The sequence below is a fragment of the Vigna angularis genome, chromosome 6 (genome assembly GCF_016808095.1).
Source record: "Vigna angularis cultivar LongXiaoDou No.4 chromosome 6, ASM1680809v1, whole genome shotgun sequence".
Lineage (NCBI taxonomy): Eukaryota > Viridiplantae > Streptophyta > Magnoliopsida > Fabales > Fabaceae > Vigna > Vigna angularis.
This window is the reverse complement of record NC_068975.1, coordinates 21,379,840-21,451,928: the sequence shown is the minus strand read 5'-3', so window position 1 is coordinate 21,451,928 and position 72,089 is coordinate 21,379,840. Positions and strand designations below refer to the sequence as shown.

Here is a 72,089-nt window from a genome sequence, read left to right as displayed (position 1 = left end):
AATCATTAGGTCGACGGTATGGTTAAGCACTAATGACTTATTAAAGCCCCTAATGGAGATTAAGATATGATTGGGCCAACATCAGGCCCACAACAGGTAAAAGCCCATAACAACCAATATAAATAAATGTCTCATGTATGATTTCTGGACAGATTGCTTACGATGCAATATATATACATGCATTACAGACCACTCGGTCATGTTATTGACTTAAGCGTCGGAGTGCCTTTGACAGGTACTCGACTGTCCGGCTTGGAGAAGGAGGAGAGAGAACGAATACTACAACCAGGACTTGAAGACGAGAGCCCGTTCGGCCATTCCCAGCACGTCCACCCGGTCTTCGGCAAACTCTTGAGTGTTTTAACAGGGTCAGACAAGATCCGACCAATGTTTCGGGCTTTTATTTATACTGGTTGTTATGAGCTTTTACCTGTTGTGGGCCTGATGTTGGCCCAATCATATCTTAATCTCCATTAGGGGCTTTAATAAGTCATTAGTGCTTAACCGTATCGTCGACCCAATGATGGTCAGTAGGGTGGTCGGCCAAGGTTGTTGCCTGGATGGGCGGCCTTGCGAAGACCGTTCGGTTTATGAATGGTCGATTCTGGGACGACCTTAAAGGAGTCTGTCGTGGGGGACTGGTCTTGGGGGAGCCACCTGGTCAACCTTGGAAGAGTCGGCCTTATGGAACCGCTCGGTCGACCTTGGATGAGTCGCTTTGGGGAGCCGTTCAGCGTGTGTTCAGTCGATCTCTGGGAGTGACACTCGATTTATGGGTCGGGAGGACCGGACGGTAATGTTTCAATTAAAATATCAATTTAATACATTATTTATATATATAAATAATTAAATAATAAATTAAAATAACTATATCAATTGAAATTAAAATTATCACAATTTACAACATAAAAAAATTCTGATTTTATATTCAAATTTAACAAATAGAAACATATAATTTGAATATGTATGAAACCATTGTCTCAGAAGGGGTGGTAGACAATAATCACATATTTAATAAATCTCTATTCAATATCAATTGTATCATATTTTTATTTTAAAATATATAATAATTTAAATAGAATCAACTATAAAATTAAAAAAAATATTTTTATATTAGGCGTGTTATAAAGATACGGACAATTTTGGACGATCCTGTAAAATTTTCCATCTTAAAACTGATGGGTGGGACCAATAATGAACCATTGTCTCAAAACTGTTGGAAGCCTCCAAACTGATGTGTGGGATCCTAGTAGGATTCACTGTCTCCAAACTGATGTCTTGTCTCCAATCGGATTTTTCCATGATCCTTCTAGAAGAGATGATATTGTTGAAATAATCAACTTTTATTTTGCATGATGATATCTTATTATAAAATAAAATTATAAGATAAGATGTAATAATACTAAGTAAGATAATAGTTAATATCTAATTAATAAAAAATTAAATAATAAAAATTTAATTAAGAAATATTAAAAAAATTATGTTCAATAAATTACAAAAATTGAATACCTGAATCTTGAATTTATGCAGGAAAGATAGTTACGTCAGAAGTTTCTTCAGGAATCTTCCATTTTCTTCTCTGGCGAATATTACTAATCTAATATAATATGAATTTATTATTTTTAAAATCTATGCTAATGGAAATAGAAAATAGTTATGAATATCATGTCTGGAGGTTTCTGTAACTGCTATAATTGCTGACTTTATTAAATGAAGTTTGTTTACAGAATTGGAATTTCCTAATATTCGAGAAGATAGTTTTAGGAATCACAACCGATCAGGTTGAATAGAAAGAGTGTCTACTCTTTATTAAATTTGTAACCAAAAATTTCATTCATTACTTTTTTTTTATTTATTAAATATTTGTTTAAAAAATCTTACGATATTTTAAAACTTACGAGATATTTATAAATATTTAAAAATATATTTTATATATTTTTAAAATAAAATCTAAATATATATATATATATAATATAAATTTAGATTTAACTTATTTAAATTTAAGTTAACAAAATTAAAATCAATTTTAATCATAATTAAACTTAATTTAATAAAATATAAATTAATTTTAATTTTAATTAAATTTAATCTAATAAAATATAAATTTAGTTTTGATATTATACTGGATCAATTTATAAACAAGTATTAAGTTATTTGTATTCGATATCTTCACAAATAATAAATATTTACAAATATCGAAATGTCCTGTTAGGAGCGTGACATAAAATTTAACGTTTTTTAAATTTAAAACAAAACAGAACTTAAGAAATTAAGATTACAGCCTTCTTTTATCCAAAAACACCAAGGATGACCAATTGTTCATTCCCCTTCTCTAGTCCATCTTCTATAATTTTCTAAAATGGAATGAGATCTATATAGAATAAATACACTCATTAAAAAGAATGCAAAAAAGAAAGTAATATTCCTGATTATTTCCTTCGTCCCTTGACTAAAGGAAAAAAAATACGAAAAGGAAAATGACACTAACACTAACAAGTTATTCTTCTTGATGTTGTCCATTATTGAAGTTCTTTTGATCACGCGTGTTCTTATGAAGTTGATTTTAGCTCATTCTCAACAGCTTCCACAGAAATTAGATTAAGGAAGAAATTATTTATGTAAAGTGAATGTGGGACTCTAACTGGATTGCAAAAATGTAATGCCCATATACATTATTTTCTTGTCCTGCTCTTAATTACTATTAGTTTAGTGTTAAGAGTAAAAAAGTATATTAATGAAGATAATTGATAAAACAATTACATCTAATTTACTTTTATGTTTTTTCTAAACATCATGAACAATAAATTTTATATTATTTTGTTAAATAAATATTACTTTTTGTCTATAAGATATTATTTAAAGAAGTTGAATGCATATATTTTATTTTAATTTATATGTGTTATCACTTATATATGTAAATAAGAATTCATAATAAAGTGTATTTGACATATTATTAACAAACTAATTTTTATTTTGTTTTTGAATTACTTAAAAATATAAAAATAAAAAGGTAATAGTTACTATTTTAAAATTACATATAATATTTTTAATATATATTAGTGAGTAATTCTAGAAATGTAAAAATAGTTTATTCATATTTTAAAAAATTAAATGTTAAATGTTAAATTATTTAATAAGAAATGAAAAATCTTGTAAAAATAATTGATAATATATTAAAAAATTAAATTAAATTGCATACAGATATCTTATATATAGAAAATAATAAAGGCATATGTAATGTAGTGAACTAGCTGTCCAACAATATATGAATGGATAAAAGCTGGCACCATTTTTAAAATAATAATTATTTAATTATGAATGGAGGAATGTTTTATATAAAACTTTATTTATTGTGTTTTTGAAGTAATTTTCAATAAATTAAATAATTAGAAAAACTAGTTATAAAATTTATTTTTCGTATATTAACAATTTAAATATTTTTATATCACTATATGATTATAAATATTATTAATATAAATTTTAAAATAATTATTATAAGGATGATATATATATAAAAAGAATCCATTCTGACTTAATATATATCTAATTCTAATAAAATTATTATTATTATATTTTAAAATATAAAATAAATCAATTTAAAAAGTGAAAATGAAAAAGAATGTAAGAAAAATGAAAATTCTAGGTCAAAATTTATTAAATTAAAAAAGATGAAGAAAAATTGAAAAGACTATAGGCAAGTCAATCTCTCAACCTCATCTCCTTGCCCAATCCCTACGGCAGGTTTCCTTTCTTGTCATTATATGATATATTAATAAAATATATTTTAAATTTTATTTGAGAAAATAAAAGGTAATTATGATTTAAAATATATTACCTCCAACTACGATAATTTCTTTTATATATAAAAATTAGTAATAACTTTAAAATGTAATAATATTGTTAATTTTTTATGCCATTAGTTCATTATAAAATATATCAAAGACACACTAATTTGCACAATAATTTCTTTAGCATTAAAGTAAACGGTTATCAATATCACTCATATAGTGAAAGTAGATCCATTAAAAAAATATAAGAGAAAGAAAAAGGGAATAGAAAAAAAGTGAGATTAAGAGAAATGAATGGGTATAAATTTTACAAGTGTGATAATTATTTATTTTGTTTATGTTAAAAATATTTGTGTTATTTTCATGGAAAAATTTAGAATTTATTTTTTTTTAATAATGTAATTACCTTTTTGTTAGATTATTTTTTAAATGAACGATAAAGATAAGAAGTTTAAAGAAGATTGAAGAAAACTTTTTAGATCTTTTCACTTAATTTTTTTCACTTAATTTATAGATAGTTTGTCTAAGCAGAAGAACATCATTTTATCTAGCCATTCAAATCCTCATCCACAAAAAATATTAGACACTTATCTGACGATGACGAATAGTTCACTCGTCCAACAACACAAAAAGTAATCTCTCACTTAACAAAGGATTATGTTAACATGAGAAACTAATTTTTGATAATGGTTGAAAAGTCAAGTTAAGAACGAGAAAAAAAAGTTTTTTTGTGAGGAAACCCAACCGAGATCATAGTAGAATAAAAAACACATTCAAAGTTCAAGAACTTCATCTTCGTTTATCTATTTTACTCTTATGATCCAACATTTGGATTCCAAATGTGTAAGAATAAATAAACCCTTTATTCATTCATTGAGATTGAATGTAATACATATAAACTCTAAGTAGATTTTTCATATAAAATATAATCTTTTCTATCGCTCTTTTACTATTTATGTTATTTTATACTGAAAATTACTTTAGAACTTAGACAAGAATATAACAACCAAAAGATATGATTCTAGACTTGGATTATAATCTCTTGGTAATTTTAGATACATTTTCGTAATGCATAAAATAAACACAGAATTAATATTTTCACAAAGAAATTTATAACTTGTTTCTAAAGAATTAGAACTTGTTAACTTATTATATAAATGCTTAAGTTTTGCTAGAATTATATCATGTATAGATTACTGCATTGAAGTTAATTTATGAATCCAACTTAGTGAAGTCCGATCAATTTTAATTTAATATTGCTATATGCTTCCGTTTAGTTTCATCCCTTGTAAAATTTCAATTGATCAATGTTCATGTTTATATTCATAGTTTAAATTAATAAATATACACAGTTAATTAAACACAGACAAAACTTTTTTAAAAAACAGTATTTAATCTTATCAATTACTATTTGTATGAGTTGGTATCTTGCTAAAAAGTTAACAGGGAAAAGTTGGTAGTGAACATGATTGATGTAAAACAAAAACAAATTGGAATAATTATATTATCTAATCATTTATCAAAATGATTTTGGTTATAAATCAAGAGGAAATATGTAATTTGAATTTAGAAAATAACTGATTATAAAGTAATTAATTTATAAAACTGAAAATAATACATAAATTTTTATTAATAAATTTATATAAAATTATATGCATTTAAAGAATAATTATTTTATTAATATAATTTAATGCTTATTTAGAATTTTAATTTATTTCGTTAATTTTAATTTATATACTTTTATACTAATTATATCAAAAAGAAGCATGGCATGAAACAAATGTGAAAAAATGATTTATTTATATTCATTTATAAAGGAGAATAATAATAATAAAAAATCACCACAAAAACTGGAATATGGTGATTGAAAATATTTTTTATCACATAAATCCTGGTAATAAATTCTAAGATAAATTGGTCATACCGTGATTGAAAATATTTTTTATCACACACCAGTCTTCTCCGATCATGATGAGAGAATAATAAATTCACATTCTCCTTTACCTATGTGTACGTGTACACAAATATGTAGCAGAGAAATTATACACAGACATTCCATATTCTGTTTAACTTATTTAATAATAATAATATTATATTTTAAAATATAAAATAATTCAGAAAGAATTAAGTAGCAAAAACAAATATATTAGGTTTCTTGGGTATCGGGTATAGAAAACTGAAGGTGTATATATACCATTTTGTAGTTCATTCTTAAATAATTTGATGAGTCATGTTGATGCGTATGTTTACAAAAACATGAGGTGATTGTTTATTATTTCTTTTTCTCTTATAGAAAGAAACAATTTCAATATCAATCAATGTCGAAAGAAACATTTGTGAGTTGAAAAATGAACAACCTTAAGCGAAACTTCCTTATTATTTAGCTGTATCGTCGGAAAGTTGAGAATAATATCTCTATATAAACCCACACAGACACACACGGCAAACCCCTCCACTTACACAAAACAAACATTTAACTTTGTTTCTGAGTTCCACTCATATTTTACTATGAAAAGCAAAAAAGCTTACCTTGTCCTTATGGCATTACTGTTAACTTGTATTGGAACAAAGTACGGAGTCTCCAAAACAGATAGCTTTCAACAACCACCACTGTTGGTTTTCCTTATTGCTATGTTTTCCCATATTCTTGCATCCACAGCTAACATGACTGAGCCAATCACCATCATAACATTTCATGTCTCAGGGATAATTGCATGTGAAACACTCCTATGGATTCTCAGTGCACAGTTTTTATGGTGTTCTATCATCAACTTCCTTCTTTTACTGCTAGCCATTTTCTTCTTCTTCCATCCCCTCACTCACCTCATCATTTCCTTCATCAACTACATCACTCACCACTTCCATTCTACATCCCCAAATGCTTTGCAGATGTCAAATATAGAACTGCAACCACATGTTGCAGAAGCCCAGGTTTAGCATTGAAACATAGCTTGCTTCATCAGTATCTGGGCTTTGTTTATGTTTCTAGCTCTACATATAGCTAATAGTCTTATTTTTGTCAACCAACAAGTTGATGTAGTGTTTTGGGTTTAGGTACACCTGCATATTTATTTTATTGAGTCTCTCAGTCTTAAGATTTTAAATTTTAGATTTGACTCAAATTTTATATTGAATCATCCATAAAAATTTCAATTGAATGATGTAATATACGCACAAAACTCAGTGCTAAATGTCAGGTGACATGTCTGTTATATAAATCTTACTGTTTAAGATTTAAATCAAGTTTAGTTATAAGAGATTCAAGCATACCATTTGTCACAAATATATATATATATATATATATATATATATATATATATATATATATATATATATATTATAATAACGTTAATTGTACTTGAGTGCTGCATTGAATTCAATGTCAAGTGTGTCAAGTGTTTCTAACTAATTTTTTTTTATTATTACTGCAATTTGACAACTTAACTTTGTAGAGTGATGTTTTCATACATAAAAACTTTGACTATTTCAACTGGCTGATTCTGTTAACAAAAAGGTTACAATTTCAACCTAATATGTATATTAAGATCCTTAAAAGGAAAAAGAGAATACCAGATGATATTACTTTTTTAACCAACATGTTTAAGCTCTCATATTAATAAAAAACCACATCAAAACAAATTACGGTTCTCCAACCAACGCCAACACAAAACTTACAAATAAAATAAAAAATATATTTTGGATGAAATTGAGCCTTCTTATATTCTACACGTAAAATCAATTTTGTTAAATGATTTTTCTTTAACGAAAGATCAATTTTATTCTCTCGTTATTTATTCTAAAATATATCAAAGATAAGTACAAGGACGGTTCAAAATAGTGAGAATGAGAGACCTATAATAAACTTAAAAATAAGAGATTTTTTATTTATTAATAAAATAATTTATGTTAAAATGTATCATAATTTTATTTAAAATTTATTTTTTAAGGTTTTTTTTTTAAATTAAAATCATTAGAACTAGTTGTTGAAACCTTTTTAGTTTTAAACAATTATACTAAAATAGATTTTTTTAAGATACTTTTTTCTTGAAGACTTAAAAAGCAAGCTATACCTACTTTAGTTTTGAGCGGATTCCTATTAAGGAGACAATTATTTTGTTTATATAAAAAATAATTGTTTCAACTATGAATTGTGTGAGCTATATTTGTGTAAGTAGATGATTTGTAGGACCATTAACATTATAAATATTACATAAATGTTTTTATTATTTCACATATACTTTGTATATTTGATATATTTATTATAATTTTATTTTCTATATCAGTTCATATCATTAATGAATTAATATTACTAAGATGGCATACATTTTGTATTTGTCAAAGCTTAATTTTTCTTAATTATTATAATTTTTCCATTGTTAAAATTAATTTTTACCTTTAATTTTTTTTCTGATAACTGATGAAAAGGAACATGTGTGTATTATAATATATTCTATATAATTTGATAAAAGAACATATAAAGTATAAAATATTGTTTTATTTCAATGTTGTTTATATGAACTTGAAGTATTTATAATATAATTGATGTACTAACTTTGTATGGAGACTTTTTTCCTTAGTGTTAGTTTGCCAAACACAACACACCTCTTCCATCACGAAAGTGCCAACGAACTTTAATGATTTTTTCTATTCTTATTCAAGTCTCTGGAAAAACTATGTCAAAGTGTTTCTTTTTTCAAACTTATATTAAATATTAAAAATGTAGGCTTTTAAATTCATTAGATATTTATAATAAAATATATACCATAAAATAATGTACGTTGTAATCTGTATTTTTTTTATTGGAAAATGGTTTCCGACAATTGTGCATAAATAACTCAGTACCCTTTATTATATCATACTTTTTTAAATCATTTTTATGCTATATATATATATATATATATATATATATATATATATATATATATATATATATATATATATATATATATATATATATATATATATATATATATATATATATATATATATATATATATATATATATATATATATATATATATATATATATATTCTCACTTCCAATCCACTATATGCTGCAATAACACTTTAACATACTATAAAAGGAGTGTGTGAAAGCTTCATGTTTTTCTTTTTTTCCTTTTTTTCTTCAAACTTAAAAAAAATTTACATGATAAAGAATATTTAAGTGGTACGAATTTGAGAACAAATTCTCTTCAAGAAGAAGAGTATGATAGAGAATTATCTCCTGAAACAAAAGAACTTGAAAAAGAACATTTGTAACTCAAAAGATTTATGACAAGTTTCAATATCAAAATACATTTTCTTGAATCTTATAATGTTCTGTAAAGGAGAAAATTTAAAGAACGTGGAGATCCTAAACACAATTGACACTAGTGCACTCAAGGAATATGACCTCGATTATTTTCGGTTATAGACATCGGTTCCGTAACCGAGGCATATACAGACGAGGTAAAAAGTCTACCTCTTTTTGCCTCGGTTGCGAGCCGAGTCGAAAAACGATAGGATTTTGCCTCGGTTTCTACTGAACCGAGTCAATATCTCGGATTCTACTGCCTCACTTGGGACCTGAACTGAGGCAGTATAGTGGTTTTCGAGCTACATAAAATGTTCCAGGAAGTTGCCTGTTGAAAGCAGAAAGCACGGAAGCAGAGACAAAAAATTAAAATGGGGTGAATGCAACACAAAGGTCTTGAAGTGTCACTACAAGAAAAATCACAATTATATACGGCCGAAATCCGTATATAACCTCCAAAATTCGTATAAAAATTGGTGTTATATACGGATTACAAACGGGCAAAAATCCGTATATAAAAGGGGTGTAGATAACATTATATACGGATAATCCGTATATAACTTATATACGAAAAATCCGTATATAATGTATATACGGATTATCTGTATATAACTTATATACGGATTATCCGTATATAACTTATATACCGGATTATCCGTATATAACTTATATACAGTTTTTGATCAATTCACGTGAATAACATACCTGCTCATCCAAACAGATAATTTACAAGACCTGTCCATACCAAACAGACAATTCACAAGACCTGGACATTATATCAATTCATAAATTTGACAAATAAATTAAGTCTTAAAACCTACAAACAAGCATTTCACATTAATCATAATAAGAAAGTTTACATAAGTTCAAATAACATGAAACAAGTTCAAATAACATGAAATAAGTTATTGAGGGAATAAGTTTGAGTCATAGATGCCTTACTTCTAAAAATATAACTAGTAATCTCCATAAACATTTTTATCTTGTGGTTGATCTATTGGTTGCTGTGGTTGTTGTGGTTGTTCTGCTTGATGTGGTTGTTGTGGTTGAACATTAGTTTGTGGCTGATTTTGGGATTGAAAAAATTGTTGTGCAATTGCGACTGCAGGAGGCGGAAGGTACTGCATTATATGACGCCAATAAAGCCTTGCAATTGAGAGTTCATCTGTCGAAGTTGGTCATCATGGGTTGATACTCGTGTGTGGAGGTTAAAATTGTCCTCTACAATCGGTTGCTGAGAAGAAGATGCATGTGTCTGTTGTATGTAACTATCGACACAGTCATCTTGAGCACTGACATTTCCAATGCCGTATACGCGTACCTTGTACCTTCCACCAGCAACGTCCAGCCAACATTGGTTCCTCAATCTTTCCTCATCTGCAGGGTCTAGGGGAGCACATGATGAAGCACCAACAGATGCTGTCTCAAATCTTATTTGAGAAAATTTTGCTTCAAACTCTTCCTGTTAAATGAATACATGATTATCGTTAAATAGATAGACCTAAGAATTAGAACCTAATAAAGAATATAATAGAGTTAGTAGAAACTATGTGTCCGCCTAGACCTTTCATCGACAAATTCTCCTGTTGATGCTCGAATATGTGTCTGCTGAAATATTTCATCAACATGCACTGACCGACCAAGCTCCTATGACTGCAAGCAAAGAAGATGTAAGTTGTTAACATCAAATATTTGTAAAGTTTATGAGTAGAAATGTAAAAATAAATTTATATGTACCAGACGAATTGCATGCTCTTGCACGCTAATGGATCCCCCATTGTGCAAACAACCACCCTTGTCAGATTTCCAATTCTTTTTGGCCGTTTCACATTTTTGTCTATATAGTGGCATGTTCCATGACTCCAAAAGACCATTCCAAACAATATCCCCCATCCAATTAGGTTTTTTTCCTTCTGTTCGAGCTTTTTTAAACATCTCAGATAATCTATGAGATGCTTTGGTGTGGAAATTTTTTTTCACCTTTTCTTCTTGGTTAGACATCCATGAAACCTCTGTTGACAAAAAAGATGAATATTGGATAAGATAATTGAGGACCTTAACATTTAAAATTAACTGTAGTACATAATGTAAATAAACACAAGTGTACCTTAAAACGCTCAAAGAATACATCTCTTTGTGTCTAAGGTATTTGTTCCCATGCCACCCATGGCTCATCAAACTGTTGCTTGATGGTGGCTGTGATTGCTTTGGATGCTGTTTTTGTTGGATAAAACCTATACCAAAATAAAAGTCAAATATTAGAATAATACAGTATATGCTTGGAACATTAAATTGATGTTTTCTTACCCTCCTCCAATAGGTGTAATGATTGGACGATTGTTGGAAACATCTTCAAAGTCATTGGCTGCTGAACTTGAATGTGGAGGATTATCCCCTATTGGAGGTGGTGATGGCATATTTGTGGGAGTTGTTGGGTTAGAACCAACATGGAGGGAGGAAGTTGTTGCGTTAGAACCAACATGGGGTGAGGGTGATCTCCATTGATCAGCAGCAAATTGTAGTGGACTAGGTGTGAAGGCATGAACTTCCAACGAAGGTGGAATTGATGGCGGAGTAGGTGTCAAACCAGGAACTTGTAATGGTGGTGAAACAAATCTAGCAGTAGATGGTTGAATACTTGAAGCATTTACATTATTGAAACGATTTCACAACTTCACCATATAAGATTTCTTCTTTCCCTTCTCCTTATCTGATTTTGCTAAAGGTGGAATAGGAGGGTCACAACCATCTGATGCCATATTCTTGAACAAAAAACAAAATTGTTGGGTCAATATATTTTTACAATTGAATGGAAAGGAAAAGTTAGAAAAGAACATTATGATGATGTTCTTGTTTGCCAATACTACACATCGAAGCAAAAGATAAGAATGCAAAACTTAAATCTACACAAAACCATTGGAGCAAAAATTATAATTACCAATATAAGTACTCAAACACAAAGGGTATCGAAATAACATGCAAATTGAAATTACATAAATGATTTCATGACTTCTTCTTTCTCCCCTCTAAAAGTATGGGTTTATGATCACCCATGGGTACACCAACACATCGTAACTCTATTCACTGCTAGAACTGTGAAATGAATCTTCATCCTCATCTTCACTTTGTCCCTCTTCACTGCATTCTTCTTCCGATTCACTTGTTTATTCATCCATATACCCTTCAACTGATGGTACATTGTTGGGGTCCACTTCTTCAAGACCGGCTTCTATATCTTGCAATCGGATAACTTCTTCAACTTGAATGATGTCATTAACATGTGACATTTCCTCCACTTGGTATGGCACTTCGGCATCTACCTCATTATAATCTATACGACCTCTAGGTTTGGTCTTTATTGCAACACACCAACCCCGTTTGTCGGTGCGCGATGCAGGATATGGTACATAATACACTTGTTCTACATTATGTGCAATTATAAAAGGATTAAACAAGACATATCTTTTATCCATTCGAATATCCACAATGCCATACTTTGAATCCACTCTTGTCCCTATTCTTGATGGATCAAACCAATCACAATAAATAATACAACCTTCTTTTCAATGGTTGAGGTATTGTACTCGAGCTCATATATGTGCTTAATGACACCATAGAAATCATCTTCACCCCCTTCTGTAAGGCCTTTAACATGAACCCCACTATTTATAGTCCTCTTGCCCTGACTCCATGCATGGGTATGAAATTTATACCCATTGACAAAGTACGTATGCCATTCCTTTACACATCTTAAAGGACCAAGTGATAAATCTCTAAGATGTTGGTTTCTGACACTTAAAGGATCGTTATGAACCTACAACCACAAAATATATGAACCTATTCAGTATAATTAAAAATGAATAAATATGTGAATAACAAATTTATGTGGAAGAATTTGATTAGTTGTACTTGATCCCTGAACGACAATGGGAAATTTGCATGTATATGTGTCGAACTGTTTGACTCTGAAAGTTGATAGGTATGTAAGAATGAGCTGTCCATAGGTATGACAATATTCGGTCAATATCAATTTAATACATAAAAACAAAATCCATAGAGAAAAGTAATTTATTTGGAGCCTTACTCAAGATAAGGTTGAACTTCATTGCAATTGATCAAGACATGAACATGAGCTGATCTCAATTCTTCGTCACTTAGCCAATGAGTTGATTCCCTCCCGGAATGACAACCACCTTCGTCAAACACTGATAATGTTGTCCTTTCAATTTCAATGTCTAATTCATTTCTATTGCTTTGTGGTGTTAACATAAAGTTCTTGAAGTAGTGTGAACAAAAATGAGTTGTTTCTTTGTGCAAATATGATGTGCAAATAGATCCTTCAACCCTATCTTTATTCTTAACTGAACGTTTAGCATATCCCATGAACCTACAATTTAAGAAAGTGGTATGTTAGTTTCAATATGTATGACATCTAAATTCAACAGTTCAATGAGATATTGTCACCTTTCAAATGGGTACATCCACCTATATTGGACCGGTCCACCAAGTCTTGCCTCATGTGGAAGATGTACAGGGAGATGTTCCATACAATCAAAGAATGAGAGGGGAATATTCTCTTTATCTTGCAAAGAATGATTGGAATGTTTTCTTCCATCTTCCGAAGGTCGACCTCATTCAATGTTGTACAACATAAATCTCTAAAGAAATGACTTACTTCTATAATGGGATTGAGAACATGAGTTGGTAAAGAACTAAACGCTATAGGAAGTAAGCATTCCATAAAGACATGGCAGTCATGGCTTTTCATCTCAATGACCTTTCCCCTATTCACATCAACACACCTTGACAAGTTAGAAGAATATCCGTCAGGCATCCTAAGATCTTTCAACCACTGACAGACCTATTTTGATTGGTCTACTGAAAGTGTATAATTAGCTTTTGGCTTGTACATCTTTCCATTAGTATGAGTTTTGAGCTCCAAGTCTTTTCGTTTACAATACAAGCCTAAATCCATTCGGGCCTTTTCATTGTCTTTTGACTTTCCACTGACATTCATCACGATATTAAAAATGTTGTCAAAGAAAATTTTCTCAATATGCATGAAATCAAGATTATGCCTTAACAAATTATCCTTCCAATATGGTAGATCCCAAAAGATGTTTTTTTTTTCGTCCAATTATGCCACTCACCGTATCCATCTATTCTTGGTGCACCATTTTCAGTTACTTTAGGATAACCATTAACTTTATTCCAAACTTCTGTTCCCGTCAAATATGGTGGCGCGTCTTCCATGTCCACTTCCCCCTTTTTGAAAGCATTCCTATTTCTCCTAAAGGTATGTTCATTTGGTAAAAATCTCCGATGGAAGTCAAACCACGAATTTTTTTCGCCCATTATATAATCTAAACGCCTTTGAATGCTCCATGCAATGTGGACAAGCCAATTTACCATGGGTGCTCCATCCAGACAGCATACCATAAGCAGGAAAATCATTAATTGTCCACATTAGCATTGCCCTCATGATAAAGTTTTGTCGCCTTGAAATATCGTATGTTATGACACCACTCCACAACTTTTTCAAGTCATCTATCAAGGGCTCTAGGTATACATCAATACGTACTTTTGGATTGAATGGCCCCAGAATGAGACAAGTCAAAAACATGTAGGGTTTAGACATGCACATTTCTGGAGGAAGGTTGTACGGCGTGACAATTACTGGCCAACACGAATATGGTATATTTGACGCCTGCACATATGGATTAAAACCATCGGAGCATAAACCAAGTCGAACATTGCGTGGCTCAATGGAAACATCACGATGTACTCTATCAAAGTGCTTCCACGCCTCTCCATCACATGGATGACGCAAAACACCATTTGACGACCTGTTGTGATGGTGCCATGTCTTTTCTGTTGCACTTTCTTTTGAGGCATACATTCTTTGAAGTCTTGGAATTATTGGCAAATAGAACATGGATTTAACGGGAACTTTTTTTTTAGAACTTGCTCCTGTCTTGTGTTGTTGATACCTTGGCTTCCCACAAAATTTGCATTCAACTAACGCTCCATCATTCTTACCATATTCATTATCATAGAATAGCATGCAACCATCCACACAATAATCAATCCTCTACGATTGTAATCCCAGCTTCGACACTATCTTTTTTGCATAGTAGTAAGTTTTCGGTAAACCACATTTGTCTGGTGTTACATCCAAAAGCATTCTTGCAAAAAAATCTATGCATTGGTTAGGAATATTCCAATTCGACTTGCAAGCTAAAATCCTCACACACATTGATAATTTGGAGTCTGATGCTCCTTCATACAAATGCGTATTTGCCTCCAGCAAAAGGTTATAAAACCTTTGAGTTTCTTCATTTGGAGCCTCTTCTATATTAGAATAATTTGATGCTTGGAAGGGTTGTCTTTGCATAAGAGCATGATGCACCATGTCTTCCATCGTCATAACTTGTTCATTTGGTTCACCTTCTATCTCCACACCCCTAAAAGTGACATCATTATCTAAATCAGCTTCTTGCATGGTTTCCTCATGATCCTCCCAAATGAAATAATTAGGCTTAAAACCATTTTTATACAGGTGAACCTTCACAACTCTTTCGTTCAAAATCTTTGTACAATCGCACTTTAAACATGGACATCGAAGCTCCCCATCTCTTTGATAACGGTCTTGTTCACAAGCTTTAATTATAAACTCTTAAACACCCAATACAAATGACTCTTTCAACACACCTCTTCCTCTATAACACCTATCGTACATCCATGAACGATTTGGTGGAACTTGATCCATGTTCTATATACATACCAATTAACGACAAATTAGCCACTAGTTAATACAAGGCTAAATTAATTATGTATTACAAGTTTTCCTTCAAGGAAAACTAATAAGAAAGTTCAATACTAAACAAGCAGTAATTGAATTTCCATCACTACTCCTTGGAAGGTAATGTTAGGTAAGTACTTAGTCATGTTAGTTTAAAAGGTTTGGCATATTACATGGGGTATAGATGTTCATGCTTTATGAAAAGTGATGTTGTTATAATGAGTACACATGGTTGGATACTTTGGGGTGTTGTTTGTGTATGAAAAAGTGTCATGGATACACTTTAAAATCATGTATATTGTGGGTATCTTGTTTCTTATTATGTTTCAATATGTATACATTGTTGGGGGCTCTTAGGTGTAATGATTGACCAAGAGTGCGGGTAAGAGGGTTTTGAGTATTCTCTTCCATTGTTTGAAGAGAAAAGAAAGATTTTTAACTATGAAAGGAGTGAAAGTGAGGTTTTAGTGAGTTGGGGTACATGGGTTGATAGAAATAGTGAAGAAAGGAGAAATTTCGTGTCAATGGTGGAAAAAGATCATGAAAGAATAATAGTGTTAGTGGAATGAGGAGATGGACACATTACAAATCACCTGGCAAGGAAAGGAGAAAAGATGGAAGTTTTGGAGTTGGAGTTGAGAAGGAGAACAAAATGTGAGAGAGCTTTGGGTTCAGTTGGAAAATATTAGAGATAAACAAAAGAAAATAAAAGAAGATGGTGAAGATGTTGCATTGGTTGACGTGAAAAGAGGAAGGAAGATCGGTGCTTGCTTTTGACGTGAAACGGGAGAGGAGAATGAGAGAGGTTTTGAGATTGAGAAATGGTGGTGTACAGCTGGACGTAAATAGCTATGTGTAGGGAAGAGAAATTGTCATAGGAAATGTAGTGGAGAAAGGGGTGAAGGTTGTAAGGTCACTGTTTGTTGGGGAAAGGAAGTTTGTAAGATAGGAAATTGGACTTTAAGGTGTCAAAATTGTGGTTCACTTAGAAGAGAGAACTATCTGAATGCATGAAGTTCTCTCAAATGCATGAAGGTTGATTATGAGAAATATGATTGATATAGATGAGATTTCCTATATCAAATGATTGAAAACTAGGCTTCTACTCTACATTTATAAGCTGGAAAAGGAATGTTTAAGGTATTGTTTACTAAAGAGTCAAAGTAATAAGTAAGGATTCCAAAGCAAGTAGTGGGTGCTGCTTGCACCACTCATTCTAATGTGCAAGAAAACAGAATAAAAATATGGCAGAAGGCATGATAGCAAACAGCAGACAAAAAGAATAATAAATATATCTATAAAATCTAAATATAGAAAATAGAATAAAAGAAAAATAAACAAATTAAAGAAAACAAAATGATTGACTAAAATCCAAGAAAACATCACAACTCCAACATTATTTTGGGCACTTGACCTTGTAGCTTTGATAAAAAAAACAATCACATCACACACACATAACATGATTCTGAACTTCTTAAAACAGAAACATAAATTTAAAGAAAAACAAGAGCACAAAAGCTAACTGTAATAATTTTGATTTATTTATTTTTTATAGTTTGATGGGATGAGAGAAAAAGAAGATAAACATGGGAACTAAACACACCAACATATCTTTTTCTTAACACTACTCTAACTGTAATAACTAAATCCATTATACTTAACTCATCATTTGCAATCCAAATCCATATCACTTCCTGTTTACCTCTTTTTTATGATATGGAATATGTTTACAGAATCGTATATCAATTTAAAACAGAACATCAAACTACAAATTAACTAAAATAAAAACAACACATATTAAAACTAACATACTTTACTACATCCATAACCAAATTTTAGAGACTAACGAGAATGACACAAGGCAATTGAACATCAAACAATCACAAGGCAAATTTACCTCCCCATACTAAATACAAATAAAAGGTTAGAACCACTTACTTGAGTTTTGATGTCACTGTTTTACTAGAAAATGGGGGAAACTTTTTACCTGATGATTAGCATACTTCAGAGTCAAGACAAAACAGGAGAGACTGACTAAAATAATAATCATCAACAAAACCAAAGGTAGGGAAGAAATATACCTCCACACGATCTGAATCTCCTTTTCTAAATCTTGTTTTAAGGTTACTAACTAGTACAGATCCCATAGTTGCAGAATGCCTTCCAGAATAATCTAAAATTGTAAAAAAGTCCAGTAAATATGAATATATAGGTGTTTAGAAGTTCATTATCACATGAGAGGTGAGAGACAAAACTATTTATTAGTTGAAATATGGTAGGACTATAACATTAAGCATACCTTTAAGGAATTGTGGACAATCTTCTTTGCTTGTTGCCTTTTCCCTAATCACACCTTCGTACACCACCACCTCCAAATCACATTTGAAAATGAATGTAAGACAAAAGCAAATAGAGGAGCCTTTGCAAGATGGATTCTGCCTAAGGAAAAGATTGAGAGAAACTAATATAAGGGCCATAGTGTCATACATATCACATATTGCATTGCATTGCTCCCATAAAAACATAGTGTTGTTCTTTCAGGACAAAAGTTAATCTTAATTTGGCCAAGTCACAACTAATGATACTTTAATGATTAGATTTTTGTTTCTATTAATGGTTAATACTCTTGTAATTTGACTCCACAATAAATGCACTTTGCTCCCTCTCCTTAGGCTTTGCTTATCTTCTTCCACACCCTCAAATATTGTGCTTGCTTGCTTTGCAACAACCAACAAACTACAGTTTCTCACTTCATTTATATGACTGTCACCCACCAATCAATATTTAACTCTCAAGTGAAGTTCAGCAGTTTTGAACTTTCCCTTTTTCCAGCTGAAATTGAGGAGCTCAGAAAGTACCTAGAACATGACATGCCACACTATAAAGTTCGAGGGTTTACAATTTCACAGTTTTAATGTGCATAATTTCCATTCTGGAACTATCTCAAGTGATTGTTTAGTTGAGTTTGGTTATTCATTTTGACATAAATTACCATCTTCAGTAGGTGTTTCTTCTTTCGTACTACAACTTCCATAAATGTAAGTCTCCTCATAGAGCTAGACAGACCCACGTTTCATTGAAAGAAACCACTAATGACCACCTGATAAGAATGTGCCACTAATGACAAGCATCTGTGCTGACAATAAAATATAGCAGGTCACTTGAATTCTGTCTTCTCTTAATGCTTATTTTCTCTCTTTAGTCACAATACCTTTTACCTTGTCATGTTTTATAGGAATAGTTCCATACTATACTTACTTTTGACCCCTACTTGTCAAGGAAAGAAAACATTGTTCACTAAACAAACATTTTAGTGACATTAGGATATCATTACCCTTAATCTAAAAACACATTGAAGTGCAAAAATCATGTTACCCGTGTGGTGTCAGAGTTTCCCCAATAAAGATAATTGAAACTTACGTGAGAGTGAAATTTAATGCAGAAAGTGAACCACTCAAGGGTTGAGAGGATAGTGTAGAAAAGATAAAGCATGAGGATGCAACGAAGTTGATGGAGTACAATTCAGATTCAAAAATGGCACACAGGTACAATTTGCTCTTAGTGACAAAAAATCACCTCGTCCAAATGGTAAAAAATCCATATAGTACTTAGGACAACACTATACCCCACTCAGTGGAGAAAATATTGTCACATTTGGGTAACATTAGCCTTCAATTTTTATTTTCTTAAATCTTAAGTGTATCAATTAAAAATGAAACACAAATAAGACTACTACTTTTATGGTAAAGCCTGGTGAAATAAAATAAATGTTTCCTCAACGTGTACAAGTGAACTACTAGCTTCAGTGAAGGAAATAAAGCATAAAGAAGCAATTTATTTCAATTCTATTTCTTAAACATAACTATCATACTAAAACCATTGATTCGGATAAAGAGGGAAACTCGTTGCATACATCGTATTGAAGATCAACATCTACATTCTTAAAAGTTCATATCAACAATACACATATCAAGTTAAATCATTCGGTCAGATCATCTAGCTCACATTTGCAAGTCAAGTTATGAATTTCAACCAAGTTCATGAAAGAAGAACATAATAGAAGTCAAGCATACATGAACCATTACAATAACACACTTAACTCTCCTATTAAAGTAGAAGAATAATCAGCAGTAAAGACTAAAACACATAGGAAACATACCTTTAAAGCCCTCTCGATCTTCACTAAACAATACAACACCAGCTGAATGAAGATATTCTAAAAATGCACCGAAGGGTTCCATACACCGACCAAACCACACACCATTTCGTGCCCGGAAAAAAAATATACATATTAGGGTTTTTTTATATCACAAATTAAGGTATTTAGGAAAAAAAAATATACATATTAGTGTTAGTCCATGTTCTCATTACATTGTGATATAATGCGTGGAAAATGAAGCTCCAGAGCTAAGTCCCAACTAGCCTAACTAGGTTGCAAGCATTGGGCTGGAGGTGGGGGTTCTGGGTTTGGTTAAGGCTATCCCTAAGATGAAGGATATCTAAAGCCTACTGATCTATTGAGCCTCACAGTTGTATACACCATGGCATGAGGATCTTTTATGACAACGAAAAGTGTTAGAGTCACGAATTTGAGTAAAGGGGACCAATATTGAATATGTAACATGATCATCTTGATACATTCTTGTACTTTAAAAGAGCGAATAGGAAAGACTGAATTGTTCTGTTGTCTAAAATGTTGAAAATTGATACAAATATATAGATTCGAATGAGGTGCCCCAATTAAAGAAATAAGGAAGCAAATGAAAAATTAAAACTGTACACAATCAACCCCCTACATACTGTAATTGAAGTCATAATCGTACTTAATACGCTATATAATCTTATCATATAGGGTGGGTCCATGCCTACACTTGTGAACCTACTTTTCATAGAAATTAAACTGTATCAACAACTTTGGGTTAATTCAACATTAAAGTATTTTCATAGCATTGCACCACCAGGTTCGTTAACCTCCAACTCTCGATCAACTTGTATGGAACGTGCCAAACATCTTTTATCCATAATCCAATATAAGTACAAAGTCAGTTCAAATAACATGCACACTCTAAGGGTAATCTAAAAATCCACTAAGTTGTCTAAAACAGTTTTTAATGTTCATCTAACACAACTAAGAAGTACTTGTTTTGGTGAAATTCAAATCAAATTTAGAATGAAAAACCAAACAATTTAAACTACTACTAAACTAAGTAGTGAAATCTATCAATTTAAGACACACTAGTGCAGCGAGGGGCTTTTACCGCGGTTCATTTTCACTATACGTCGCAGTTTTAGAACCGCGGTATATGCAGCCGCGGTAGTAAGTCAGAGACTTTATGCCGCGGTTATACCCGCGGTATATAGGTTGCGGGATATGCCGCGGTTGTCGAGGGAACCGCTGCCTAAATCCATTTTTTTAAAAAAATAAAATAAAATTTCGACTATATGCCGCGGTTCAACCGCGACATAAGACTCAAGCATATGCCGCGGTTAGTGTTAAAACCGTGGCCATATGTCTCGTTTTAAAAAAAAACGAAACACTATATGCCGCGGTTGTGGTTAGAACCGCGGCATATTCCCCTGCAGTTTTTTAAAATTGCAGGTCTGTTTTTGTGATATCCACTACCACAAAAACAGACCTGCATATAAAAACATGAACACAAATTCAATTTGAACATAACAAACACATGTTCAAATGTATTTCAACATCAAATAAAGTACAAAGTCTAAGAAAATTCTATCTAATCAAATGCATTGTTTAAATTTAAGAGCTATTGTATAATCTAACTATATACTTCGAAGCAGCATTCCTAATGAATAATAGTGACTTCTCAGGAACAGGTGTAGTAGTCTTGAATCTCTGCAAAAGACAATTCATTTTAGTTAGTGTATATGAATTAACATTTGTTAAAAAATTAAAATTTGTTAAAGTTAAATATTACCGTTTCCCAGCGACTTGTGATGTGAGAACGAACAATATGGGTCATCCAATACATTACATAGTATCCACACTCATATGACCCATTTTGTCTGTTACACTACAATATATCACCACAGTTGATAATAGTTAGTGAATAACATTTGTTATAAAACAATTATAACAAAGTATGAGATTAGTATATGTCAAACCTTGAGAGAAATCCAAGCAATTTTTCTACTATTAACAATTGATCTCCCTCCCATCATCATACTTGCTGGAATACAACTGTATATAAAAAAAGGTTTTAGCATTCAGTTATATAACAAAGAAAGTCCAAACATTGAGGTTCTTACCAATCAATTGCTTGTTTGAGTTGTGTGGGAGGAGGCCTGTGCAATGAGCAGAACCACAAAGCATAATTGTCTTGCATAGACATAACAAGAAGTTGCCAATGGCGCCTGAAATTCATAATAACGTAACTATTAAATATTAAAATCACATATGGAACATTATTATGTTAACAAAGTTGACTTACCCGGATACATAAGGCAAAAAGTATATTTTCTTGCCCCTTCCAAAACTTCTTATCAGACTCATGTTGATATGCTCAAAATCATTTGATTCATGAATTGATTGGGGATCAATGAATCCATAATCATCAGAACGCCCCAACTTATTAGTGACCCCAGACATATACCTGAAATCAAAAATTAACTTTGATAAAAGGATACTTGATATACAAATGAATTTTATATATAAATAATTGGTCATAGACTTACATCGTCCATAGTTGAATAATTGAAATATTCAACTCTTGTGTTCCCGATGCAAGCTCACGGACATCTTGAGTATTAAGGTATGTTGGGACCTCAGAGCCTTGCCCAAATACATTAGCATCATACTCAACCTCCAAAGGCTTATCATCAAGGATGTCAGCAAGTAGATGCAATGAAGAAAGAGGGTCATCCTCAGATAGAGGAATCTTCTCTTGTGCCTGCGTCTGTTGTTACATGAAAAGATAAGATAAGTTTTGACATCAAAAACCTTTAAAATTGAGAAGTGTAAAGAATAATTTCATACCGAGGGGTCAGAAACTGGTTTAACCAAAAATTTAGGCCAACTGATAAACGACTTATATGCTTGTTCCACAGTGAAAATCTCTTCTGTGGATAGAGGAACCGAGGCATCTGGTATGATCATTTCATCCACTGAGACCTTCACCTCATCCTCTAATAGTTGCATACCATGACATACAGTCGCTGACCTAAACTCTGTTCCACGAGCTACCAGCACCATCTCAGTATCCTCTAAAATGTATAGCAGACATGGACTACCATCGTCCATGTCATCCTCTGGGATGGCTGATGCGGAACAACTTCCTTTCGCGCTTCTCCCTGTCAGAGTAAATGTTAGATTATACAAAAGATAGAAATAATTGCACATAAATGTTTATTAAGTTTACCTGTGGGAGGGGAAGGGATAACATGTTCCTCTATAGGAGACGGCACCGGGCGTATGCTCTGAAACTGCTGCTGGTATAGCATCTGGAATTCAGCCCTCACCTCGGCCCTGATCTCCTCTCTAAGGTCTTGTCGGACCTTTTTTGTGATCTCTTCTGTCATCCTTTGTGTATCGTTGTATGAATATGAAGGCTGACGAGAAGAGCTCCCAAAATAATCTGTAATTCCTACTCCAGGACCTGCACCACGTACACGTCCAGGGTGCTCAGGTCGTCCAATCGCAGCAGCAAGAATATCTTGGCGACCCTCTGGAGTGAATTGGCCTTGGGAGCTCTGCTCAACCAAGGTGTCCTGTAACATTACAAAACACCACTATTCTTTAAATAGTTTAATGTAGTATGTATAATGACAATACTTATTATTTTAGGAACAGTGATAACTTACAATTCTTTCAGAAATCTCTCGTGCAGTGTCGGAAGAGTAGGTGCCCGATGGTCGCATACGGGCCAACTTCCATTTCTCATGTCTAGACGGTGGAGAAGGAGGCTGAGGAGGGCTACCACCCTGAGATGGTGGTATAACATCTGTCTTTTGCTTGAGGATTTTCTCCTCAAGCTTCCTATACCCACCACGAGATAATATGTGGGGGTTTTTGTTGTGAGCACTTGTTCCTTGTGCTTTGCTTCTAATTGCCTGTCACATACACATTAATTAATTAGTTCATATGATATATATTTGTTAATGAGGAATTGAACAATATGAACTACACAAACCTGCCATTCCTCTGACATCCGACTCTCTTTAAAAAGCCGCCAAGTCTCCTCATCAATGGACTTATATGCACTACATGGACTTTTATGTTTAAGGTGTCCAAAGATGTATCTTGATGTCAACTTGCTTTTAAAGTTTCTGAAATTTTCTGCAACAGTTGACAAACACTTATTTCTAAGTGATGTGACATTTGGAATGTCAAATGTCATCTGAAAAAAACATAATAAAGTTGTATTAGTACAAAATTATCAATATAAACAAATTTTAATTCAAATGCTATTAACTAACTTACCAATATATCTTTCCAAATAATGTTCCGATCAACCTCGGACACATGATCAAAAGATGGAACGAGAATGCTAATCTTATCACGTGCCACTACTCCAAGGTATGATCGGAAGTCATCTGCATAGGGGCCAATTGCCACACCCGTGGTGACATTCACATTCACCGGAGTTCTTTCACCACTATTTTTCCTGATCAATAGTTGTTTCATCCTAGTGGGTCCTCTAGTGATTTTGGTTGGGGGAACCTCATCCCCTGAAGAATGTGGATGATCAGCCATATATCTGTCAAAATAAATAACAACATTAAATTTTATTTGAAGACTTATGTAATATCATATAAATTAACAAAACATGTAATAGTAATCATAGGAAATGTATACAGAAATTGAAAATTCATACATAAAGATATGGATTCATCATATGTATATTCCCTCATCATGATCTGACCGAATTGCATGTAAATCATCGTCAACTAGAGATTGGTCATCCAAATTTGTTGTAGTTTGAAATGAATGGTTGTCAGGAATATAAATATTAATCAGATTGTCTTCGTTAACTTCAATTTGTTTTTTGCCTTGAAGAGCAACATACCAATGGTCAGACGCAGTATCTTTGACATAAAAAACTTGAGATGCTTGATGTACCATGATAAACGGTTCGTCTCGGTAACCCACCTTGCGAAAATCAACCAGTGTCATGCCCGAGTCATCTATTTTCACACCACTCTTATTGTCAAACCACTTACACTTGAACAATGGAAGAAAAAACGCGGTGTAATCAACCTCCCATATGTCTTCTATTATACCATAATATCTCATTGATCCAAGTACAGGAGATTGATCTTTTGATGTGGAAAATTGAAGTGACTCAGCTTCTAAACTGACTCCACTATTTTGTACTGTGCTTTTATCATCCAAAGTCTTCGTATAGAATGTGCAATTATTGACTTCATAACCTGCACAACACACGACATCAAACTTCAAACCATTTGCAAGCCACAATAAAGTTTCAGAAGAATGTGGCTCTTTATCAATTTCAGATTTGAACCAAGACATAAATGTTTTGTTATGCTCCATCAATTGCCATTTCTCTGATTGTCTTGGATTTTTATTCTTAACAATGGCTTTGTGTGCTTCCAAAAAAGGGATCACCTCATCTGTGTTGTTCAATATATAAAGATGCGCTTGCAACAATTCTTCGCGATCTTTTGTCACCACATTGACACCTCGGATGCTTTTACTTGTAGAAAATTTATTCAACCATGCTGTGCGAGGAACTCCTATTGGATTCGTTGATGTCATGTAATCTGAACAAAACTCGATACTTTCTTCAGCAATATACCTTTCAATCATCGAACCTTCAGGACGATATGGATTTTTAACGTACCCTTTCAAAATCTTCATATAACGCTCAATAGGATACATCCATCTTAAGTATACCGGTCCGCACAACTTGATTTCTCTAACCAAATGAACAAGTAAATGTACCATGATGTCAAAAAAAGATGGAGGGAAAAACATCTCTAGTTGACACAAGATGATAACTATCTCGCCTTGAAGTTCATCTAACTTTGTAGGATCGATGGCTTTACTACATATTGACGAGAACCATGAACACAACCTGTTTATGGTGTGCCTAACATTTTTGGGCAAAATTCCACGAATAGCCACCGGTAACAACTGTTGCATTAAGACGTGACAATCGTGAGACTTCATGCCAACAAGCTTTAAGTCCTGCATTGACACTAAACTCTTCATATTTGAAGAGTATCCTTGTGGTACTTTGATACTCTTTAAACATACACAAAAACTTATCTTCTCTTGTCTAGACATTGTATAACATGCAGGGGGCAAATAAGTACGTTTACTAATCTCCTTGGGTGCCAACTCTTCTCGGATATTCATGTCAACCAAATCCAAACGAGCATTCACTCCATCTTTTGTCTTTCCCTGAATGTTGAGTAATGTACCAATCAAGCTATCACACACATTCTTTTCTACATGCATCACATCTATGCAATGTCGAACATCTAACTTTGACCAATATGGAAGATCAAAGAATATTGATTTCTTCTTCCAAGGGGTCGGGACAGATGACTTCTTCGATGTTTTCCCAAATACATGATGTATTTTATTAACTTTTTCAAGAACTTCAAGGCCAGTAAGTGGATTTGGTGCTTCGTCCCTCTCTTGATCTCCATTGAATGCTTTTTTTAACCTTTGATATGGATGATTACGTTCTAGAAATCTCCGATGACGCAGATACACCGTCTTTCTTCCATGTTTCAATTGATGAGCTGCAGTGTTTTCTTCACATATAGGACACGCTTTATGACCCTTGACACTGTATCCTGACAAATTACCATAAGCAGGAAAGTCATTAATGGTGCAAAATAACATTGCACGCATCATAAAAGTCTCTGAAGCGAATGCATCAAATATTTCAACCCCATCAACCCACAAAACCTTCAAGTCTTCAACTAGTGGGCTTAGATAAACATCTATGTCATTTCCAGGCTGCTTTGGACCAGATATCATCATAGACAACATCATGTACTTCCTCTTCATGCACAATGCAGGAGATAAGTTATAAATTATCAATATAACTGGCCAACAACTGTGATTGGTACTCAGATTACCAAATGGGTTCATTCCATCAGTGGCTAAACCAAGCCTAAGATTTCTACACTCTTTACCAAATTCGGGGAATTGTCGATCGATATTTTTCCATTGCTTTGAATCAGCTGGATGACGAAGCAGCCCGTCAATTTTTCTCTCATCTGCATGCCATCTAAGATTTTTAGCATCTTTGGGATTCGCAAACAAACGCTTAAGTCTGGGCACTATTGGAAGGTACCAAACTACTTTCAAAGCAGATCCATTTTTTTCTATCTGACCATTATCTTCACTATTGTTTTTTGACTTGTATCGTGATAAGCCACATTTTGGACACTTTGTCAAAAATTCAAACTCTTTCCTATACAAAATGCAGTCATTGGGACAAGCATGTATCCTTTTATACTCCATACCCATTGGACAAAGAATTTTCTTCGCATCATAATTACGAGTGGGCAGTGTATTTCCATCTGGCAACATTTCATTCAACAACGTCAACAGTTCTGTAAAACTCTTATCAGTCCATCCATTGCTCGCCTTCAAATTCATGAGCCTTAACACTGCTGATAAACGTGTGAACTTAGTTGAACCGACATACAAAGGTGTTTCCGCATCAGTCGACATAGTCTCATACACATGAGCTTTGGCAACATTTTCTGCTCGAACATCGCGGATCATGTCCTCTAATTTGTCTTCATCCGGTCGATCTTCTTCCATGGTGGAATCAGTAACATTTACACTTTGAGAGTCAGTGGGAAAATCCATTTCTTCGCCGTGCCAGATCCATGTTGTATAGCATCTTAGAAAACCATCACATATAAGATGTTCTCTAATTTGAGTTGCGTTCAACTTTCTCCCATTCAAACAGTTCACACAAGGACATCTAAACTTCACTTCATCATCACTTCTCCCCTCATTACGTTGCGCAAATTGTATAAATTCCTCTACACCTCTCTCGTACTCAGCACTAATACGTGGTAAATTAATCCAATTTCGATCCATATTCCTAAATATTACATAAAAAGATAACCTACTAAAAATCAAACATGCAATTTCATACATATCATTGAAACTTAGTGAATAATATTTTAAGGTTTATAAATAATACAAGAACTACAACACACATCACCAAAACTATAGCAAAAACCATACCATACATTACCAAAACTATAACAATTTCATGCATTATCAAAATTAAAGCAAAAATTATATCATACATTGCCAAAATATAGAAACTTCATACATTACCAAAACTATAGCATTATTCAAAAACTAATGAAGAAATCACATTAAGAATGCAAAAGGGCATAAATACCTGGAAGAGGAACCGCGAAAACGCTTGCTGCAAAAAAAACGAAATCGCAGCGGAGAGGGAATGACGCGTTTCAAAGGATTTTGATCGGCTAAAACTGTTTTTTATCGTCACAAATGAGAAAGGACCGAACAATTTCAAGTTTAAACGGTGAAAAATGAGTAATCGGAGATGATGGGAGTCGGAGGGAGGGAGAAAAAACGCGAAACAGAGCTTGCGGGAAGAAGACGATCACTGTTCCAAGTTTTAATTTTTAACTCTGAACGGGGGAATCTACCGCGGTTCCCTACATAACCGCGGTATAATATACGTATATGCCGCGGTTCCCTACTTAACCGCGGCATATACTGATTAAATAAATAATCCGAAATGGCATTTTTGAAATTATTTTCAAACTATATGCCGCGGTTCAGCGGGCAACCGCGGCATATACCTCGAAATATTTCAAATATATATTAAATTAATTTTAGATAGGAGATTATGTCGCGGTTGCTCGTAGAACCGCGGCATATACCCATGTAACGTGCTGAACACAACTGCCTCCCCAACTGCCTTTTGGGGAATTTCAGTAGATGACATGGGTATATGCCGCGGTTCTTCTGCTGAACCGCGGCATATACCCCTGTAACTTCTTAAATTCTCTGACTGGCAGAGAAGTTGAGAAGTTACAGGGGTATATGCCGCGGTTCAGCAGAGCAACCGCGGCATATACCCCTGTAACGTTTTAAATTCTCTGACCCAGTCAGCACCTGCAATAAATTGGCAGGGGTATATGCCGCGGTTGTCTAGAGAACCGCGACATATACCCATGTTATTTAATTTTTTATTCACACGTGGCGTCAAAGGGGATGGTTGACCGGTGTATATGCCGCGGTTCCCCTCTGAACCGCGACATATGTGTTCGATTTATTTACAAAACTGACACCGCGCACCATTATGCTGCGGTTTCCTGTGAACCGTGGCATAATGTGCGCTGTAAAAACCCAATTTTTTACTAGTGACACTACACTAATAATGGTCTAAAAACAACTAATTAGAACAGGAAATGTTGATTCAAGATATACTTAAGTAGTATATATGACCTTTTATCACCTTTCAATAACACCCAATAAAAACAAACCGCAATCTAAGAAATTCAAACTTACCAAGTGCAGAAGGCAATTACAGCTCGAGCTTATCTCTTCCACTTCCAACAAACCAACCTAGGGCTTCCAAAATTACGATTTCAAACCTCCAAACAACAACGACCAAAAATAGGTCAATGTAACAACACCCAGAGAAAAGAAAACTAAAATAAACCTCAAATCTAAGCGATTCAAACTTACCACGAGCAGGAGGCAACTACAACTCGAGCTTCCAGTTCGAAGAAACCAACCTAGGGTTTCCAAAGTCGCGATATCAAACCTCCGAACAACAATGACCAAAAATAGGTCAATGTAACAACAAAAAGAGAAAATAAAAATAGAAGTTAACCTCAAAGCTTGGATTACTCACCGCGTTCGACAAATGAAATCTGAATCCACACAACTCGCGATGGCAAAACACACGACAAAACACTGATGCGGAAGAAAGGAGTCGAAGACAGATAGGGAGAAGAGAAGAGGTGTGAGACTGACAGTGAAGAAGTTCAGTGCAGAAGAGGTGCGAGAATGATGGTTCGCGAAGAGGGAGAGGTTCGGGAATGAAAGTTCAGTGCAGAAATTTTTAATTCTTTTTTCGAGAGTTAAATGTATTTTTTTCGAGAGTGAGAGGGGGGAAATTTTGTACCTTTCAATTAAATTTTTAATTCTTTGCTTCCAACAGCCGTATATAATATCAGCAGGTAAACTTATGTCAGCTTACATATGCATATTAGATACGGATCAATCCCTAGAAAGCTTCCCGCGCAAAAGCGCCAAAATTACATACGACACTTATATACGGATTTTTCGTATACAATGATTTCTTCAATTATATACGGATTTATCCGTATATAACGGGTTTCCCAATATCCGTATAAAATATCCATATATAATACGTTTATTACATACCGATTTAATCCGTATATAATTATCCGTATATAACTGACTATTTTCTTGTAGTGTGTGTGCAGCACAACAGAAGGTGGACTTCCTCACAGTCTACTGCCATCCAAAATTGCATAAGACCAACCTAAGCTCAATCTGCCGCCAACCCAAGAGTCTACTGCCATCCAATATGAACCTGTTCGTCGTCTGGCTACTGGCTACCTCGAAGGTGGACTTCCTCAGACCGAGACATTCTCCGCCATAGAGACACCAGCGAACAAAGTCGCTCCCATCCCCGTCCCTGCGCCGTTCGTCTTCCTTACAAAGTCGCAGAGTCGCCGTTCGTATTTTCCTCCGCCGCTTCTCCTCCTCCTCCACCGTCATCAAACCCTAATTCACACCACCACCATCAACATCAGGAAAACCCCAATCGCACTCACCTTTTTCACCAGAAACATCCATTGATGCACCATCACGACGCTCCGTTCATCACCACCTAGCACCGCCGCCACCATTGACGCACCACCACCCCTTGTTCTTCCCTCCAGAGGCGACACACTCGCAGGAGATTTTGGAGCAGTAGTCTTCAGAGCGAGAGCGAGAGAGCGACGGAGCGAGGGGAGGCGAGGCGAGAGCGAGAGCGAGGGGAGGGAGGCGAGAGCGAGGGGAGGGAGGCGAGGGCGAGAGCGAGGGGAGGGAGGCGAGAGCGAGAGCGAGGAGAGGGATGCGAGAGCGAGGGGAGGGAGGGAGAGCGAGGGGAGGGAGGGAGAGCGAGGGAGCCTAGGTTTTCCTTCAACATTTGGGGAAAAATTTTGGGGAAATAAGAGAGGCTTATATGCCTCGATCCTTCTTGCGCCTAAGGCAGTAGAGGCTTATATGCCTCGGTCCTTCCTACCAACCGATGCAATATACCCCTTCCACCTCGGGTTTCTCTTAACCGCGTCAGAAACCGCTAATTAGGCATCGGTTGCCTTAACAACCGAAGTGGTAGCTCTTTTAGGCACCGGTTTAGTCTGAACCGAGGCCTATAAAGTCTCGTTAATAACGAAACTGCCACCGTGTCTGGATAGGCAGCGGTTTGGTGTAAAGAGAGGTCTATTATGCGAGTTTAAAAACACATTTTGTACTAGTGTGAAGAATAATTTAGAAAATTCAATAATTATAATTTTATTTTAATTTTGCATAATGTTAAGTTTTCTTAAACTTATGTACTTATAAAGGTACCAAAAACATATGTAAAGACTTTTGAGTCATAATATATATATTTGCATTTGTTTTTTTATAGAGAATTCTTTTGATTTTTGGATTAAAACTCTTATTGTTATCAAATATTAATATTTATGAGGAATCTAAACTTGATTTATTAATATATTAGATTGTGGCGTTTTTATCTTTGTTTCTTCTCTAATTTATTTTTGTTGTCTTTTGAAAGATTTAAATTCAAAAAAGATAGTAATTTGAGTATCATCGTATCAGTCCATAATTAAGATCCTCCTAGTATCCTTTTCTTCTAAATATCCACACTCTCTACCAACTTCTCATATAGCCATGCAGAATTTATTGACTTAATATCTTTAACTTCTAAACCACCTAGTATAAATCTTCACCAAAATAACACTTGTTACGTTTTATTTTGTACTTAAATAAGGTACTGGGTGAAATTATTATCCAAATAAACACTGATTTATTATAACAGTTTATAATTTAATTTAGAATTCAGTTTTCACTTAACAATTTTTGTTGTAGTTTTTTACTTTTTACTTGAATTGAAAGGAAAACAATTTTACAATTTTAAATAAAAATCATTATCTTGAAAATTTAATATTTTTTAAAAAAATATTTTGCATAAAATTGTAGAAAATATATACTTTAAAAGAATAAAAGTTTATAAAGGTAATTATATTGAAGAATAATATTTTAGAAAAGTAAACATACTAAAAATAATCATAAATTAGAAATCTAATTATATTAAAAAAGAGTTATTTAAAAATTATAATTTAAAAAAGTCATTGTTTAGAAAAGCATACAAGTTAAGTAAATACGAATGTAAAAGTATGAAAGTATATTCTAAATTAAAATACTCTATGTTAATTTTCAATTTTTTTATTTATATAATTTAAAAAATTATTTTTAATCATACACATAATTATTAAAATAATTATGATAATAATAATATAAATAAAAAATATGAGATAATTATTTTTTAAATCACTACTTAAAATAAGATTAGTCACTTTTAAAAATTATCTATTATTCACAATTTAATAATTTAAATTATATAAAATATTTTCATTATTTTTAAAATTTTATTTTTTTCTTTTCACTACAAAAATATAACAGTATTATAGGGGTTTATTTCCCGGGGTTTTAAATCCTCTCCTAATTATTCGCGGTTTTAAAGAAAAATCGCAGTTAAGTTTAATTTATTTTTTTAAAATATATTTCTTGGGGTTTCTTTGTGAAATCATCGGAAATGTGGCGCCTTTGGTAATATTTCGTAGCCAAAGTTGCGTCTCTAGTGCTTTGGTTTCCATCTTCATCAGAGTTTTGGGTATTTTTGACTTTCTTTACTATGCTGTTTCCATATTCATCTTCGCCTCTCGACTTCTTCATCTTCAGCCTTCGTGTCTCAATTTCTCCATTTTCGTAACCCTTTGTCACTTTGCAATCTCGGGTTTCCTTGCCTTCTCCTCCTCCAAATCCCTAATTTCAAAAATCGAGAGCTCACCGACCTTGCGATTGACTTTTTTAGGAGCACTCCGATGTCGTTTTTGAGAAGCTTGTGATTCGCACAGCCTTCGTGTCTCGCTATTTCCATCTCCCAACCTTCATTTCTCACCGTTTCCATTTTCACTGCCTTCGTGTCTCGACTTCTCCATTCTCACAATCCTTCTTCACTTTGCAATCCCTAATTCCCTTGTCTTTCCCTGCTTCAAATTCCGAATTCTGAAAACCCAAGCAACATTAGGAGCTCGTTGATCTTGCAATTGACGTTTTTGAGGAGCTTGCGAGTTGCACAAGGTGGAGCCAGTCGTTGACCGAAGCCATCTCCTTCTTCTCGACCTCGTCGATGGTGTTAACAACTTCTTCAGAGGGGAGATTCCTCAATCTCTGGGACACCTAAGAAGCCTCCAATACTTGTAAGCATACATGAGCTTGGGTTTGATATCTTGAGACGAATCCATCTTCAATATCAATCTCTAATGTTTAATTCTAAAATTTTCCCAAAATTGTTTCAGGAGGCTCAATAATAGCAATCTTGTTGGTGAATGCCTAGAGTAGATCTGGCTAACATGACCCAACTCAATTTTTTGTAATACACATGGACTCTTCTGTTTTACACTTGTATCTCATGCATAATTTCAGTTTATATTTCCAGTTTGGTATTACTAAAGACGTTTCTTATTTTGTGATTATCATTCAGTGACTTGTCATACAACAATCTTAGTATTAATGTACACCACCATTTGTCTCATGCTTTTCCATCAATGATCTCTTATTCTTATTAGTAGTTTTACATATATGTTGTTTTCCCTACTTAATTATTTGGATGCACAATATGAATGAGGAAGAGTTCTCATTTGTTTACCTGGTCCATGTATGGCCGCTTACATGACATGTGATGGATGCACAAGGAAGTCGTTGCCATGCAACACTTCATTTTGGCCAGATCATAATTAGCTCCTAATCTAGGGTCTACCATTTCTTTGACCAGCTTTGCATCCAGAAGTGGTTTGGCCTGATCAAAGCACAACTTGGTCAGTCTTTGTCTTTCTAAAGTTATTAGCATATGCAACATATACTTTTTAATCCAGTCTTCCCTAATTAAGAATCTTAGTTGAAAGTAGTGCAGAAGATTAGAGAGAAGGTGAAGAAGCCAAGTATTTGAGTAGAGAAAGTGAAAGATTGAGGAAAGAGAGGCTGCTAAAAAGCATGCCAAAAAAAAAAGAGAGTAAGCTTTCCTAAGAGCATGGTGACAATAATTTCTGGTCCATGAAACATTTCCCATAACTAAAATATTGATAGAAGTTGTTCTGGACTTTGTGTTTAATTCAAGTAAAATTGTCTTGCTATTTGGGAAACGTAGAAACTAGGCATGTTGCTATATAATAGAACAATCGTTGAAATTTATGAGAACTTATCACATACAGGGGCTTTTTCTTATCTCTAAATTTTACTTCATTGCTGAAATTGTTGGAAACTGAATGATGTTGTCACTAGTGTAAAATAGACTTTTTATAACTATAATTTATACTTGTCAAAATTTATCAAATATAGAAAATGATGTGGCGGCAATATCCTAAATAATAGATAAACTTTTTTATACTAATTACACTAAAAACAAGTATAAAAAATAGTATAATAGCAAAATCGTAATAAATGATAAATAGTCTACATTGGTTTAGACTCCAAATAGGTATAAAATAAAAGTTCATTTTTTATACCGACTACACTTAAAACTGGTATGGAATATTCTGACGCGTTTTCATGCTTCACTTTTGCGCGCATCTTCACTTTCACGCTGCACTTCTAATTCTTCCTCGACAAGCTCCTCTATTTTCAGCACAGAGTTCAAAACCGTCAATGTTTGCAACGCTGTGACGCGACCCTTTTCAGTTCGCCAAATCATTGCTTCACTTCCCCGCGCGTCTTCACTTCCACGCTGCACTTCTTTTCTTTTGCTTCTAATTTGCCATTATCGTCGAATGTCACCACCGTGCCTTCCAAAACGCAGCATCAACAAGCACAAGAGCATGCCTCTTTATGTGAAGAAGCTTCTAGAAAGTTCCCTTCTCTCATCGTTGAATCCGCGATCGTCACTAAAATCATCCATGTCGACGACACTATTCCCCTTTTCAAGGGCTTCAGAAGTTGGCTCTCCGAACCTTCGATGCTCTCCTCCTCTCTCTCCCTGGTTTCGATTGTGTCGGTAATCACCATTATGTTCGAATTGATATAGTTCATTTCCCTCAACAGTAATAAATCCCTAGGGTTTTGCTCTTCTTTTAATTAGAAGTTTTTGAGAAAATGATGTGGTTTGAAGTCGTATTTTATGATTTATTATTTTTTTTTAGAATCGCGATGCTCAATCCTTGCTTCCTCTAACAGTGAAGCAAATATAAGATGCGCTTCAAACAAACAATGATAAAGCCAATTTGATTGTTGACGGTGTGGACGTTAATAATGTACGTTCTCCTTAAATTTCTGTTGATAAATTTGGTTAAAGTTTGGAGGTTCTGACAATTGGAGTCCAGGTTACTCTTATAGGAAGGGTATGCAACAAAGCCGAACGAGTTACTTATGTTACGTTTGTGCTTGATGATGGTATTGGGAAGATTGAGTGTAATAAATGGTAATTGTCGTTAAATTTGTTATGTCTAGATCATAATTATTGTTTTAATCTTTTTTCTTTTGCACCATTTCTTTTGGCAATGACGAGTTTTTGTTCATGTGCAAGTTTCATGAAGCTGCTGATACAAATGAAGCAGAGGCTATCTTGTATGCTACTGCAATATTGTATTTGCTGTGTAGATTTTCATTTTGTATTTAGGTTCTGTTCGAATAAAATTCTAAAAAAATACTTATAGAAAAATAAAATAAAAAAGATGAAATTAATTGAATTTCTTTTATGATTTTAAATTAATTTTTGTGTAAGCTAATTTAAGAAAGGTTCTTTAATTTTTAACTTTTTTTCTTTAATTTTTAACTTTTTTAAAAACTAATTTTAGTTTATTAAAGAAGTTTAATTCATTTTACTCTCTTATTTTATACTCTTATATGTGTTTACTGAGAATTTGTTTAAATAGGGTCTTAATAACCTGATCGATTTTTAAGTTTTATGTGTAAGTATAATAATGGTTTTAATCAGTCCGTTTTTCCAATAGAATCTTCTTCTCAACACTATAAATGTTTACTTGTTTAATTCAGAAAGGAAATGGCATGTTTTGAATCACATGTTACTGCTGAAATAAAAAAAAAAGGCACAGAAATATATCCATCTTATTTATTCTTCTGCTGAAATATGTGCATCTCCACAATTCCAGGATTAGGGTATTTGATACGATATTGTAATATTTTTTTTGGAGTTTGACATATGTGGATATATCGCTATGAATACCATACGTACATGTGTATTCTAAAGTTGCACGTGGTAACATCTTCAGAGTATAGAGTCCTTAATCAGTAACATGGTATGAATTCTATGCCAATTACTCCTACAATGGGTTATCAAGCTCAAGTTTTTCCACCAACAAATCATGTAAGAGAGTGAACCATACTTTTCTGTTTTAGTCTTTTGCTACTTTTCATATGTAGTTCTCCGATCAACATGTCAATGGCCAGAAGAGTGCTGAAAATATGATCAGATTTTCTGCATCTTCCCGCCAACAGGTACGTTATAAGTGATTTATTTATTTTTTACCTATTTGGTTGTAATTAAACATGTAATCAACTATTTCGTTTTTCTGAATGTTGGTTGTATCCTGATTTATCTGTATGCGTATCCAAAATACCTTTCTATTCGGAGCAAGGTTGTAAACAGATTTTTTTAGGCTAAATTAGTTTTTATTCTTTTGTTCATATAAATTTGTGCACAGAAGAGAGGCAATAGATAATTTTCTGAGTTACATGCAGATGTCTTAATTGCCTACTTCGCGAAAGTACTACTTCGTGACAATTGCAGTGTTTTTGTTATTTTTCATTTGACTAGTTGGCTATAATTTATTTACCAGATTGAAGTTGCTGTACGTGACAATGCAGAACGTTTGTATGCTTCCAAGCTGAAATCAGTTGGCAGAGGTAATTGTGTAATCAGTGATACCTCTTGATCTTTGTTTTCTATTACTGTATCAAAGTTGATCAACTAACTCTCTGAAGTCACAATTATATGCTTTAAAATTTTGCTTATTAATGCAAGTTCGTCTTGCACACTTTTAACAGTCACATGTATATAGTAATGGAGAAGTGACTGTAAATGGTACCCCTTTTTATTATAGTGTGTCTATTTCTTATTAAGTTTTGCCTTTAAACTTTGTATTTATCTGATATACTATATTTTATTCTGTAATTTTTTAGAATTACTGCTATCCAAATTAATGAATTCTTTTTATAGCAATTTTTAGAAGTTTTAAATTAGGTTTGCTTAAGAAGTGCTAACCAATAATTTCTTGCCAGATATTGATGCAGAACAACTTGTTGCACTGAGAGAAGCACAACGTTTATGTTGCCTCTCTGATGAGGTTCATTTTCATTATTTCTTCTTTCATAAGTCATAGATAGTTTTCAACTTGTATGTGGTAAACCCCTTTATCTTGCTATCAAATAGTTCCTTGGTATGGTGTAATCTTTTTATTAATTAAAGGAAAATTTCCATTGAAGCTCGCTGAGAACCTGTTTAGAGAGCACGCAAGGAAATTGGTTGAGGAAAATATTTCGTTGACAATTGGTGTCAGAACCATTAAAAACGCACCAAAAAACCCTCTGAACGGACGCTAGGTGTCAAGCGGAGGGGATCCGAAAAATCAGATAGTGGAATGCAGGTGTCAGCAGATGAGCGGACGTTCATTTTAAGCAAAACTGAGTTTTTGGAAAGTTTACGTCACACTCTCTACATGCATCTTCTTCTCCAAAACTCTGATATTTCTCATTTCTCCTCCTTCTCACTAAAAGCTCTCCCTTCTCTCTACGAATACTCACCCTTTCTCTTCTCCGATCTTCGTTCAGACACCGTAGAATCACTCCCGGCGTCAAGGACTTCCGTTTAAACCGTTTGGTTTATGATTCTGAACTGGTGAGTCTCTTTTCTCTAGTACGTTCGGTTACATCTTTCATGCAACTCCTTGGTTCTGGTCGTCTGAGCGGGTAGTAGTAGTCTGAGTGTTTCTGGTTTTCTCTGTAGTTCAGAGTTCTTAACAACGTGATCGTTGAACATTAGCTTTGTGGTAGAGAGAAGTTTTATTCTGATTCGTTTGGACGTTCGTCTACTTATCGAGGTAAGGGAAGCTTATTTAATTTAATTTGTATATTTACTGTGATGCATGAATGTTCGTTGAGTTGTTAAATTAAAGTGAAGCATGATTGTTGATATATTTGACTATATGAAATATGATGGTTGCTATGTTCTGATGTATGAAGTATATGAAATTTACTATGATATGAATGTATGAAATTATGAAGTTATATGTTGAGAAATGAGTTTGAATATAAATGATTCTCGTATGAAATTTTCCCTATGAAAGTGTACGTTCATAATTGAACGGTCCTTGACCGTTCGGTTTTTCTAGTGAACTTAATTAAAATGGGATTCTTTCATTTGGGGAGAATCCTGGTTGAGGACGAGCGTCTTCGTTTCTTAATGCTGTGCATGAGCGTTCGACCAAACATAGTTGTTTCTTTGTATTCGTTTATAAACTTAAGTATAAATATATGAAATTGTATATATTCGTTTGTTCTTAAACACTGCTCCAAATGGTATCTCATTATAATTATTAAACCTTTTAATATAAGTTTTGTAGTGTTCGGTCTTACACCAAGCGTTCGTACTGAGTAGTGCTCGGTCTTACACCAAGCGCTCGTACTCGTCTCTTTTATAATATATCTCAATGAAAGTAACGTTTGTCCAACTTCAATAGAGTTTTCTCTCTACAGTGCTTGGTTATTGATTGACATGCGGTTTTCGGGATGCTAAACTCAAATAAGCTAAGTGTTCATAAGCGTTCGGTTTCCTTATGTGAATTCTTCTAAGTATTGTTCTTTGAATGTATTGAAGTGTCTACATCCATTGGTTCCGGTCTAGAGCCGTAGTACTTGGCATGTTCTTTGAGGTGTTCGGTTTAAGCTCTCCAGAGTCAATTCATTTAATTGACTCATTTTGAAAGTAACATTCGTTCTAGTCGTTCTTGCGATATATAGTTGTACTTGGTTTCTTTCTCAACCTGACAGTAACCCTCTCGTTCTTAATCTATTCTAGAACTGGAGATTTCTCTGTCTCATTCCAAGTGTTAGTTCTCGTTCTAAATGAGGATTGAACGTTCAGTATCTGGTGTCCTTAATAATCTTTGAACAAAGATGGAATTGAAATGATTGATAATGAAAGATGAAATTGAGATGATGGATAAGGATAGATGAAATCAAGATGATTGATAAAGAAAGATGAAGAGAATGTGATGTTGATGAAATGTTTTGGATTATGAACGAGCGTTCCGAGGAGGAACGAATCATGAATGAATATTGGAATTGGTAAAGTATGAATGTAGTCATGCTAAGCTGGCGGTTCATCCTGATGTTCCGTGAGTACCCGTCCTCACGTAGAGGAGGGTAAGTCATGTGTGGGAACGGCAGGAGGTCCTAGTCCTTATGGTTAATTTGGACAAATAGGACTAACCTCGGGTGGCAGCTGATGAGGGCATTCCAGTTACTACATCATCCGGGTGCACGAATGTCGTAGCTACACAGATTTCATACAGTCCAGACAGTCAGTCTAGTATTAGGCTTTGTACGATCGTATGATGAAATATATCTTGTTGGTTTGATTGTGTGAAAAGTATGTTTATACATGAATTAAATTACATAAGCTTACTCTGTGTTTTCTATCTTGTCGTGTTTTGTACGTTCGTCTTGTCATTGCAATGATCATCCGTGTGGATGTGAGCAGAAGGAGACTAGCTGCTGGAAGATGCGCTGGAAGAGAACCTAGTCGAGGTAGAAGTGAAGACCGAAGAGTAGGACGTACAGTCAGTAGTCTAGTTATAGTAAGGTGGTCGTTCGATCACCTTCTCTTTTGTTAAGTACCGTTCGGTATTTTCTTCTGTAAACCGTTCGGTCAGGTTAGCTTATCCTGTACGGTTTAAATTTATAACTCTTTTTGTAAGGCCGTCCGGCCATGAGCGTATGCTCTACTTTAGTGTAAGACTGATATGGATTATTATTTAATGTGATTATTCTATTATATAGTTTTAGACTGTATTTTTGGGATGTTACATTAGTGGTATCAGAGCAGTTTTTTTCCTTAAAGAACACTCTAGGTTATGAGTATAGTATGCTTTTGTTGTGTGCTCAACGTTCGTTTGATAAATGTTTCAAACTCTTTGAATTTAATTAATGATTATTTTCTCTGCTTATCAGAGAACTAATGGCACCAAGACCTCCTCCTCAACCTACCGAGCGAGAAACATCTGACCACATCAAACTAATGGAACCAGTAATAGAAGCGCTTCAACAGCAGAACGCTGCCTTGGTGCAACAGAACACGACCGCTTTACTGAGTTTGCACTACAAGAAAAAATTGAATTACATACAACCAAAATCTGTATATAAGACCCAAAATCCGTATATAACACTTGATTACATACAACTTACATACGGAAAAAAATCCGTATATAAAACTATCGTAGCTACTTTATATACGGATATATCCGTGTATAAATTATATACGGATATATCCGTATGTAAATTATATACGGAAAAATCCGTATATAAAATCCGTATGTAAATTACGAGACAGAAACCAGAGCGGGATTGACCCGCTCTGATACCAACTTAAGATTGAAACTGTAAAATAATTCTAGAGGGCTTGATTGATCCCTCTCACAATCTTCTATTTATAAGAATAAATTGATACACAAGTACATGATAAATAGGGTAACCCTTGACACACTATAATGATGATAAAATAGGATAAATATCCTAACAACCTACACATATATGAAGTGTGACATTTTCTTGGGACCAAATTCATCACAGACATTATTCTCTTCATTTCATAAAATAAAAATGTTTTCTAACTTGTTTGGCTAGATTTGAGTTTGAAGTGCACACAGTTCTATCAACTATTAGTCACAGGGTGATGGTTAGGAACATTGTTGCTAGAATAATTAATATATCTGAGTCAGAATAGTTAATCTGGTGGTGAAAAATGAAAACTGGTTTTCAAAACTTTTGACAAAATTCACCATGTCTTGTGTCTACTTCTAATGCAACCTCAATCAGGCAAACAAAAGGAAACAATAAACCATTACAAAGCCCAAAAACCTATCATCGACTACATGTTCCAGCAAAGAGATCAAGGGGTTAAAACAATTTTTTTTTTAAAAAAATCAACCTTGGCATAATAGTCTTTCTAGACCCTGCTGGGTGGGGTCAGCTCTGCTAGCAGCCTCAGGCTATTCACCTAAACTAATTAGGCTTGTGTAGTTGAGAGCTAGAATAGTTAAGAGACATAAACGGTGTTGCCTATAAATAGGGAGAGGTGTTGAGAGGAGTGGGAAGTCAATTGAAGAGTCAGTACTCCAGCAAAGTAGAGTCCTGGATCTCTCAAATATCCAGAAAAATTGTGTTCTTTCTTTTCATCAATCAACAATATTCATATCCACTGAACCTCTGAACCAGTTTTTATCACTACTATTGTCCACTACCTTTACCTCCACAACATAACACAAGCGATAACTTCCCCAAAGCTCCCCATAATTCATAATTTTTTTCAGAGTTCGAAAGTCAAACTCAAAAGTCTAGCATCCAAACAGTTGAAAGTAAATGACAAAAATGCATTCATTTGAAAAAGGAAAAACCCTCCTCAACAAAATCAAATCTCTACAATCTAACAAAACTAAGCTGAACCCACTCAGATGTCAAATTAAGAAATTCAAAATCAAACCCATAACATCCAAAAAAAAGCAAAGTATTGCTTATCATATTACTCTGTAATAGAGAAAAAATATCTACGTTCCCATGGTATACATCTAACCTTATTATCCTACTAATCATTGTCCTAATCTCAAATATAGAATTCGAAAATGTTTAAACATACAATGATCATAGCAACAAAGGAAATCGACACAACATCGTTCTATATATTTACCCTAACAATAATATTGACGCGAGTGGAATTGAAACATCAAAGTTGAAGTTATGGCTTTGCACTTACATGATTGCTGCTATGGTTGCTCCGATTCTATCCAAGCCTCGCCGTGGCAGTGGCGATGGCGGTGGTTGTGGATTCAGAAGATAAAAACTAGTAAATCCCTAATTCTAAAATCTTTTCATGCTTATTAACGAATTATTGCGGGTAACCTGAATGAATTAAACACAGATTAGGGTCGACCCTTTTTCGATTTTACGCAATACTAGCATTAGAGATTACTACGAAAATTAAGGAAGAAAGGATTACTTACCAGATGAAGGTCTTAGCATCATCCTAACGAAGACCGCCACTGAACCACGGAGGTGAAACGAAGGTGCTGAACGAGATTCCTCAACGAGGCACAAGGAGATTTAGTGAAAAGGTTTTTCGCACGAACACAGCTCGAGTGTTTCAGTGCGTTCGAGAGATGAGAGTTTCAATGCATCGAGAGTGGATGGTTGAAGTTAGGGTTCGAGAGAGATTTGAGAGAATCAATGCGTGGAGAGTGCGTGGTGTAACACCCAAATATTTTAAAGGGTATTACTGAAAGTAGAGACTAAATTAATTTGATATCTCATATAAACAATCAAACTTTATTTCAATTACTCCAAAGTACAATACCAAACATACAAACTTTAAACAAATAGTCTTCACCATTGAAATTTCAACTTATAAGTTTTACACAACATAATCTTCCCAATACAAATTTATTCTTTTTACAAAAATTCCTGAAAGTTTTTCCCCGCATCTCTCTCATCTCTAAGCTTTTTCAACCGCATCTGCAACATTATCTAATCACATATAACATGAGTTATATGATCATAGTACAAACAAATAAGGGTAAGCCAACCATATCATAAAATCATTAAACTTGTAATAAAAATATTATAATCATGTATTTTTGCAATTGATATAATATCATTATTCCGATGTCATTAATTCATCATTATCAAAATCATCTTCCTCATTTCCATAAATCTTACAAGTGTACCATGCTTACTCATGAAGCCTTATGGTCAGACCGCTCTCTGCCTGCTTCCTTAAGCCTCACTTATATACTATGTCTTACTTTCTGAAGCCTTATGGTCAGACCCCTCTCTGCCTGCTTCTATAAACCTCAATGTTACTTTGTTCATACCAAACTCTCATGGTATAACTCGATCATACTACTCCCGGTAGTAACATCATTTCATAAGTAATGAATTTCTCATATCTACCCCAACATTTCATAAAACCAACAATTCATACCCTCTTATCCACTTAACTCAATCATGTTCATTCTTTAATCATGAATTCATAATAACCCGTTTTGGTATCAATAAATTAAACATATTGCCAAATATCATGCTTCATATTATAAACTCATTTTGCCCATAACGAGTATAACTCAACATATTTTCACCAAACAAAGATTATGGATCAACCAAAATATATCAACATATCTTAGGAACTACATATTAAAGTCTAGGCTCAATGTAATGACAAATAAAATATATATGAAGTTTTTACCATGATAACGTTATGCATCTACAATTGACTTATTTTATTTTATTTTCATCCTATTAGAGATCTTTCTTTACCCCAATTGGTCACCGGAGAGGACCCAGATGTCTGAACGCATCAAACTCACCTTCGACGCCAGCACATATGACTAGTCACAACTGACTGGTCCAGGCCAGGGCTGCTCTATGATCAGGGATGTGCCAACTCAGGTTTTTAAGGTTCCTCTATCCTACCAACAAAGGGAGGCCCTTAATAATTTACAATTTATTTATTTAATTTATCTACCTTTTTCTCTTATGCTCTAAATCTAAAATGCCTAATTTTAATATTTTACTTCCTCTCACAACAACCTCAAACAGTATCTGTATATTTAATACCCATATATAAGTTATTACAGAACCCTTTCTCCAAACCTTCCAACAAGATCAATTTCAGCCAACAAACTCATTCAATAAATTCATCACAATAAACATCCATAATAGAATTCATACAAGATAATTATAAATAATTAACAATAATAAAATATTACTATAAATGGTCATAGAAGAATACAATATTTGACAATCATAAAAATAATCTTAATATAAATTTTATGGGGAAACAAGAAGTTGAATCTGGCAGAGCCGGTTAGACAACTTCTAATCCATCCAACAATGCAATATATAATTAAATAACAAGAACAATACATGTCTGGGAAAATAAGAAGTTGAATCTGGCAGAGCCGGTTAGACAACTTCTAATCCATTCAACAATACAATATAATTAAATAACAAGAACAATACATGTCTGGGGAAATAAGAAGTTGAATTTGGCAGAGCCGGTTAGACAACTTCTAATCCATCCAACAATACAATATAATTAAATAACAAGAACAATACATGTCTGGGGAAATAAGAAGTTGAATCTGGCAGAGCCGGTTAGAGAACTTCTAATCCTTCCAAAAATTGTAATAAAATAAATAAGTAAAGCAATAAATAGTTTGGGGAAACAAGAAGTTGAATCTGGCAGAGCCGGTTAGACAACTTCTAATCCTTCCAAAAATGTAATAAAATAAGTAAGGAAAGAAATAAAAAAAATTTGGGGAATCAAGAAATTGAATCTGGCAGAGCCGGTTAGACAATTTCTAATCCTTCCAAATTACAATAAAAATAAATAAGAAAAATAATAAAAATTTTGGGGAAACAAGAAATTGAATCTGGCAGAGCCAGTTAGACAATTTCTAATCCTTTCAAAATACAAAAATAAACAACTAATAACATACAAATGACATAACATATTCAACATCACAATTTACAATTATCACACTTGGATATCAACACAAAAGCATACTCTCATTTAAATTGAAGATCATACAGAAACAAAATATTCCATATTCAAGATTTAAGATAATACAAAAAGAAATACTCAAAGTTAGCTCCCCTTACCTCTATTCCAGACTTAGTTTCCTCTTCTCAAACCGTTCTCCGGAAACTTCCAGAATTTCCCTTCTTCAACTAGAATTTCCTCCAACTCTCTTCTCTCACAATTTCTCTAGAATTTTGGTGTAAATCTTCAGCCTCCCCCCTTGGCTATTTATAGCCAAAAATTTTACTATTCATTTTTACTATTCATTTTTACTATTCAAAAATTATTTTTTATTCACCATTCTTATCTCTGAATGATTAATTCTACGTGGAGTGTTCTCTTCCACAATTTATTTTAATATATTTTTTTTTAACCATTCACTATTCACTATTCACTATTTACTATTTACTATTTACTATTCACTATTCACTTTTCTAAAAAAATCCTAAATAAGTTATCAAAAATTTGAAGCTCTCCCTCTAGAATTACTATAATTTTATATCCAAAAATTTACATTTTTCCATCCATTAAAATTATTATTACTAATAAAATGCTAAAAATTACTATTAGAAATATATATATATATATTTTTATGGGTCTTACACGTGGAGAGTGAAGAGTTGAAGTTAGGGTTGTAGAGATATTTGAGAGAATCAGTGCGTAGAGAGTGGAGACTTAAGGTTAGGGTTGCAGAGACATTTGGGAGAATTAGTGGAGATTGCAGAGCTAGGGATCGAGAGAGATTCGAGAGAACACACCTCAAGCAAGTGTTCCACCAAACAAGGTTCGAATGAAATATAATTTCAATCTTTTTAAACTAAAATTAATTTTCAGATCCGTATGTACCATCGGTGGGTAACACTTGCTTCTATACTTACATACAGATATTATCCTTTGGAAACTCTTCTGCCACCATGCGCAAAAAATACATACGGATTTTATATACGGATATATCTGTATATAAAATTCGTATATAATATCTGTATATAATTTCATTTTTAAGATCTGTATATAATATCCGTATATAATATCCATGTTACATACGGATCAAAATTCGTATATAATTATCAGTAGATAATAATCATTTTTCTTGTAGTGTTGGAAGCCGAACGTGCCAACTCTGAATCGACCCAAAGACAACTGATGGAGATCATCGCAACCACGAGGAACACATCCGGAGCGTCCACTTCCAACGCTACTCATTAGATCGAGTGGAGCTTAGAGAGTTTCCTCCAACATCATCCAGCTAAGTTCAATGGGAAATGTCTACCTGATGAGACCGACCAATGGCTACGGGACATGGAACGAATCTATAATGCTAAGGGGTGTCCAGATGACAAGAGGCTGGCCTTTACAGAGTATTTGTTGACTGGGGAGGCTAGTCATTGGTGGACGATTATGAAGATGATTTTGGCGGACACCCATAGTCTCATCTCATGGGAAGTATTCAGAAGCAAGTTTTACGAAGAATACTTCCGAGATAGCGTTCGTTTTGCAAAGGAGGTGGAGTTTCTTCAGTTGGTGCAAGATGGGATGTCAGTGTCGGACTACACCAACAAATTCAAAAATTTAGTGAGATTTAACACTATGGAGACCAGTGAAGAATGTCAGTGTAGGAAGTTTGAAAATAGGCTGAGGAGTGAGTTGAAGCTGCTGATATCCAGCCTGTGTATTAGGTCTTTTCCTGCCATGGTTGAGAGAGCAAAAGTATTAGAGAAGAACGTTCAAGAGATGGAACAACAGAAGGCAATAAATAAGTAGACGTTGGCTTGAGTGGTGAAGTCGAGGACAAGTTGGAGCAACTCATTGCAATGGGGTCATTGGGAACATGCTCGTTGTGTCTCCTATGAACTTTATGCATCAAAATCAACATTGTTAATGAATATCTTTCTCAATCATATTTTTAGTATTTTAATTTAATATTGAACATCTATCTTTTTAATTTTTATATGAACAATTAAATATGTGATTTATATTAATATATTGAATAATGTAGTTTATTTTATATATAATATTTAGTTTTAGTTCATATTATTTCATTGTATGGTTAATAAAAGTAATTTGATTATAATCCCATTTTATCAGAATAAAAAACTAAAAGAAAATAATATGCATACATTTCCGACGGTTTTCGAGGAATCCCCGCTAATACCAGCGATTTTTCCAAAACCCTTGCAAATACTGGCGGTTTCTAAGGAACCTCGCTAATACCGACAGTTTTCCCCAAACCCTTGCAAATACCAGCGGTTTTCCCCAAACCCCTACAAATATTGGCGGTTTCTGTAGAACTCCCGCTAATACCGGCGGTTTTCCCCAAACCCTGCAAATACCGATGATTTCTGCATAATCCCCGCTAATACTGGCGGTTTTTCAAAAAATTGCCGATAACTATTTAGCAACGCAGCTTTTCTCAAGGGTTTTCCAATCCGCGGGTATGCATTTTTCGGGGGTTAAAACTGCCAGAAACGAAAAAAAATAACCCACGGAAAAATTTTAAATTTTCGTAGTGTTTTCATTGACATTGTTTTAAACAAAAATTGTTGGATGGAGCTCTTACTAGTAGATCAAAAGTTGATATAATTTGATTATGACCCGTAGCTTATATCATGGAAAAGTTGATAACACTCTCAACAAAAATTACATAAACAAATTATTTCAAAATTTATAAATGTTAATTTTGTTAATAAATTTGTTGTATTTACATATTTATTTTGATTGTTTAATATATATTTTTATAAATAATTACTTTTTTAAATTTTGTTTAGAAGGGCGAAGATGATAAAGACCATGTGAGTCACATGCGGTGTCAATCATCTATCTCAAACTCTAGTCCTATAAATAAACACAATCTTTAGTAAAAAAAATATCACATTCAAAAGAATAAGTTAGACAACTAATGGATAATAAAAGAAGACCTGGGGACATAAGGAACATTATCAATGAATAAAAAAGAAAAATGTTAACAGTTCCAATACCATTAGATAAACTTCCAGATCCATTAGTCATTGTAACAGAGGGTAAATGATTCATAGAGGACAAATAGGAAAACAAATATTTGTTACCAGTAATGTGATTTAATGTGATTTGTAGCTCCTGAGTTAAGAACCCAATAACCAAGAGAAGAAGATGGTATAAAAAATACACAACCAATGCAGCACATACAAATTACTAGCAATTCAACCAATAATTCAATAAATTTCAAACAAACCAAACATGCAATTTCATAGTCCTCAACCATGTAAAATTCTAAAACAAGGTAATTGGCTTCCCTTACTTAACAAATGACCAAACAAATCTAGGAGTCCTAAAAGAGTTAAAAGGGCACAACAAACTCTATTTGCTCCTATGAATAATAGAAACACACTAGTGCAGTCAGGGGATACGACACCGGTTATTTTCGTCATTCGGCAGCGGTTCTTGGACCGAGGCATATACAGGCGAGACAAAAAGTCCAGAGTTTTATGCCTCGGTTCCAGACCGAGGCCCAAAGTTGAATGATTTCGCCTCGGGTCAAGCCAACCGATCCAGTATGTTCACCTCTACTGCTTCAGTTGTGATCATAACCGAGACAGTAAGGTCTTTTTTTTAATATTAATAATAATATTATTATTATATTTAAATAAAAATATAGTGTTCGGTTGAATTTGAGAAAATCGATGTTCATCTTTGGAAAGGAGATCTGGCATGAGGAGCATGACCCAAAGGAGAAGAACAAGCTTCATGGTTCACCTGTTGCTCGTTTGGAAGATCCAGATTCAGAGGAACATTATTATTATACACCGAAATTGACGACGAAGCTTCGCTAGGACTGCCTCCCATCCCCGGCAGAGACCCGCCGCCACCACCCTGCTCCTGATCAAAACTGGACTAGCCGCAACCAGTGAGCCCACCAGGAGGGGATGGTCTGGGGAGAAACGAACCGGTAAGGGAGAGGACGCCGCGCAAACGAGCCAGGAGCCGGTGAGGGAGAGGACGCCGCGCAAACGCCTCCGCGCGAACTAGACCACACAGTCGGTGATGTCCGCGTCGCTGGCAATCTCCATGGCGTGGCTTCGCATCGCGTTGGGGCTGTCTCGGGTGACAAATCCCAGATCCGCACTCTCGTTCATGGAAAATCCCAGATCCGCACTCTCAGTTTGGGCTTTCAGTCACCGCACTCTCGTTCATGGAAAATCCCAGATCCGATTTCCTCATCGGAGAGAGGCGAGTAAACAGGAAGAGTGATATCCCAGATTTGGTTGACTCAATAGAGAGAAAAAAAAATTTAGGGAGAAGAAGCTGTATTGGGCATGTAGGTTAAGTCGAGGTGAATGAAGCTACTACCTCGGTTACCAAAGCCCGAGGTAATATCACAATATTGCACCGATTAAAAGCAATGGCCGAAGTATAAAGTCCCCCTTAAACACCTCGGTTCTTGAAGAACCGATGTCGTAGCTGACCTGTCAGTGGTTCAGGCAAAAAGCAGGCAGAAAAGCAGGCGAAAAAAGCAGGTGAAGAGCAGGCATTCACAGGTGCATAGGTCTCGGGTGACTAAGAAACCGAGGCAGTAAGGTTGTTTGAAAAGTTGTGAGACAGGACGGCCTGATTTGCAATGATTTGTACAATGATATATGTTTCGAGTTTTCTATCAACCGAGACAGTACAACCATTCTGCTTCGGGTGAACTGGTGACCGAGGTATATAGGGTTTTATGCTTCAGTTTTTCGTAACCGAAGCATATATGGCGCCTTCAAAAGTCCTTTTTTTACTAGTGACATGATCAGGACATACTGTTATGACCACTGATAAGCAAAAAATCCAGTGTGAATTAAATTGAATATGACTCACTTGATATAAGTGTGTTATTTGGGTCAAAGTTAGATTCAAGGTTGATTGATCCATAACCCACACCAACAACAACTTTTTATTAGTTTTTAACCATTTTTTTTCTTAAGTATTTTTATTATAATTATTTATTACTTCTAGTTATGTAGATTGACGATTTGATATTTTTAAGGATTAATTTTTTTCTATAATATTTAATAATTTGTTTGTTTAATTTATTTGTTTTCCAAATTATGTATGTTGACACAATAATTTTGAACTAGTTAGTATCTTCAAAATAGTGTTTTGTTAGATAGGTGTCTTGCTATAAAAAAATGGGTTGAGTAAATCCACTTTTATTAGACTAAAATAAATATATATAAAATGAATTGAAAGAACAAAACATCTTAAACTAGTCAACTTACCAATCAGTTGTGGATCATTGCCAAATTATAAAATTTATAATTAGATTGAGCTAACTCACTTTTAGCTTAGCCCTTGGTCAACCAACTCATGAGCCAAGCTGACCAACTTTGAGACCTTTACACCAAATATAAGCTTCACCAGTATCAGATAAGGGAAAACTCAATGACTCAATTCATATGTCCATCCATGACAACTTTAACGAAGAAGATTAAGTAGAGGATGCATAAATGTCATTTTACTTCACTTTGGTTAGTTTTTGTTTTAGTTGGAAAATCCTCTTTCTTTTCTACACAATATTTTATTCTCTTTGTTCTACTTATTCATTATGTACAAAGTTCATTTAGATTCTTAAAGTATTAACCTCGATTATATATTTTGTTCTTTTATGTGATTTTGTTCGATGTATGGTATTTTAAGAAAGATAAACCTCATTGAACCAAACAATTTATAAAATACACTTTTAAGGAATACACTCCTTTAATAATAACAAGTATTCGCTTTAAAATGTCCTACTCAATAACAAGTATTTAATAATATAAAATTTTAGTTTATTAGGTAATATAAATAATTTTCTCCATTATCTTTCATCTTAGTTTCGTTTAATTTGAAGAACTTTGTTTTTCTTTGAAAATTTCCTTTCTCTTAACCTTTCATATGTTTTTTCTTTGTACAAGTTAGTTTAAATAATCAATTATTTTTCAAGAAATGCAATTTATTTAATATTTACTTTTTTTATTATGTAAAAATATTTTATTTTCATTTAAAAACATAAAATTGAATTATTTATAGTTTCAAATGATGTTGAAATAGGTTCGATTTGAACTTATTAGTCTTGTCATTTAATCATAAGCAATAAAAAAAAATTGACAATCACACTTTCTTTTTCTAATAAGCAACTATTTGGAATACTTTCTAATGATAAAATATTAAATTAACATAAATAAAAATAAAAATTGAAACATTACATAGAAAATTAATGAAAAGAGTTGTGGGTAGTTACATATGATAAAATGGTTTTCATTATATTATTAATGAAAAAATTACATGAACAACTAACATGTTGGTTGCATTTCATTGAACTGTCTAGGATGTATTGAATGTATTTAATTGATGATGATGATTTAAGGTATTGATATATTTAGTTCGGGTGGATGAGGCATGTTGATGTAAGGATTGAAGGGTATTGCTTGCTAATGGTGGTTCTATAACATGTCATGAATACTTTTTCTCTTCTTCTGCTCTTTTGATTTACTTTGACGGATAAAATAATTTTTTGCATGGGTAGTCACTTCACTTGCACTTTTTGTTTGAATGTAGACTGAAATGTTTTTCCAATCTCCTTTTCCAAATATATCAAGTCCTTTTAGAAATCTCCTATACTCAGTAAACAAATATTAAAATTAATATAATGTCATTGTATAAAATAAATTATAAACATTATGATTAGATTAAAAATATTATCTTCATATATATATATATATATATATATATATATATATATATATTTATATTTATATTTAAAATTTGAAAACCAAAATCAAAATTTGGATCAAATTCTAATTTTAATTTCACGTTCAAATTTTAAAAATAAAAATATATTTATCCTACAATTAAATTATGGAAAAAGTATTTCACATTAAAATTACCTGTGCTCCTCTGCAGTCCATGTCATCCTTTTTCTTTTCTTTGTTTGAAACTGCATGCTCTCTGATGTTTGAGACGACGATAACATTAGAAGAGCTTCGACAGCGATCGAAAGAGGATGGTTGTGAAAGGCAGTTGCATCATTGAAGATGTTCGATGACACATCAATCAAGTCATACCATTCCACACTCAACTCCTTCTGCCAATCTCCATGTTGCTTTGCCATTGCACTTTTTTCTTTTTTGAATGTTTTCTTCCTTTCCAAGTCACTATTGCAAAAATTCACTCTGAATGTTTTCTATCTTTCTTACTTTTCTCTTCAACCTATATCTTATTTATAGACAAGATAATATGATACATTGAATTTATCTATGAAAATAATATTAAAGATATTAATGATATCATGTTTAAAAGAATATATTTTTTACTTAAATTATGTGTAATTATTTGAAAATGGATAATACAAGTTATAAAAGATATTTTTTAAATTGGTTATACAATAATCGGATTGATAATATTATGTGAATAGGATTTTTACTCTATTTATTGTTTTTCTTTATAAACGGGTTAAAATAAAATACATAAGAGATTTTTAAAGTTAAAGTAGGAAACACTAAAATATAAAACATTAATAGGTAAAATTTAACTTATTTTATTTATACATTTTGTAAACAAGACCTATTTTATTATTCTTTAAACTATGTTTCAATAGTTTTTTTATTATTATAACATAAATTTATGTGTTAAGTTTAATTATTATTATTATAACTTAATTTTAAATATTTTGATTATATGTGTATGAAGAGAGATATATATATTCAGTTTAACTCACCTCCTTAACTAAAATAACTAACAAAAAAAAACTAATATATATTAGAATTGAATAGTTCTTATATGTGTGCTTTTTAAAAATTAATCGATGCTTGAGATTTTAAATGATATGGTTTAAACTAGATATTAATTATATTATGTGTTCATTAAAACTAAATAACTAGATAATATATATTTAAAAGCCTAATTTTTCATGAGTTATGGATTTTTATTTAAATATTGATAATCAAAAGTATATAAAAAATATTCTTATTATAATATAGATATCTAACGATAAAATAAAATATATCACAATATCCAATTAAAAAGATATTTGTAAATATTTAGAAATTGATGTTGGAGATGATATATTTAAAGTAGATGATAAATTTGTTACCAATAAAATATTAATAAGTATTATAAGGTTTATTTCCCGTGATTTTAATAACTTCAGGTAATTTACTATGATTTTTTCAAAACCGCATATATTTTTGACGGTTTTAATAAAATTGCAATAAGTTTTCTTATTTTTTTTATAAATTATATTTTCAGCGGTTTTATGCTAAAATCACCCATAATTGTTAAAAGAATTTCTCGCATTCTACTTATTCAAGTTCCTCACCCTTAGATGTGGAAGTTCATGCACCACACCCTCACTCTTTCGCTCTCTTCCTCCCTTTCCTATCGCAACATGCGTTCTCCTTTCACCCTACGTCGTCTCTCTCCTGCAACCGCAAGTAACAAACCCTAATCTCACTCTCGCTCTCTTTACTTAATCTATTGGTTTCACTTACAAGATTGTGATTTTGTTGCTCAATTGTATGCTGATCGATTAGGGATTTCAAGTGACGTTTAGTGAGAAATCGAGTTTGGTTGCTGCAGGTAAGGGTGAGGGTTGTATGGAAATTGATAGTAATATTTGTTGGGATAAACTTAAATTTTAGAGATTTATTAAAATCTTATTTTATTAGTTTTGAGTTTAGTAATATTTGATTTGATTTTGATAAAGATAAAATAGATATAAGTAGTTTTGATTTTCCTTTTAATTAGGAGAGTATTATTTTATTTTATTAATATAAGATAGAGATAAATTAGGTAGATTTTATTTTAAGTTAGTTGATATTCTATTGTTAGTTTTTATTATTTGTACTTGGTCAAAACCCTATTTACTTGTCAAAGTTCAATGAAAATAACTTCAGTGAATTGAAGAGTATTATTATTTATATACGAGATACATGTGAAGCTTTAACAATATGAATATTAAATGTAATATATATATATATATATATTTATATATATATATATATATATAAGTTTAGATAAATAAATACAATTTATACGTGGAGAAATCTATAACAATGGTCAGAGATATGTGACACTGGTTTTTCTTATTGATCTTAAATTATACTTATTATAAACAATAAATCTTTTATGTATTTTTTTAATATGTGTGATTTCATAGTAGCATTTTACAAAACACATACATAAATTTCATTAAATAATATAATTTTTAGGACAAATATTATATTATTTCTACTTCTTTTCAACATTTTAATGTATTTTTTTTATTTTTTTTAAATTAAAATATGTAATTTTTTCAATTATTCAATCGGGTAAATTTGATGAATATTTGTTTTCTCACCATTAAATCATTGACAATATAGTATTTTTCTTTATGTGATTTTTAAGTTTTATGTAAAATGTTATTTAATTAATATTTTGAATTAGTAAGGAAAAATACAAGTTATTATTTTTTTTAACATAACTTTGATTAGATATATCTTTTGTGCTGTTTGGTTCAAAGGATAACTTCCATTTCACCAAACACATAAGGTAACTTTTTGTATGTAATTGGGTTTTTCAGTTTCTTTATAAACAAAAATTGTTATCTGCAAGCTTCGAACCTATTTAATTTATTATGCATATTTCTTATATCTTCTTTTTCTATATTTTTGTTAGTTAAATAATAAGTCAAATAAGTAAAAGTTACTCGTGCCATATTTTTCGGATACAAACAAATTAACGAACTATTTAGTTTTAATTATATTTTATTTTTTACCATCAAATCTGACAATAATCTCGTTTGAGTGTTGTACACTAATAAATTTTAGAAGTAACTGAATTATTTCCTTTTGATTTAATCTACTATTAATATGCTAAATATAGAATGGGTCAGGTTGGTATGTTATTCTTTTTAATTTAATAATTTTAAGGGAGGTTTTAAAATAGAAATCTTTCTACCAATCACTAGTGCAAATAAGAGATATGAAAACGGGTTATACGTCTCGGTTTTAAGAAAACCGAGGCATATGTAGAGGCGGTAGCATTTTTGAAATTTTGACAAATTTATACGCCTCGGTTACAAAAGAATCGAAGCATAAAAGTAAAATTAACTCGGTTAAAAGCAAAACCGAGGCATATTCCTGTAATTTATGCCTGTAATTTTTTGAAATTGTCCAACTACCTCGGTCCTCTCACCAACCGAGGCATATTCCGAAATCAAAAGGGTAACCCTAATTTCGACTTGGGTAATTCTTTTCTCTCCTTTACGAAACCGCATCCTCCCAGAAGCAGCATCAAGCTTCTTCACCGCGGCAGACGAGTGCGGCGAGTACGGCGACTGCGGCGAGTACGGCGAGGCATGGCGAGGTGGCGGCGAGGTGGCGGCGAGGTCGCAGCAAGGTGGCGGCGAGATCGCAGCGAGGTCGCGGCGTGGTCGTAGCGAGACCGCAGTGAGGCCGCGGCGAGGTGGCGACGTGGTGGCGGCGAGGGGATCCTGGACCGATGGCGTTTCTACAGCGGTGGGGTTTCTGAAAGGGTTTCAATTCCATCTTCTTTCTTCTCTCTTTCTTCACCACGACAGACTTAATGTTGGCGGCAAGCGTGACGAGGCACGACAAGGTGGCGGCGAGGTCGGGGCGAGGACGTCCTGCAGCGGTGGCGTTTCTGCGAGAAGGGGAGGCATCAACCTTCAGGCGGTGCGACTGTTTGCCGGGGTTCGAACCGAGGTCCGAGAGGGAGTGGTTTCTTCGAGACGGGTCGGGTGGTTGCATGCGGAAGAGCAATTTGTCCAGGTGTGGAAGCAGAGAGGGGTTTGTGGAGGTGGCACATGTGAAGGTTCCGGATGGCGATGATCGGAATGAGAGAGTACAGAGAAGATGCTTGAATTGGGTATGCCGAGAAGATGCAGAGAAGGTGTGCGACTTACACGAGTGCGAAGAGAGCTCGGAGAGTGGATGCTCTTGAATTGGGTATGTTAAAATCAGTTATCTGTTCAATTGGGGGTATGTTAATTTTGAATTGGGTATGTTCAAATCAGTTATCTATTCTGGATTGCTCCTTATGATCTTGAATTGAATTGGGTATGTTAAAATTGTTGAATTGGGTATGTTAAAATTGCTCTTTTTGATGTTCAATTGGGTATGTTAATTTTGAAATCAGTTATCTGTTCTCTGTTCTGGATTGCTCCTGATCAATTACAAAAGAAGATGGAGCGGCTGGAAGAAGATGGAGCGGCTGGTTGATGATGTTTTTGAATGGTGATTGAAGAAGGGAGAGCAGCCGCCAACTTTGGAGAAGAAGAGTGTCCCGTGGAGAAGAAGAAGGAGTGTGGCGGCATGGTGGAAGTCAAGCACACTACACTTCACGCTCCAGCTCCAGCTCCGGCCAGCAAAGGATGGTGTCCAAAAAGAAATGAGTAGAATGTCCTGCAGAAATGTGTGTACGTGATGGACAGCAGCAGCAAGGGCACATGAAAAATGACAAAGGAAATGTGCAGCACTAGAGTATGAGAAGAGTAGAGTGGATGGTGGTGCACGTGAATGAGACCGTTGGAATAAAAAAAAAAAGAACATACGGCCTCGGTTAACTTTCAACCGAGTCAAAATTCTGTATTTTTATGCCCCGGTCCTAGAACCGACGCAAATAGGCTATCACTTTTTATCTCGCCTAGATATGCCTCGGTTCAGAAACCGCTATCTATGGCCCAAAAGAACCGGTGCGGTTTCCCCTTTCTGTACTAGTGAATATAAATGAACACATACCATAGTTATTATTATCTTGCTTGATTAATTTTGAACTGTGTTCTCTAGTTTTATCCACTGTTTTGTTTTGCGTATCGGCAATGTCGAGGGAAGATCTTGGACTTTTGCTCTTTTGGCTTGTGTTGTTGTTGGGATGCGTATTCATGTGTATACGCACTCTTGTGTATTATTGTAATCGTGATAGAAAGAATTGTTACAATGTTGCAAGTGATGGAGTGTTGAAATCTGTGTCAGGACATATATTGCATAATAAAGTCTGGAAGACGCCTTTATTGGACTATTTTGAATGAAGCTGATGAAAAGTAACTTCGGAGCTCTCTCCAAAATGATGACTCCCAATGTTTATTCAAGTAAACCAGACAATCTAAATCCATGTACAAACTCAGCAAAGCTGAAAGTTTGAAGAATAAAATTAGTGTATCTAAGTTAAGAAAGTTAATATCGAAAAGGAGATGTCTAGGCCACAAAAGAGAACAAATTTAAGCAAACTCAAATTTGGGTAAGAGTCTATAACAACAAAGCTTAGATGAAAAGTCATTCGAAAACTATCTCAAAAGTGTTAAGAACAACTCAAGCTCATATAAAAAGTTATTCAATGACTATCTCAAAGGCACAAAATTGAATGAAAGCTCGACTTTTAATAGCCTAATATTTCAACTCTGAGACAAAGCTTTGATGAAGCTCATGATAACTTACAAATCGATCTGAACCATGAAAATCACAAAACCTATGATCTAGATCTTATCACGAAGTTTGGGAGAAAGCCCGCATAAGAGAAGCAATGACAAAACATAGAGTTTCACATCACTAGGGCTTCTAAAGAATAGACATGAACATAAATGTGAAGGTAAGGGTGTTTGAGTTGTAAAGATTGAAAGTGTTAGTAAAAAAGAAGTTAATCAAGCTCATTTGTACATCTCATACACAATTTCTTACATTTCATAATACATTGATGAAATAAAGTCTCTACATCCACGGATGAGTGAAAAATGGTGACTTCATGAACATAAAATTTTTTCTTAACTTGGTTTAAGAAAAAGGTTTACAAGACTAAATATTTCTAAAATTCTATTGAGGTCAGCTCAGGAACCTAACACCGATGTGGTCAGATATGACGACTACTACATAAATAATTATGGTTTCAATTCAAAGTAGGAATATGATAAAAGCAAAGTTTAAAATAATGAGGTTATGCGATAAGATGAAGTTGTACACTTTGCTAGTTCTAGAGATAAAAATTCAATTACAGTATTAATGAGTTATTTGGATCAAGACCATCATCCAAGCAGAAATTAAACATTATTGGACTAAGGTAATAATATATCTTTCACATTTTACAAATCACATTCAACTTTGAACATTAGAATGCAAATATAGTCAATTTTTTTTTTTTGTAGCAGTTCAACAATCCATCCCCATTAATAGAGGCTACAATGAGAAAGATAGGATAGGAATGAGTTGCGTATTTCTTTTGGGAGATGGAGTTAGGCATACAATAGTTTAGTTTCAATTATTTATGTTTTGATATTGATAGCTTTAGTTTTTAGTTTCAATTGTCATAGCTTTAGTTATAGTTTGAATTGTGACTATTACAGTCTTTGTTCATATGAATTCTAGATATATGAAATGCCAAAACTAGTTTCTTACTTTTCAGGTTTGGTAAAACTGTAAAAATAAAACTTTTATAAAAAGAACAACAAAAGGGACATTGAAAAATGCAATGTCAATTAATATCTAAAAGTACATTTCCCTACATAAAAAACTTTAGTGTCACTCTAAACACAAACTCGTTGAGCGAGGAGGACATAACCTCAAGAGAAGGAAGTCGAAATACATTTATTTCCATATCACATTGCCCCTTTCACCAATACAAAAAGCACCTTGTATCGCGTTAAGCGAGAAGGGGTTGTGTCCAATGCTATAAAAACTCAGAAAGTGTACTTTCGACGTCAAATGACATCTCTTTTACTTTCTGATGTCAATTAATATCTCCTAATATGACGTCACTTTTTTTAACGTTAAATATAAAAAATAACAAACATAAAAACCTGTTGTGTGATTTTAATATCTAACAATTAAGTTATTATCAATTTCAGGCACCATTGACAGTTACTTATTGTTTCCATACTAGAGAACACTATTGTGTGGTTTTGCTCATTGCACAAGTCTCCTCCCAAACATCTTAGACAAGTAGTATATTGGTAAGAACCTCAATGTTTGGACTTTCATTGTTATATAAATGAATGTTAAATCCATTTTTTTAATAGTTCCATTGCAGCACATATGATGTTGTCTGGGAGATCAACTGCTAATAGTAAAAAGCTTGCATGGTTGACTCTCAAGGTTTGACATATGCTAAAGCCATACTTTCTTATAGTTGTTTTGTTCTAATGATTTTCACTAACTATTTATAACTATGATGATATATTGTAGTCTAATAGACAAAGTGGGTCATATAAGTGCGGATATTACGTAAAGTATTGGATGACATACAGTATTCATGCCCATATTACGAGTGGCTGGGAAAAGTAATATTTGGATTTAATGAATTTTCTTTTTCTCCATCATTAGAAATTCATATACCACTAGTACAAAATGTGCTTTTAAACTCGCACAATAGACCTCTATTTACCCCAAACCGCTGCCTATCCAGACGTGGTGGCAATTTCGTTATTAACGAGACCTTATAGGCCTCGGTTCAAACTATACCGGTGCCATGTTATTCGAATCTAAATTTAAAAACTAAAAATATATTTATCTCGAGAATAAATTATAAACAAAGATATCTCGAGAATAAATTAAAACTTTAGTGTCACTCTAAACACAAACTCGTTGAGCGAGGAGGACATAACCTCAAGAGAAGGAAGTCGAAATACATTTATTTCCATATCACATTGCCCCTTTCACCAATACAAAAAGCACCTTGTATCGCGTTAAGCGAGAAGGTGTTGTGGCCAATGCTATAAAAAGTCAGAAAGTGTACTTTCAACGTCAAATGACATCTCTTTTACTTTCTGTCGTCAATTAATATCTCCTGATATGACGTCGTTTTTTTTAACGTTAAATGTAAAAAATAACAAACATAAAAAGCTGTTTTTGTATTAGTGTACCTTGCTTAAATGCTTAATAATGTCTAACGTATTAAAGGTACGTACGATTTTAGTATTTTTTTGTTTGTTATGCTGCATTCTCTTTATTTGTGCAGATCACAAAATGATGACTTGGGTTCCAAGACCAGTCATGGACCCATCACTCGAAGCATGACTAGAAAGCTCCAACATGACTTGGAAGAGTTAAACTTAGAAGGACAAGCCCTATTCATCCATTTTGAGTGGAAGCAAGGAGCCCAATCAGATGATCCATAATGGGCCAAACCGGCACAAGGGAAAGGATAGAAGAGATCAAGAGAAGAAATAAATCATGGCAACATGGCAGATTTTATTTAGCACATGTATTTCGTGCTGCTTCTAAGAATTCCACATTTCTTCCTTGCTTTGCCACGTGGATTGTGATCCACCATATTTTGATTTCATCAGCACCGTACAAAGCTAGGTGAATATCCTATAAATTCACCTTAGGTCACTTGTAAAAATTACTTTTGAATGATATATGAGTTTATGCTGTTGATGCATTTCCAGCCCACAAACTCTACCCAAAAGTCACTTCTTTATTGAGCTTTCCATCCACATCTAGCTTCCTTCCAGTGAAGGACGCCTGACCTAGTTCTTTCCCTTCACCTAGAGCTCTTCAAACACCACCGTCACCACTAATTCCACCCTTGCATCACTGCTGCTAAATCACTAGAACTTGCCTCCGCTACCTCTGGTTTGGATTCTCGCATGGAGTAACTCATCACAAAAGCACAAAGTTTTTTTTTTAAAATGTTCTATATTGGATCAGAAAAATGTTAAGAAATAAGAAAACATTTTAGGAATATTTCTTCAAGTTATTTATGCTTTGCTCGTTCGTACAAGGTATCATCAAAAGCACATAGGCACAGGAAATAAAGATTCATTTAATGGGTTGTTTTATGTTGATATGTAATGTGTAGGTTGGAAACCGTGAGTGTCTTTAATTGGAATCATGTCGTTTATGTTTGATGCGTGATGTTTAGATGTTTAAATCGAGCTATTGATAGTTGGACCGTAATATTTTAAATTGAATCCATGTTGATGTTAAGATTGAATATGTGATGTTTTAAAGGTGAATTCGTGTTGATAAAGATGAATCCAAGATGCTTTTTTAGTGGAAATTCAATTGTGAAGGTTTTTAACAGTGTTGTTTTATCTGGAAGCCGAGTTGTTTGATGAGGTAAATCGAGTTGTTAGGCTTTGCCAAGCTATGTTGATTTTTGTCGGGCTATGTTGGTCTTTGTCATGCTTAATTGTGATGTCTTTCACATATTGTTTGAAGACAACACAATTTTAAATACTTCACAATTTTGACGAGGAGTTTTCACATCAAGCAGGCATGATTATGAATAATACTTAATTTTTAAATTAGTTTTGAGAACAAAAATGAATATTACAAATTTGTCTTGAATCCATCTCTATATGTTGGGGACACAAAGTTGATTGAAAATGTGGCCCATGTATTCTTCTACATCCAATTTTGGACCATCGATAATAATGATACAAAAATATGTTTGCTTAGCTTTTGATATTTCAAACTTCATAAATTTTAAATTTATAAAAAGAAAAAGGGGAGTTCTGATGAAAATATAATTGTGTGTGAGAATAAAAATTGGATAAATAAAATAAGGAGATTAATTTGTCTGGAATAAAACATATCCTAAAATATAATTGTCCCCATGCGTGTACGTGTCATACTCGTTATTTAAAACAAGTATTAAATCATTGAAATCCTTGAAATGAATTATTACAATATAATTGATAGAAAAATTAATTCATATATATATGCAGAGAATTGTATAGAGATAGGTAGAAACCTATAAAACTAACCGATAGATGAAAATTATGAAATGAAGTTTCTACTAAAAAATTCAGTGACGCTCTGGAAACAGAAAAAACAAAGCCCTCGTTTAATTTGTTTGCAACAAAAGTTGTTTTCGACTCAGATATATTATATATCTTTCTTTTAATAATTATGAATATGATTAATAATCGTATGTTAACATCATTAAATATTTTTTATATTGCCTCCATCCATTCTACTGAGAAAAGTGTAGGACTTTCCCTTAAAGAGAAAAAGAAAAGTTTTGACAATCATACTTTCTTTTTTAATAAACAATTATTTGGGAACACTTTCTAGTGATAAAATACTAAATTAAAATAAAAATTGAAATCATTCTATAGAAAATTAATGAAAAGAGTTATCGATAGTTACATACCATAAAATGGTTTTCCATATATTATTAATGAAAAAACTACATGAATAACTCTGGTGGATGAGGCCTGTTGATGTGAGCATTGAAGGGTATCACTTGCGAGGATTGCATTTGATTAAAGTTTGCAGGATAATCAATTATGTTGTTGGAATTCATATGATTTTGGTTGATCATTTCTTCTCGTGGTCGATAAGTCATATTGATATGATTTAGCTCATGTAGATGAGACATGTTGATTTGAGGATTGAAGGGTATAACTTGTTGTTGTGGTTGCATTTCGTAAAATAGTGAACTTGCAATAGATGATGAATTTTGAATATGAATATTAGTATGAGTAGTATTCTCAATAACCATGTCATGAATGCTTTTTCTCTTCTTTTCCTCTTTTGATTTACTTTGACGGATAAAATACTTCTGTGCATGGCTGGCCACTTGACTTGCACTCTTTGTTTGAATGTAGGCTGAAATGTTTTTCCAATTTCCTTTTCCATATATATCAAGTCCTTCTAAAAACCTCCTATACTCAATAAACAAATATCAAAATTAATATAATGTTATGGTCAAAAATAAATTATGAACATTGTAGTAAGAGTGAAAATATTATATCCATTCATTTCTAAAATTTAAGAACCAAAGTATATTAAAATTTAAATTAAATCATAATTCCAATTTCGAATCTAAATTTAAAAACTAAAAATATATTTATCTCGAGAATAAATTATAAACAAAGATATTGACATGAAAATTACTTATGCTCGGCTTTGGTCCATGTTATCCTTCTTCCTTTGTTCGAATGAAACTGCATGTGTTCCAATGTTTGAGACGGTGGAAACATCAAAGGAGCTTCCACATTGATAGGAAGAAGATGACTCTGGAAGGTGGTTGGAACATTGGAGGTGTCCGATGACACACCGATCAAGTCATTCCAATCCACACTCAATTCCTTCCACCAATCCACACTCTGCTCTGCCATTGCTCTTTCTTCTTTCCAACTCACTATTACAAATATTATGCTTTCTATCTTTTGTTACTTTTCTCTCTCAATCCTTGTCTTATTTATAGATAAGATAACATGATAATATGATATACTAAATTTATCTATCAAAATAATGATAAATAATGTTAAGATATTAATGATATTATATCTATAATAATATCTCTTTTTAAAATTGATAATACAAGTTATAAACTACAAATATATCGTATAGTATATATTGAGATTCACTCACCTCCTTAACTAAAATAACTAACAAAATAATAAAATAATATATTAGAATTAAATAGTTGTTATAGGTGTGATTTTATAAAAATTAATTGATGCTTTGAGATTATAAATGATACAGTTTAAACTAGATATTAATTATATTATGGGTTCATTAAAACTAGATAGAGAATATATATTTAAAATTTTCATCAAATTTATGGGCTTTTATTTAAATATTGATAATCGAAAGTATATAAAAAAATGTACTTATACTAAATTCAAAATAAAATAAATTATGATAATATAGATATGTAACGATAAAATAAAATATATCACAATATTTATTAATAATAAATTATAATAATATAGATATCTGACGATAAAATAAAATGTATCATAATATGCTATTAATAAGATTATGTGTAATTATTTAGAAGTTGATATTGGATATTTTAAATGGTGTGTACTTTAAAGTACATGATAAATTAGATAATAATAAGATATTAATAATATTATATGTTCATAAAATTGGATAACTAAATATATTTCTAAAAGTGTACTTTTTCTTCAAAATTATGTGTTTTTTTTAATATTAATAATCAGTAGTATAAAAGATATTTTTAATATAGACTCATGTCAGAATTAGGCATATGATACAATTAGGGTGACAAAGGACACTTTTAAGTGATTTTTTTTTTCAAATGTATTAAACTCTGTTATAAATTTTGTTCTTTTAAGTAATTACGTTCAAATAATGTATTGTATTTGATAAAAAACAAATCTTAGTCTCATAAAAAAACAATTTATAGGATACACTTTTGATGTATACTTGTTTTTAATTTTTATTTATTATTTTTTTTTTGCTTTAGAATGTCTTACTTTCATTTATATTAAGACAAGATCGTCTAATAAAATAAAATCGTCTAGCAATATGTGTTTTAAAGTTTAACAAAAATGGTTGATGAAATATTGTCTAATAAAATGAATCGTCTAGGATAAGTATGTTAAACGATGTAATCATATAAAATGTTATCTTAAACATTTAATGTGTTGTTTTTAAATGTTATTTAAGTAAACGATGTAATCATATAAAATGTTATCTTAAACACTCAATTAGGGTGGATCATTTGTGTTACGTTTGCTTTTTAAGAGGCAAGTTTACCTAAGTATTGTAATTTGTTTCATGTGAATGAATTTGTGGAGGTCTGTAAATTTTTAGGGAATTAATTTTGATAAGCATGTATAATTTCAAATTGTTTTGGTGGAGATTATTGATTGTAAAACTAACTTAGAAAAATAACAAAGTCAATTATAGATAAGTTATTGGAACCCTCGTTGGTCCAGGTACATATGCTAGTTACTGTACACTTCAAAACATGATCCACCTGATTAATTCCACCATGGCCAGCAAATGCAGCCACTTAACTTACAAACTCTCATAGCAACTCATACCCAATTTTCCTATAAGCATCACATAATCAAAATAGCACCTACACTACACCAATTAAATAAAATTCAGTAGTAAGTACTAAAAACAATCTAATCAAAGTTGGAAAAGTACTAAATCTACTCTCATTTGGAAGTAAAGTTTGTGAGAATTAGTGTAGAATTTGATTGACGTGACAAATTAAAAACATTTACTTCTAAATCTACTCTCATTTACCTTCAAATTCACTCAAATAAACAACAAAAAAATTTACCTTCAAATTCTCTCAAATCTCCTCAATCATTTTTCCCCAAATTCATTCTAGTAAACAAAACCTAAAGGATCAACCATGACCGATTGAGTACCTGAGCAACCAGAAGAACCCTCACAGTTCAGACGGTATAGGTGGAGGGTGTGTTAACCTACACAACTGTTATGGAGGCACCAATGCCTAAAAGTTTACACCTCTCTACGTCGGATTGATTGAAAAAATCCATAACATTTGCCATTATACAACAATAGTTTCATTTATAAATCTTAAATGACACATATTATCTAATAATAAAACTTATTAGATACTTGTATAATACGAAGGTCTAAACGACATGAATATTCCAACAATTTCAATGAGTGTATAAGTTTTTAGGGTGTAAAATATCTACTTGAATTGACTGCAACTTATTATTTATTTTTTAGTGAAGTGTTTTTACTCAATTATATTTTATTTTTCACTATCACATCCCATTGCGTTGGAGTGTTGTAAATCATTACTGAATTACAACAAGTAACTTTATACTAGTTGATACATATCTTTTGATGATAAAAAAATATGTTTTTAAAATATAGCAAAATATTATTAATTACTTTATTACTTTAATATATTGTATACGAAGTTAATATAATAAATTTTAATAAATTTTAGAAGTGACTGAATTGGTCCAGGATTTCATCGAGGTTAGCATTATCCATGTACCCCGGGAGCAGAACACGAGAGCATATCTCTTATCTAAATTAACTCACTCCAAGGAGCGAGCACAGTTGTCTTCAATCATCAAAACGCTCGATCATCCAGTCGTGGAGACTTTCGCCACCGATGTTCCGACACCGACGACAGATTGGAGGCAGGAAGTTAAGGATTTGATGGTGAAGTAGGAGCGAGGGGAAAAAATTACCGCACGTGATTCAACCACTATAGCTTCCTTCATTTCCTCCTGTATTTCCTTGTCCTCGACCGACTCCGCCCGCAAATCATCCTTCTCCTTGGTCAGCGCCGCCACCATCTTCTTTGCCTGTTCCAGTTCGCGCGACACTTGATCGCGCTCCTTTTTCATAGCCAGACCGGCAGCCCGAGCACTAGTCAGCAGCACTTCAGCTTCGCTCAGTAATTGCTCCGACCGTTTATGCTTTTGGTCACAGCTGGCGTGAACCTCAGTGAGCTCCTTCAGTTGTGTCCGCGCCTTATCCAACTCAACCCGCAATAAGCCTCTATCAGAGGCATACGCCATGTGCCAAGCGGCCATCACTGTTTGACTCGCCATTTCCAACATGGCGTCGGCCATTTGTTGTTCAGTCATACTCTCTACCACCCTCTTTGATTACATTACTCTTTGATGAATTATCTTTCATTTGAACCGATTAAAATGCGTTTTCGTTGGGTTTTGGTGCAGTTTGCTCGTGTCCTTGGGCGGCGTTCTTGGGCGACGATTTCTTGCGTTTTGCACTCCTCAAATTCCCTCCACTACATTTTTGAAACCATCCAATACAAAAAAAAACGTATAATCCATTCTCTTCAACTAAAGTATAAAGTTGTAAACTCGAATCACCATGAGCCAGGAGCAACCCGAGAGGCCTCAAGAGGAGAAATATCCAATCAAATATGGCGACGTTTTAGACGTCTGACCTATAGAGTCCAACGTCTATATAGACGTCTGACCTATGTAGTCCGACGTCTATATAGATGTCTGACCTATGTAGTCCGACGTCTATATAGATGTCTAACCTATATAGTCCGACGTTCCATTAATGTCACCCATAAATACGTCGAATCAGGATCTGACGTTAAAAGTCCAAAATAACAGACGTTTAAAGTCTTTTCTACACTAGTGTACCTTTCCTAAATGCTTAATGACGTTTAATGTATTGAATGCATGTACGATTAGTATTTTGTTATCTGTTATGTTGTGTTGTCTTTATCTGTGTAGATCATAAAAGTACAAATTTTTTCCAAATGTTCTGCATTAGATTAAAAGAATGTTAAGAGATAAGAAAAATTCTAAGAATGTTTTTTCACGTGCTTTATGTTATGCTTATTTGTAGAAGCTATCGCTCGGAAAGCACATAGGCACATGAAGTAAAGACTTATTTGAGGGAATTATTGGAGTGAATGAATGTCATTGTTTTTCAATGTGCAAAATAAGTTATAAAGGGAGCGTAAGTTTTAGTGGGCCATTTTTTTTGGCATTGGAATTATATTGTTCGGTGTGGGAGAAAGAGTTAGCAAAGGACCTATTCAAGAGGAAAACGGAAACAAGACCTAAGGACAAAAAAAAAAGTTATTTATAAAGTAAGGGGAACTATCCTTATCTTATTTTGTTGTCTCTATATGTTTAAAAACAACTTTATACTCTTGTTTTCCAGATGTAATTATGTTTTTGAAATGTCAAATTTCGTTTGGTTGGTGGTAGTATATAGTAAGCACATGTTTGATGGAAGTGGGTGGATCATTTGTGTTACGTTTGCTTTTTAAGAGGCAAGTTTACCTAAGTATTGTAATTTGTTTCATGTGAATGAATTTGTGGAGGTCTGTAAATTTTTAGGGAATTAATTTTTATAAGCATGTATAATTTCAAATTTTTTTGGTGGAGATTATGGAATTGTTGGGTTAGAAGGATTTGTATCATTTTTTTTTTGGAGTATAGGATATACCTATATGATCACAGTTCAGAACTTTGTTGGCAAAGATGTGGTTTTGGTATTTCAGCATAGGCTAATTGTGGTTATAGTAATATAGATGTCTAATCATTAAATTTGTGGGTTGGTGTATGGTGAAGTGCATAGTGGAGAAGTGCTTACTTGTTAGTTAAGACAAATTTGAAGGGTGTTGAGCTGTGTATAATTTTAACTGGATTTTTTTATGTTGATCTATATTGTGTAGGTTGAAAACAATAAGTCTTTAATTGGAATCGTGTTAATTTGGTTTGATCCATGATGTTTAAATGTTTAAATTAGGCATTTTGAAGGTTATACTAAGTTGTTGATAGTTTGAACCGCGTTATTTAGAGTTTGACCAGTAATGTTTTAAGTTGAATCCGTGTTTATGTTAAGATTGAATATATGATGATTTTAAGCTAAATTCGTGATGTTTAAGATGAATCTGTGATGTTTTTGAGTGAAAATTAAGTTTTGTAGGTTTTGAATTGTGTTGTTTTAAATGGAAGTCAGGTTGTCTGATGATTTAAATCAAGTTGTTAAGCTTTGTAGGGCTGTAGTGGTCTTTAGCCAAGTTAAGTTGGTTTTTGTCGGGATGTGTTGGTTTTTGTTAGCTTGTGTTTATCTTTTCTAGGCTTAGCTGGTCTTGGGCTGGGTAGGTTGTCTTTTGGCTGAGTTAGGTTAACTTCATCGTGTTGTGCTCTGCTTTGTTTTATGTTGAGACCGAGTAGATCCCATGGGCAACACGACATTAGTTGGCTCTCAAAAAAGCAACTCATATTGATATTATCAACATGCACTAGTAAAAAAAGAGTCTTCTGACATGTCATATACGCTTCGGTTACTACGAAACCGAAGCGTATAAGAATGCGATGGCATTATCGTAAATATAAAAATCTTATATGCCTCGGTTAAACATCAACCGATGCATATTATCTTTACTGCTTCGGTTAAATGGGGCAAACAATACCTATAAAGTCTACTGTCACATCCATCTGCAATCAGACTGGTTCTTCTGCTTCGGTTCACCCTATACCCGAGACTTATATCCTCTTGCTTCGATTTTTTAAAGACCCGAGGCAGTATTGTGTGCCAAGATCCAACTATATTGCCTCGGTAACGATTTTTCTGCTTCGGTTGAACTTAGACCGAGACATATAATGTTATTTTAATATTTTTTTAATGGTTTAGGCACCGGTTTTGCGGTGTTATCGAAGGGGTAGCTCTTTCCTTGATTCAAATTCCAGAAATCTGAAGTCACTGTTTTTCTTCCTCGTGTTCGTTTCTTCTTTTTCTCTCTCGCGCTTTCTTCTTCTCCGCTGGTGCCTCCCTGCTGTCGCCGCCGCTTCCTCCAGTGATTTCTTTGCTGCCTACGAGCTTGTTGGGAAACCAGTGCCTAAACCACCCCCTATGCCTTCATCTCGCACGACCGTTCCTCTTCCATTTCACTTTTCTTTCTTCCTAAAGCTGCAAGCAAAACACAGCAACCACCAGATCTGGGTTTGCGCTCCCGATCTCTATGCTTCTCCTACGAACCTGGAAGTATCTCGCTGGAGGATCTTCAGCCCACGGTGAAGATCTGCGTCGACGGACTGCATTCTTCGTTGGTGGCGGTGAAGCAATCGGCGACGGCGAAGCTGAGGCTGTTGGCGAAGGACACAGGAGCAGCGGTGCCCTGATTGGCGAGTCTGGTGCGGTGCCCGGTCTGGTTCCGTTGCTCCGGTGCAGCGAACCGTGGACGCAGGAGCACGCGGTCACGGCATTGTCGCCAGAGGATCTTCAGCCCACGGTGAAGATCTGCGTCGACGGACTGCGGCAGAACAACCAGATCTGTGTCCACGGTAGAACAACCAGATCTGCGTCCACAACAGTGAAGTCGCTGATGGAGCTAGTGGCGGAGGAAGGGAGCAGGATGGTGGACAAGGCAACCGGTGGTGGTGCGTCAATGGTGGCGGCGGTGATAGTGGTGGTGGTGGTCAGATTAGGGTTTTTCTGATGTTGACCGTAGCTGCTTTGGGTTTTGCATTTGGTTTCAGTAGAGTTTTGCATTTTGTTGAATTGAATCTGAGAATGATCTTTTGAATCTGAGATTTAGTTTTGATTTGTTGAATTGAATCTGAGAATGAACTTTTGAATCTGAGATTTTGTTTTGATTTGTTTTACTTGCTTCCTTTATTCGTTTGTTTGGTCTGGTTTGATCTGGTTTTGAATCTGAGCATGATCAACTTCATTGGAGGTGCTGTTAACTGGCTAAAGAAGAAGGAAAAAAAAAATAAAAAAAGACCCTACTGCCTCGGTCCAGCTTCCAACCGAGGCAGTAGAAGGAGAGGAACAATTTCGGTTCTAATAACCGAGGTCGAATCGTACCATTTTTTGTCTCGTTTCAAAACCGAGGCATAAAGTCTACCACTTTTTACCTCGCCTGAATATGCCTCGGTTCAGGAACCGGTGCCTATCAGCAAAAATAACCGGTGTCATTTCCTTTAATTGTACTAGTGATGTGAAGTTGAGTATGTTGTAGTAGCATCATGGAGTGTTTGATGCAATAGAAATCTTTTAAGCAAATTGAAGCTAGAACAAAAAAAGAGAGGTCGTAATCCAAGTTGATAACAAATCAGTATTGGTAAAGAACTCAATCAACATGAAACGAGCAAGCACATTGATGTGCGATTTCACATCATTTGAAGAAAAGGAAGACAATGTTGAGATAATGCATACAAGAAGTTGAAAACAAGTTGCACATATGTTTTTAAGGCACTGATGCAACATCATCATGCACATATCAACCAATCACTAAGTTTTATTGAAATGAGCGGTGTATAGGAAAGACAGAAATAGAATTTTGAGAAGCAAAAATGTAATTCAATATGCATGAAAAATGAGAGAAAAGTTTGAAGATCCATGTAACTTTAGCACCTTAAGATTGTATTCTTCCTTGGGTTATCATGTGTGTTTGTAGCAACAAGTTATGTTGCTCTAACAGTTCCTCTGGGGATTCTCGTGGATTCAGATAATTTAGACCAATTTTAATTCCAATACAAATTGATTTTTTATTTTGAACAAAACTTGCAAATATTGTTAAAATATCATTATGCCAATATTAAATTTAAAAAATAAAAACAACAATTACCATGGATGAAGAGATGGTTTTCATGTAGATAGCTCTTGTAATACGAATTCGCACAAGAATTACCATTTTCCTTTAAATTTTATATTCCTGTATGTATCCTAGAATATAGAATATATTGTATCATAAAATATATCATGTTTTGTTTGATGTTAAATGTCATGCCTCATTAAATGCACTGCTGAGTCACCTGGTTACTCTCATAAATGCACCCACGTCACACGCTCAGTGCCATTAAAACACACTTTGACGCACAATGGACAAGTGTCAAAATTGAAGGTTCGAAAATCAGTAAGTGGAAAACAGGTGTCAACTGGAGAGGAGACGTTCGTTCTCGACTGTGGAGCAAAACTGGGTTTTCAGAAAAACACTCCACTCTCCTCTGCATGCACTTTCTTTCCAAGAAAAATCTGATCTTCCATCTTCCTCCTTCTTCTCTCTAGAAAACCCTCCCTTCTCTCTTCTGTAACTTACCATTCTCTACTCCGATCCCATTTCAGAAACCGTAGATGTACTCCCGACGCCGTAAGCTTCAGTTTGAACCGAACAGTTTCAGAGTTTGAAGCTGGTAAGTTCCCATCTCTAATCGTTCGTTCATGGGTTACATGCAAAACCAAATTTTGGTTGCATGCAGTAGTATAATCTAAATCCTTCTGTCTTTTATGATTAGACTTAGTTGGAGGAATTAAGAAAATCGTTGAGGGTAGAAAGCTGTAGTTGGGCGAGTCAAAATTCTTAGACGTTCACCACTGATCCAGGTAAGGGAAGCTTATTTAATTTAATTGATACTTGTATGTTGTATGAGCGTCCGTTATTGACTGAATGTATGAAGTATATGCTGATTGAGTATGTATGATGATGGTTGATATGTATGAATGTGAATATGGATAATTATTGTGGAGTATGAATTGTAATACGAATCCTATAAAGTATATGAATTGATAATTGATATGAAATTATAAGATATGAACTGTGTGATAAATGTTGAGTTAGAATAGATGAAAAATCTGAATATGACATTTCTTACCATGATAATGTACGCTCGTCATCGAACGGTCTTATACCGTTCGGTTTCCTAGTAAACGGTTTAAAATGGAATTCTTTCATTCGGAAAGAACTCTGGTCGAGAACAAGCGTCCTCCTGTGAAATGCTATGTCTGAGCGTTCGGCTCAGCCTAACGGTATCCGAGTCTCTGAAATGAAATAATAATATTTATACCCTTATACTTTAAAATTAGTAACGCTCGGTCTTATACCTAGCGTTCGTCATAAGCAGCGCTCGGTCGTATACCTAGCGTTCGTCCTAATGAGCTCTCGGTCTTATACCTTGCGTT

At 33.6% G+C, this 72,089-nt stretch overlaps 1 protein-coding gene across 1 annotated transcript; it reads left to right on the top strand.

Moving 5' to 3' along the window:
* Positions 1 to 46,296: 46,296 nt before the first annotated feature.
* LOC108341468 (uncharacterized) lies at positions 46,297 to 46,758 on the top strand. Its single transcript, XM_017579145.1, has one exon. It carries the CDS (start codon positions 46,297 to 46,299, stop codon positions 46,756 to 46,758), a length of 462 nt encoding a protein of 153 aa, XP_017434634.1.
* Positions 46,759 to 72,089: the final 25,331 nt, after the last annotated feature.

Coding starts and splice junctions, on each gene's coding strand:
- LOC108341468 (XM_017579145.1), top strand. CDS start 46,297: ATGGAACGAATCTATAATGCTAAGGGGTGTCCAGATGACAAGAGGCTG.